General features: G+C 39.2%; 1 protein-coding gene across 7 annotated transcripts; it reads right to left on the bottom strand.

The window, feature by feature from the left end:
- Positions 1–962: 962 nt before the first annotated feature.
- Positions 963–35,250, bottom strand: LOC108255132 (SRY-box transcription factor 13). Of its 7 annotated transcripts, none has more exons than XM_017450844.3 (15): positions 34,954–35,250; positions 16,644–16,848; positions 15,548–15,653; positions 15,021–15,080; positions 14,722–14,808; positions 14,338–14,510; positions 13,417–13,485; positions 13,190–13,304; positions 10,464–10,540; positions 10,235–10,370; positions 7,528–7,637; positions 6,768–6,876; positions 6,335–6,499; positions 3,487–3,703; positions 963–3,098 (listed from the first exon to the last, which is right to left on the bottom strand). In XM_017450844.3, exons 2-15 carry the CDS (start codon positions 16,845–16,847, stop codon positions 2,852–2,854), a joined length of 1,875 nt encoding a protein of 624 aa, XP_017306333.1. In that variant the 5' UTR covers position 16,848; positions 34,954–35,250; the 3' UTR covers positions 963–2,851. The 7 variants fall into 7 exon arrangements, with proteins under 7 accessions (XP_017306333.1, XP_053529918.1, XP_017306330.1 ...); XM_053673943.1 differs by lacking the exon at positions 34,954–35,250 and adding an exon at positions 28,926–29,089; XM_017450841.3 differs by lacking the exon at positions 34,954–35,250 and adding an exon at positions 20,267–20,501 and having other exon boundaries at positions 13,190–13,301.
- Between the last annotated feature and the right edge of the window lie 16,067 nt (positions 35,251–51,317).

The raw sequence follows: 51,317 nt of genomic DNA, 5'->3' as shown, positions 1-51,317 counted from the left end.
TATATATATATATATATATATATATATATATATATATATATATATATATATATATATATATATATATATATATATATATATATATATATATATAGGTGCTCCAAAAAAAAAAGTTTAAAAAGTGCATTTTACATGCCTGTGTGCCTCCTATACTGTAGGACTTAATAAGTATTTGAGGTCAATACCAGTCCTAAACAGCAGAGGGCGCAATCAACTGCTGTAAACTCTCAGAAATCATCAAGTACCAAACTGTACTACTCCTTGCAAGAGTGGTAATATCTTTTGTACCTTTAGTATGCATCTAAGGTGTATTTAAGGTGCATAACTTGACCACTAAAATGCTATAAAAGCTAATAAAAAGAAAACTAAATGCACCTTCCTCACACACTAAAAAGGCACAAATGATGCCAATTGGTACCATGCCAGCAACAAGGACAAGGAAAAAAGTACTGTTTGGTACCTTTTTATTTCTGAGAGGGTACGCATAAGATTTTGGGTAGAACTCCTGAAGTTAAACTCCTCAGTTCCTGAAGTGTACAAATCTTACTTAAAAATTTTTTTTAACTGCATTTGTTTATTTTATTATTATTATTTTAAATTTCCTTTTCCTTCACAGATAAGCATCTGTAAGAGTTTATCTTTCAGCACTCCAGGCGTGGAAAGTACCGCATTCGGCTACGAACAGGAACTCTAACTTAAGGCAGAGGAAGTGTTTGCCGGAAAAGCCTCGGTGACATAACAATAGTAAAAAGAGCAAACAACGTTTTTAAACACCACATATAATTTAAAAATAATCATTTACTTTGTTTTCAGTTGAGTTATCATTATATATATATATATATATATATATATATATATATATATATATATATATATATATATATATATATATATATATATATATATATATATATATATATGAGACTGCTGGGAACATTTAAAATGTAGATTAATAATAAAAAAAATAAAATAAAATAATTTAAAAAAAAAAAAAAAAAAAAAAAAAAAAAAGAGTACATCAATGGATTTCAGTGTTCACTCGTAGAAAAAAAAAATCCAGCTTGGTGTGGGGAGCTAAAAAAAACGGCAACAAAAAAAAAACAACCTAGTACACCATCTCTTTGCCAGCACTATAGTTTTTTCATCTTCCTTATTAAGTGATTAATGAAACTGATCAATAAGTGATCGAGGGAAGGCAATTTTCTACTGTTGCGTTATTTGTGTTATTAAAAGAACTTTTCTGATATGGGTATTAGTAGGCGTATATTCAGAAACCGGTTCTGTTCTACCAGTTCGATGTGTGTTTTGGCAGCTTATAGGACGTACTTGTCAGTAGCCTTAATTGTATCAGTATTTTAGTGGCATCACATGCACATTTGAAATGCTTAATATCAGTACTGCTGATCGCACAAACTGATTACGATTAAAAGACGTTCTATATCAGCTGGGTCGAACAGATTTTTGATTACGTACAGGCCAACGTCATGTGGGAATCAGCTTAGTAAAACAATAACACAAAAATCTGCATTTATGTTAAAAAGGTACAATAATAATGAAATAAATGTGGTAAATGTATAAGTTCCCCCCCCCCCCCCCCCCCCCCCCGAGATTGGTGCTCCATTTTGCCCCTAGTGGATTTTTTAAATATTCAATTTGCTCAATTTGATTATGGCCGATTAATTGATTTTTAATATCGAAAACAGATTCTAAATACATTTGGTGGTCTGGATTAGAGCCCTTATCGGGCTGGACCCAGGTCACGGGCCGTGAGTTTGACACCCCAACACACTGCTCCTCATTCAATACAGAAATTGATGGGCCAAAAAGGAAAGTTAATCAGTCCATACAGGATTTCGCCGAGTTTTTATTTTTCTGATTGTTGTTGGCAACAATGCGTGCTTTTGCTGCTCCTCCCCTCTACCCCCCACCCAAATTTTGCAACACAACTTGCAGTATTTTTTGTGCTTTTTTTTTTTTATATGGAAAATTACTTGAATTGGCAAAATCACAACTGCATGAAATTCACTATTGCAGTGATGTTTGTTGGTAAATGAGACCTTTTAGCTGTACTCATGTTCGACGCACATGATTGTCCTCACAACACGCATCACATGATGCATCTTGCCGAAAATTTGCGGTGAATTCGAAAAATCGCGAGCTCCTCTGAATATTGCAGAGTTTGCTTGATTTTGCGTTCGTTTCTGCGAGAGCGAAACGCCAAAATCCTGGAGGGACTGCTTATAAAACGTCATGTTTGGTCTCCAAGATTTTATCCTTGTAGCTCCAGTGCAAACCTTTAACAAATTTACGTTTGAGGCCAATTATGCAGGTTTAAATTGATTAGTTCACAAATAATGTAAACCTACTGATTGATTTCAGCATGAATTAAAGGAATCATTTGGCCCAAAAATTATTTTCATTTCGCGTATGTTTCCATTAATGTTAGCTCTCTTAGTCTGGTAGCGTTATTTAATTTAACCTAAACTACAACTGTTAAGCCTGATTTCCCAGAGTTTATCTGCTGCTCATACGCGCAGTTCTTCCTGTGACATCATCTGCATTTTAAAGTCCTTTTCTCTGAAGGAAAAAAAAAAGTGCAGTACTTTGACCGACAGCAGCACTGAAGGACCATCAAATACTAATAATAATCTATTATTGTTTATTGTAAATAACTAGCATTTTTTAATAAGCCGTCCCTTAACATTGTCATCAAGACTGGCGTAAAGTCGTCTAGGAAAAGCAAAGATTCACTTCAGGGTGAACTGTGAGCCCTCGACACGTGAAAGCACGTCAACCCAGAAACCTGAACATTTCACCTCACAGCACCCTGCACTCTCGTCCCACCCGTCTGTCAGTCGGTGAGGACCACTAGCTCGCCCTCGCTGCGCTCTCCCGCGTCACTCTCTTCTCCCTCGCTGTACGGTGGTTTGGAACGTGGCCCGTCCGGCTCCTCTGGGCCACGTGGCGCTTGGGGTGGCTCGAGGGAACGAGGGAGGTAGTGCTCCAGAAGGGAAGGGTGCAGAGGCAGGGTCATGGACATGGGTTTGGTGGAGTACGGAGAATCGGCTGTGGAGTAGTGCAGCTGCTGATCTGATTGACTACGAGGTAAATAAGAGGATATCAGCTTTTGGAAACATGACAAGGAAGCCAAGAAATCAGTGATAATTATTTTCATATCAGTCAGATCTTAATTTTATAACATGATACATTCAATTAACCGTAAATACAATATAAGCAGATAAAAATGTACAAACGTCACTATTTAGTAGGTAAATGCAATTGTTGGCAAATTGCCTTGGTATAAAAGGAATAACGTACTTCTGGACGTAATGACATGAAAATGGCATCAATATCACACCAGTCGCTGATTGTTTATTTTGCTATTACTTATTTATAAAGGAAAGTGTGGTAACAAGCTAATGCACTTCTTAAGCAGGTGAGTGAGTAGTATTCTGTGCCAGTCAATTTTCAGCTTGATTTGTTCACCTGGGTGGGTACGAGGTGCGCTGCTCCTGCCTGCGGCTCTTCATCATGGCTTTGTACTCGCCCACACGCAGCCGCCTGCCTTCCACAATGCATGTGCGCTTCGGCCGGGGTTTGTACTTGTAGTCGGGGTAGCGCTCCAGGTGCTGCCTGCTCAGCCTGGCCTGCTCCTCATAGTACGGCTGCTTCTCCTGGTTCGACATGGACTTCCAGCGTGAGCCTACAGGGGGAAAGACAGAGACACAAATGAGAGTCACTCCATGGAAACTGCAGCTGTTCAAATGTATAAAATTTCACTTTGCAGTGAATATTGTTTAATATCATAATTAATGGAAGGTGTTACACCTGCGAAAGTAAGCATTTACATTCAAACTCTTCTAATAAAAACAAGGTTTCTATTAATAACAACAATATTTCTCAGTCAGTCAGTCGAGCACAAATTATGGTATTTAACGGAATGAAGTTGTTCTTAGAGATTAGGAAGTACTGCAGCCTATTAAATGGGAATATTCCTAGTTTATTTCTGCATAAATATTTGTCGACGTGTATTAAACAATCAAATATCTACATTTACTATATATACGATAAATTTCCCCACATTCATACAGCACAAACCAGTTGCCAGGGTTTTATTTAAAGAACGGAATCAAAGAGTCGACTCGTACATAAACAAATAAACAAACACAAACTCGTACTCTTTTTTTTTTTTTTTGGCTATTACTATTATTTCCCAGTAATTTATAAAGGAATGTTTACTTTTTTGCATGATGAAAATATCAGGCTACATTTTATATATGCTGTAAGCTTTTTCCTTGTTTTTATTACCCAAGTTTTTAATACCTAATCCACACAGCTTTCCACATACAGATTGCACAACCATCGTCGACCTGATGTTCAGTTTATAACGTGACTAAACATTAATATTTAATTTAGTATTATAAATCATTAGGACAATAAATCATTACTTACTGTTTTTCACTCCCAAAATGTAACCTACACCTCTCTATTCCCAAATCATCAATCATGGGTTTTTCTAAACTATAAGTATCGTAAGCGGTTGTTTAGGTCCTACGAGCCACTACGGGGTGCTGAAAAAACCCCGGCAGATGCATTCCTAGGGTTCCCGGGATAAGGCTCTGGATCCACCGCAACCCTGAACAAGATGAAGCTCTTAGTGAGGATGAACGAACGAGTGCGATGAGTGGCAGTGAACCCATGCTTGATCAGGCTTTGCAGAACTTAAGATTATAGATAAAATCAACATTTTTTAGTTTGTCATTTTATCGTGTCCTTTTTTTTTTGGGTACACTGTGTTACGCTCGAAGCAGCCGCAGCCTTATTCCCAACATTCGAATTTCCCACCGTTCCCCGCGTTCAGGCACAATGAACAAGAGTAATTACGCATCTCCTATGATAATCGTTCAACATGGCAGATCGCAAGCGTTCTGAAGCACGTGTTCGTGTCCAGGTAATTTAAGCCATGTTACACTTGTGGCGTGACGTTTCGTGCATTGTCTAGCAAAATCACTCAATTATATATATATATATATATATATATATATATATATATATATATATATATATATATATATATAAAAACTAAAATAACTAATATGCTCTCACCTTAACTTCTAAGAGAGTTATCTTGAAATATTCAAGTTAGCAAACCTTGAGTTCGGTCCTTGAGTTTTTTTTAGAGATAAATTCTTTGTTACTTCCGTGTAACTCATGTTTAAGTGGAGACGTTATCTTTTGACCCGTATGCCATTATATCTGATGGTAATGTCAGGGTAAGGGTGAGACCGTTCTTCAAAAATTCTTTTGTCTAGAATTTTACCCACCCTCATGTCACAGTTTGGCTTTCACCGACAGACCCATTGTGGTCTGTAGGTAGACTGTTATCTCGTTTAAAGATTTTTAAAATTTATATTGAGAACACAATGTAGCATCCCAATAATGCTAAACGTTTTAAGCTCTGAAAGTCAACAAGCGTTCAAAAATTTCTCGTCTGTGACCCCGAAACTGTGTGAATATACTGCACATGTGGTGCTTAGATTGTTCTGGCTGCTTTTGAGTAATAACCAATAATGCAAAGTTTAAGTAAGTTAAACTGGTAGACATAGCAGAGGTTCGCCTGTTTGACGGTTTGGTATTATCGCGTAAGCTCTAGAAGAATGTAAAGGCGAGCACGTAGACACAAAGGCATGGAGAGGAAAAAAAAAAAAAACACACTCAAGGTGAAGACTGAAGATGACTGGAGTAACAATAGGTGAGTAAACGGTTCAAACGAATCCAATCAGGGTCACAGGCACTGAGTGAGTCGGGCAGGCAGGAGGAGATGCAGTGGTGGGGGTGTGGGGGAGGATGTCGTGAGTTTTTCAGACTCTGCACAATGGAAAGGAATGTTAGTGTTTTGTCAGAGGAAGAGGGGTAGGAAGGCAGCTGGAGGAGGAGGGGGTGGATCTGGGTGGTGTTTTCCTGTCGGCCAGGGAAGCCAGGTGGCAGTTCATGCCCCAAGCAGTGCCGCCTTCCAACTTTCTCCGTCACCCCCTTATGCCCCCCCATCCTCCAGCTCGTTAGTGCCAGGGGCGGTGGTACATGAGATGACCTAAGAATCGGTAAGCAACACCTGGACTGATTGAGGAAACCACCAGGCAACATTGAAGGGCAAGTATTGTGAGGACAAAGATGGTGAGACAAGGATGGGTGGAGTACAAGAAATAATTAAGAATATAATTAACAGGAAAAAAGCAGGTGAAGATTGAGCAAGTTAGAAGTTAACACTGTGCACACACAAAAAAAGCAAAAGAAGACTGAGCAATCGAGCAAGGTTTTTTTTTTCCCCCCTCACCTAGGATCTTGCTGATGCTTGAGTTATGCATATCAGGAAAGGCTTGTAGGATGCGCCGGCGTTCGTCCTTAGCCCACACCATGAAGGCGTTCATGGGTCTCTTGATGTGACCGGAAGAGGTGCTCCGGCTGTCACTGTAGCCCCCGACTCCAGAGATCATCTGTCCTATAGTACACCATGTGACAAAAGTATAAAGGCATGTGTTTTTTGTCTTTTTTTAAATTAAGGAAACAAATAATCAAGGGCGAGCCTTTAATCATCATTCTTTCGTCTGTTATAAATTCCAAAGTAAATAATGATAGCCTGCTGTGATGCAATTAGAGCAAAATATGATAATTGTCACATGTGCTCCAGGCATAAGGAAGTTCTTGCCTTAAAATGGTCGAGCGTGCTTTCGAATCCAAAACACCAATTACAAAAAGGACAGTAGTACCTTCGGAGTCGCTGCTGAGATGCTCGTCGTTCGTCCGTACGGACTGTCCGTCCTCCGCACGGTCGGCACGGAGTATGCGGTCAGCTCGGGACGCTTCCTTATAATCGCTCTGTGCACAATGCAAACAAAACAAACGCGTTTGTACAGCGAACGCTGTCTAAAAATGCCAACCCAACCCGGTGACGCCCGTCCCAAAAACAAGGCGTGAAGAAATTGACAAAAATAATAAACCTCTAAATAATCTAAGTGCTTCTCTATAGGTATACATATACTTATCAGGGTGTCATTATAATAAGAACAACACAAAAAACAAGTTTGAAGAAGGTCTGAAAGGTGACGGGTATTTAAAAACAGGTTCGCGAGGAATGCATAACAACCTGCATTCACGACAGATAAAGGGCAAATTATCGTACCATCCTGCAGGTTAAAGCTGAAAATACTGGAAAAACTAAAGTGACTTGTTGACAAGTGCTCTTCAGAAGTCACGGTCACACCAAGAAAATTAAACTTACAATAAGAAAGGGATGAAACCATTTGAAGAACAGCTGTTCCCCTAAACGCTGCCCCAGTTCAAGTGACTTGGTGTAAATCTATACTTGACCCTGAATGCGTTCTCAGATGTCACAGAGTTTCGCGGTGACAAACGGCATGCTCCAGGTGCCACCGACCAGCCTCGTCGGAGAGAGCTGAAGTGGAGTGTGTAGATGTGTGTGTGTGTGAGACAATGTTCGGTGCTTGCTGCTTTAAGACGTTGACTCACCAGCCTTGTGCTGCCGTCCCTCTCTCGGCTCGCTGGACCTTGGCCTCCTCGCAACAGCTGCTGGGCTTCGTGGATGGTTTGGCTCACAATATCCCCCTCTCCCAAAAAGCCTAGGGAAGGAGACAAGACAAAGACAGAGAGAGATTTACACGCGATCATTTATCCTCTCCACTCCTTCCGTCTAACACCTAAGGAACTTGGCTCTCTTCCAAGCTCATGGTCTTTAAAAAAGAAAAAAAGAAAAGAAGCTAGGCTGCATTTCAAAGGCCTGCTCCGCAGGGCACGCCCAAGGGGACTAATGCATTTTCTTGTTTAGATCAGGGAGCTTTGGAGGTGATGACAATTGTCAACAATGTCTCCATTTCAGTACGAGAACAGCGAGGAGAAGAAGAAGAGAAGGAGTTACTCTTCTATAGACTCAGGGAAACACCCATGAGTATGTCATTATAAATCAATTAAAAATAATCAACATAAAATGAACACATCGTTTATTATGGCATTTTGTTTCGAGGCGTCATCCTTTGTTGTTGCTTTGTGAATGAACAAAATGAGTCTGGATTTGAATTGCAAAAACGTTCAGCAATTTATTTCACAGCAGCCAAACTTATAAGCCAAAATATATGCTTACTATATATCTTACTATAATGGCCATATGTTCATCATGAACACCAGTCACATCAGCTAGCTAAAACTAAGTCGTGTCTTCGTCTATTAATAATTAGCATCCGGCAGCGAGCTTATTTAGCGACACAACGAGCTGAGATCATATGCAACGCTACCTTAAATCGGGTTGAAAGTCTTGACGGCGTGCAAACGATCCTGACCGGAACACCGATCTTCATATTAATAAAAACCAGCCGTTACGAGTTGAAGTTAACAGGTTCTACATTTTGCTCGGTCACGGATGAAATGGGATAACTTACAAAAGAAGTCAAAATAAATAAATAAATAAATAAATAAGCAAACAAATAAATAAATAACAGAAGCGGAAAGTCGATACAAAAAATGAGCGACTCAAACTGTTTTTTAGATCAACACAGCTCGTAATGCAGTCAAAGGCTGAATCGATTCCAGCGACAGTGAGGAGCAATAGGGCGAATATATTGATCGTGTAAAGTCTGTTGACTACAGAACGGTGAAAAGTTGTACAGCGCTTTATCACTGATTGTGCGTCTGAGACACTTTGCTTTGCTGTTTTTGCGGAGGCAGGATGATAAGAAAATGTAAAATAGGCATTCGGCAGGAAACCATGAGGGAAAAACCTTGCGGCTAAACGTAGGCATAATACGTATACTAATATTTCCATATTTTATATACACCAAGTTCATGGATTATTACGTTCACCTACGATACAGGCATACTTTGTAGTATTAAAGTTATTGTACTTACTGACTGTAGTCCAACTGTTACCATGTATGTTTTTCTTTCAACCGTTTTATTCATCCTTCGACTACTCAACATTTTCTCACTATCTAGTGTAGAATTCACGCCAGACCCAAAGCGTAGCGACCTACAAATATGCTTCTTTGACATAACAGATGTATTCATTTGTACTAGCTGACCCCTAATTCAAAACGGTAGTAGACTAATCATCGTTTCCATAGCCGATGAGTGCGGTAGAGTTCATGCAAAGTAATATCAAAGTGAAAGTGTTCCATCAAAGCAAAAAGGAAGTAATACATTTTGTCCCAGCGTAGTCTTATACAGTGACTGTAGAATTTCCTTACCATCACTGGTTTTTCCACCACCCAGACTAGCTATCACCACCACAGTGGCAATCTGTGACTATATTAATCACCTAATAGTGCAGGGATCACCAACCCAGTTCCTGGAGATCTAACTTCCTCAAGACATTCGCTCCAACCATAATCGTGCTCACCCGACAATCTAATCACTGCCTTAAGACAGTGGTTCCCAAACATTTCCAGGGCAAGGCCCACCAAATGGCATTAACATTTGACCGAGGCCCCCCTTTGCAAGATGTCTTTAAAACACATTAAAAAATACAGACTGAATATATCCCTGGATGCATGTAAATACCACTGAATATATCTGAATATATCCCTTTTTTTTAAAAATATTAATAATTACATCTTACATCTTTACATTACATTAGATTAGGAATTGATTGTGTGTGGTTGTCTGAGATTGAGAAAGAGAAAATCATGTATTTATTTACTTTTCACACCAAATTGTTGAGGCCCCCCGGCACCCCCTGGCAGCCCCCACTTTGAAAACCACTGCCTTAAGACATTCTTGGTCAGCTAAAACGAGCGTGTTAGATCTTGGTTGGAGATGAAACCAGCAGGAAGGTAGGTCTCTAGGAAGAGAATCGGTGACCACTGTAATAGTGCAAAACAGTTTCTGAAAGCTCTTCTTCTTCCTCCTTGAATTACTTCCTAGAATCTACTTTAAGAGCTGGTTATTAGTGTTAGTTAGAGAATTTGAGTTTGAGACCCCTGGATTCATGGAAAGGGATCAAAAATAGGCGATCAAAAATATCCACCCAACCTTGGTGCCGTGGTTGTAACCTCACACAGATGAGTGTACCTGATACACTCATATCACTGTCGCACATTACCAAACAGTGCACTGTAGCACTCGGTAATGTACACCGAGTGAACAAGAGGTTCACCAATTGGTGGGTCTGCTAAACCCTGTGGTACATCAGTATACGCACTCAGTGAATGTGCATATCATCACATACCCAGGCTAAGAGCAGGTCGAGGGGAGCTGTGCTGTAGATCTCTAGCCCTGTAGGTGGACTGAAGGTGGGAAGAGGGAAGATCCAGACTCTGGGGGCTCTTGGGTTTGGATGTGAGGTTCAATGGCTGACTGCTTTCCTGTAACAACAAGAAAATATAAGATTCACAAAATGAAAAATAGGAAAATGATGATATGGTAAAGCTGAGATGAAAAGGAAAAGGAATATGTACCTGTCGAAAGACTGTACCACTGGATCTTTCGATAGGGGTGGAGTGATGGTTTGGGAGAAGCTGCATGGGATATTCCACTGAAAACATAAAAAAAAGATGCATCCATCATGAAAACTAATTAACTGGGATGATTACTGACTAAATCTAGTTCAAAGACTTTTTAAAGTATTTCCTTGATGAAATGAGGGGGAAAAAAGCAGGAGAACGGTTCTTTGAGGTTTCTTTGAGGGTTCCTTGAGGGTCGCCCACCAAAACCATTAACTCATTGACTAACCTAGCAGTCATGTTTCTAACCCCAAGCGCTGAACTTGGACAAAACAACAACAAAACACAACACGTCAAAAAACACAGCCACTTCTTTTCTCCTATTGTGCTCCTTTCTTTTGAGTCACTTTTGCCTTAAGGGAACATACAGTACTTTTGTGCTACAGCATGTCCATGGCTTTCCACAACCAGCAGCAGCACACACTTCAAATAAAAGGACAAGTCTGACCCTCTGCCGAGGCCTGCGCACAGTCTGCGCACCGAGAAGCAATTCAACTCCTCTGACCTCTAGTCGAGCTTCTCGTGTTTACACAAGAGGAACAAAAGCGGGAACACCAGCGTCGAGGCATTCATTCGTACAATTACTGCTTTTATTTAAAAATTAAACCTTGAGATTAAGGGAAGAGGAAAGAAAAAGGGAAAATCGAAAACCGAGATGCACTGAGGTCAGAAACTTGGAGGTTTCTGAGAATTTTATTCAGCAGAAAATTGACTATGACCCAGGTGTCATCGTTTTAAAAGAAAAATTTTTTTTAACTCATTGTGCATTGCGACACACTAACAAAAGACAAAATCACACTCAGTAACCTTGGCCCACAAAAGACCAGATCAAACAAAAACAAACTTTAAAAAAAAAAGAAAAAAAAAACTTTCAAAAGGTGTGGAGGTTGTTAATATTTGAAATCATTCAGTTAGATCTCTTAGACAGAAAGCATTTGATCGATGTGAGAAGATCACGCCGCTGAACCCGGTTCCTCCACTCACGGTGTAAAAGCTAACAGTTACACAATACAGAGCTGACGTCCAATGCGACAGAATGCCAGGATTCGAGAAACAAAACACTCCATTTATTGAGTGATAAAGGAAGGAAGGAAGAAAGAAAGAAAGAAAGAGAAAGAATTTAGCACAGGCAGAAAGAAAGGAACAAAGAAAAACGCAATTACGAAAACAAGAACACAAGAGAGGGAAAAAAATGACGCAAGTACAAGAAAGAACGCAAGTACGAACGTAAAGAAGGATGTAAAGAAAAGATGCGTGAAAGAACATAACATGAAGGAAAGAGAGATGAAAAGAACTGAAAGAAAGAACGAGCAAAACCTCGAATTAAAGGACAAAGGCAAAAGAAACAAAAAAAAAACAGCAACAAACAACATAAGAATAAAGACGGATGGAAAGAAAAAAACAAAGAATTATGTTTAGTTACTGTATATGAATGTAGTTGAACTACAGTGACATGCAACTCAACCTACAGACCTCGATTAAATGCGAATCTTCAGAATTCTTCACTTTCTCTCAATTTAGCACACACGAGGTATCTACTGCAGAGCTTTCCTCACACCTTCAGACCACACGCCTGCTTCTACCAAGCAATCTCCCTCTGCTCGCTGCTGGTAGAAGTTTTGATGAAGTTATGTTTGGTAAACACGGAGATGCTAACAGCAAATTAAAACTCAAGTCCTCGGCTGATTGGCTAAAACATGTTGCTTCGCTGAACTTCTGTAACCACGTCGCGAGCCAGAAGAACTTTGACAAGAAAAAGTCTGAACTTCAGAAGGCATGCATGTCTGGCAAGTACGTTTCGAAAATGTTCTCAAATGAAATAATAATTGTTGCGTAACAATGGTGTGGTGTTTTACAATGCTACAGCAGATTAGGTCACTCATGCAAAACAACAACAACAACAACAACAACAACCCCATGTTTATCATCCTTATCTTTAACATACAAACTCAACTATTAGTATTAATGCACAGCTAGCTAGCTGAAGTTGAGATGTTTTGGCCAGCTGAGGAAATGAACAGAAAGCAACAGCAAATAGCATTCTGCTACTAAGCTTAACTTTTCAGAATACAAAAGATTAGTACGCAAAATATTTCACACGTTTCGCACATGGCATTAGGACAGAGACAGCGTAGGGCAGAGATACTATATATTAATGCATCTTTGCATTTAAAAATATAATAATAATAAAAATCTTGCTTGTGATATTACAGTACAGAGTGGAGGAGGGAGGAGGTGAAGTGAGAGACAGCAGGATGGAGAAACCACATATGCAGAAATAGAGAAACTGCACCACAACAAAAACCCAAACAACAACAACAACAACAACAACAACACTGACCAAAACACCAGGTAGGAGGTTTAGAGGTCAAGACAAAATATCCCAAACTCAAAGAAGTAAGAAGTCTGGTAAGTATCCATTGGACTTCCTTTTCATTTTCATTACGTACTGTATGTTTCAGAGAAACCTCACTTGTGTTGTTCTTGTTTTGGGTTTCTCACATTTTGTATCCTACCGCATCAGCTAACAATGCATAGTTGTAAAGACATGTATACTGTACAAACACACACACACACAAGTATTTTTATTTCCTCATTGTTAGCGATCTCTAATCGCCCTTTATCGGTATGAAGAGCGTATGATTACAAGGATACGTTTAAACGTGCTCCGAGACACTCACCTGGCTTGCAGGGAATGGGCTGAAGCGGGAGCCCCATCTGCGTATCGGAGGACACGGACAGTGGCTGTGTATTCGGGTGGAAAGCAGGGATCATCACATAGGGAAGATTCACCTGCTGAGGCAAAATGTTCAAAGAGTACACGGTCACTCTAGTAGAACAGATCTACACTACTTCTTAACACTTACTAAAACAGATTGTGATTTATGGTGCATTGGTGAGGCTTCACCTGGATCTGCTGCTGCAGGAGGTTGATCTTGTGCTGCTGTTGGATCAGCTGCTGCTGCTGTTTAGCAATCTGATACACATACACACACACACACACACACACACGAGAACATCTGTCACTCAAAGCAAAATATTCCTGGACTAGGCAAAAAGATGATTTACAAATACATTATTTGGTATGAACAGATACATATACAGATGTTCACAGAACATCTGGTTGAGACTAGAAGTGATTGTGAACCTGTGGGATGCAACAAAAAGCCCAGGGTTTTTACTTCCATGCTGGTGTGAGTGAGCATTCGGATAGGAACACCAGCTCTGCCCGATACATTCACAGCATTCGTTCGTTCATTCATCCTTAGTAACTGCCTGGTCAGGGTCGCTGTGGTTTAAAATGAGGCCACTAAATGTGTTTACATTTTCAGCTGAAGCTAATTATGAACTGGAATGATGTAGCCAGAACACACACACACACACACACACACACACACACACACATCATACTGACACCTCTGTCATTTCTACAGCTGGGGTTTTCCCCAGTTGCTTTTTTTTTCTTTTCCAGTGTTTCAGAGGAAGTGGTAGTAGGGTTCAAATTTAATTATTTAAAAAAACTTCTCACACCCACTTTGGGTTTCAATGCAAATACAGATTACAGATACGGAAGTGAATACTTGGTATGGTAAACAGATACTGATATTCTGAACACTAAACAGATATGGTGTTGCACCACGATTGGGCACTGATCTAGAATTAAGCAGCTTGAAGCAGTTTGTTTTCTTCTTTTATATACTTTGATGTCTTTGATCATGCCATGATCATTGTAGATGAGAGGGGGTACAGAGGAGGCAACACACCCACACACACACACCTCTTCTCTATCCTCCACTGCCATTTATTTGTTCTCTGTTCATCTCCTCACCTGTTCCTGCTGCTGCCGGGCCAGCTCCATCTGCTGCTGCTGTTTCTCCAGGAGCAGGGCGGCCATGTTCCTCTGCTCCGAGTGTGCTCCCAGCAACTGCTCCCTCAGCCCAGACAACTGGTTAATCATCAGCAACAGCTGAAGCTCCTTCTCAGCCAGGCTTTCTGGAGTGCCTACACACAAACATACACATTTCAAATGTTCGGCTCAAGAGTAGGATAAACAACAACAAAACAAAACTTGAGAATGAAAATCACAGGATATTTTCTACAAATTTTAATTCCTTCCTGTATGATTGTAATTCCAGCATAATATACCGGCACGACATGCGTCACTATGACACGCGTCGGACAGCGTGTAAAAACCTGAAAAGGTTTTGTTTACCTTTTACGTTGGCAGTGCCTTGGAATCCCTTTCCCAAGATCTTCTCTCTCCAGTCTGCATTCAGGATTTTCTCAATTGTGGGCAGCACTGAGGATCAAAAACATATTTTAAGATTAACCGAATGGCTTCTTTAGTTTTGCACTGGAGCTATGATATGAATTTCGAGAACGTGTAACGAAGGTTCAGAGCTCTGCATACTTAAATCATCGTGCACTCAATTCAAAGACATTTTTTTACATAAAGAATTTCCGAAAAATAGCATGATGAATAGGTAGAGTTATTAGATTGGAATGACACACCGCTCACAAACTGGAAGGAAGCCAGAAGATGGTGATGGGCGTATTGCTGTTGATGCCAAACTAGATAGAAAATTATAACCTTCCATTACTTTTGTAGTAGCATGGTAACTTCTTTATTGCAAGAATACACAAGCAACCTTCAGTCAACGAACATGTCTTGGATGATCGTGTGGGTTAATCATGTGGTAAAAGCATATCTTAACTCTGTAAAGGAGCTTGTTACTTGCCTGAAATACAGTATGATGGACTATCTACCATGACTTACAAGCATTTCAGACAGAACTTTTCAAAAGGGAACCGTTTCTCACTAGTTCAAACTCTGTGTCTCTTGACCTGCCTTGAACACAAACAGACCACTTGATTCCATAAGTGGCTGAAAGCTGAGAGAGACAATTGGGCTTCATTTTAACTCCAAATGTCAAGATTTGTCAAAATGCTAATACTAGACCATGGTTCATTGCATTTGAAACAATGCAATTTTTCATTAGGAAGTTAAGAACTAGTAAAGACTTAAAGGTAGAACTCACCCTCGCTGACATTCGGCTGGGCTTCGGGCCTGCTGCTGGTCCTGTTCAGCACATCATGACTGCTGGGACTAAGTGTGTGTGCTTGCTCTTTGCTTGGTGAACTTGCCTGTGTATATAAAGGGTGTTCACGTTATGCTAATGTCTACATCGTTGAACTGGGAATGTACAAGTTCATGAAAATTATTTTTGCTGCAGGGTAAATACGCGGCATTACACTAGCATACATACAGTACATTCTGATTATATAAAACACATTATTTACACAAACTTAGGAGCATAATTTACTATGAAATTTCGCTGTGTGAATAATACAAGTTGAGCTATTAGGGTGGTGTGATTCGTTAATAATGGGGTTGAGCAGTGATATGCAGTAGAAATCACATCTTTAAGGTGCAGCTTGTAATGTCTACTTCATGCATCCTATTTGTTTGGTTCTGGCCTGGAAATACACAAATTACAATTAGTAATACATAGTTCTAGCACAAGTGGTGGGGTTGGTAGCCTTAGGCCACCTGAAAGGTTAATGCCTTCCCACTATAGATCATTTTTGCTCTGTAGGGTACCCTTATAGGACTCCAGGTCTACTCAGGGATCTTAGAATCAACCCCACCACTAGGGGGTTGATTTTGGTGGAAGGGAAAGGCATGAACGAGTGTTTTCTAGATTTCAAGGATCTATCCATCCCTCCATCCATTCCATACCCCTCATCCTACTCAGAGTCATGGGGAGCCTGGAGAGAATCCCTGGGAACTTGGGGCACAAGACGTCGGACCCCCTGGACGGGGTGCCAACCCATCACAGAGCACAATCATACACACATTCACACACTACGGACAATTTGGAAATGCCAATCAGCCTATAACATGTCTTTGGACTGGGGGAGGAAACCGGAGTACCCAGAGGAAGCACCGGGAGAACATGCAAACGCCAGGCACACAGGGTGGAGGTGGGATTTAAACCCCCCAACCCTGGAGGTGTGAGGCAAACCTGCTAACTACTTAGCCACTGTGCCCCTAGAGGGATTTACTCTTTGCAAACTGCTCTATTAAATACATTCAGGTTTACAGACACACTGTACCATAAGCATCATCCTTACCAAAGGGGACTGTGTGCTGCGAATGCTCAACTTCTCAGGGTCACCTCGTTCGGCTATCAGCCGTAATGACCGTTGGCATGAAGGCGAAGACTCCCTGACTCCGCCTCCGTCTCCAGGTGCTTCCTCCAACTTGATTCCGATGCCCACCATGGTCACGTTACCACTAGCATGGGGTTGTATCGCAGGAGGACTGGGCTCACACATTCTGTGAAAGCAATGACATCTGATCACTTACAATTATCCAGAACCCTGGATTAATTTCTAAAGTAAGCAATTCCTGTTTGCAATATCAGGATGAGGAATCTCTAATCTGGGCATTCCGCTACCATTCTTCGGTTATCTGACAGAGCAGGAAGGCCCAGACCAACAGCTGACTGCTTTGCATGAGTAACAGAAGGGCTTTGTGAGCACCCTACACAGGCCAGCCCATTCAATCGCTTTTCAACAAAGCCCAGAATACGGTAGCACTTCTTGTGGAACTCCAGGGCTTCAGAGCACTTGTGGTTGTAAGCAGGAACGGGGGTTTGTGTATGTATGTAAGTGTGTATGTGTGCATGTGTGGATATACACTTCTCAAGGACCCGAGTCTATCAACACAGCGGCAAAAGACAGATGGAAGACTCATGTTCTCCCTAGACCTCGTCTCAAGTGGCAAACCAAGCCCATGTGCGATGAAAGATGAAAGCAAGAGAAAGACAGGGACGGATAAAACAAGAAAGAACAAGACATTATTGTAAAAGTGGCTTAACTCTGGAACATCTCTCCAGCCACTGTAGTTTTTTTTAGTAAGGCAAAAAAATAAATAAATAAATGTGTGCACTTTGTACATATTGTACAAGGCCTATTGTTGCATAGACGGTACAAAGGAAGTATGAACAATGGGAAGGAGATTGACAAAAGCAATAAGCTGGGAATGCAGCAGGGTAACAATGCCGCTACGATGTGCCAAAAGGCTGCGGCTGCGGAAAGAAAAATAAACAAAAAAAATGCGGAAGACTAGCAAAGCTGCCAAAGGCAACAGTTCCTCCTTCAATTTTCTTTGACTTTGCCAACACAAAGCCACCTATGAATTCACACTACACAAGCTCTCAGCTACTCAGAAGAGCGTAGTAATATTTGAGACGTAAAAAGGGGGCTGTGTAGAGACAATTGATAATTGCCAGGTAGGGCTGAATTTGCCTAAAGGAAGGGCGCAATGAAGAGACCTTTAGCTCTTCTCTGTACGAATTCGTCTGGCATTGTATAGAGAAAAGAAATGGATACCAAGTGACAATGACAGAAGTACAAAAGAGTGTTGGGGGGGGGGGGGGGGGGGGCATTAAAACTGTGCAACTCTTATCAAGTTTTATAAAAGTCACAACAACCACGCACCAATCCAACTTGTTCACCCTGGATATCAGCTGGTGTGTGACACTGATACTTACATCCTCTCACTAACCAAGACAACTGTCTGCAAGTTATGCAAAAGAGCTTTGGTGTTGTATCTTGTTTGGGTGTCAAATAAAACCTGATACTGATCTACGATTTTAGACCAGTACTGGCTCTTTAAACCAGTACATCCCTAACCTAACCTAATGATTGACTTCTTCTTCCAAGGTCTGTAGGACACAGACTCCCCTTCTCCCTTTTTACCCATTGAACACATCTCTCTTAACTAAATCCCATCACTGGGTCTATTACAGAGAAGTATACACTACTATTAAGTTGATGGTCTGCAAGGGGAGCGCAGACTCGTCAGCTTATTCTGCGTGCACTTACAGTTAAAGAGGCTATACTGTGGTTTTATTTATAGGAGTTAAAACTGTTAATGATGCCGGAATTAACGAGGAGTATGGAGGATAAAGCTCTTTTCAAGTCCCAGCTCCAACGCAAGTGCAAAGTCGCGCTTGCAACAGGTGGAAGGTTGGCTTCCCTGGCAGATATGATTGACAGGTGGTTGACTGACAGTTATGCAGATAATGAAAAAAAAATTACTATCCACAGGCCTAACTACAAACACACAGGCATTACCCCTTCAAATTTTGATGTTGTAGTGCTTTAGAGTTCAGTATTTGTTTCTGGCATAACACGATTGGGTACTCAACAGTTTATAACATTCCTGATGTGCAAAACAGTAACAACAATATCTATATCATTAACCGAACAACCACCATTGACAGATTTTTGAAAGACTGAGACGCTAGATGGGCTTACACTTTTTAGGATTTATTCCTAAACTTAATGGACTGACTGACTTGAAGTCTTCATACATGATTTGTTTTTTGGTAGTTGTTCTTTTTATAAAACAACACCCCAAATATAACTAAATTGCTTGCTCCATCTTGACCAAGTAGCTGTCCCAAATGAGACATGACAATTTTCATCTTACCTGTTGTTTGGTTGAGGAGTCATTTCTCTACATCGCTATAGAAGTGCTTTCTGAAGTCTTGTTCTTTGTCCAAGAATGGATATTATTGTATTATTAGTATGTCAAAATAGTACACTGCCTACAGCAGTCTCGTACACTACAACGTAACTACAACACGGTTTGGAACTCAGCCTTGGCTGACTCGCCTCCGATATCGAGTGCTTTCCATACACACGACAAAAGAATAAATGCCTCAGGTCGTCTAACAAGTTGCAGCACGTTAGTTCAACCAGCTAACTAACATCATGCCCCAGACGCCACAGATGCAAATATCACATTACTCCCTCCGCCTCCTTCCCTCCGAAAGGTTCCACGGTGGTTAATTTCCTCATTATGACAAGTTATTTTTGAAAAAGCACAAACAATAACTGAGAGGAGTGCCAGGAAAACGCCTGAGCTCGAGGAGAAGTTAGTGTCCAACACATGAAAGACAACCACAGTGCTTGTAGTAACATGAACGACACGATGCCTGTTTGAACTTGCTGTCTGCAAGCAAGACAGTACTCTTCCTTTTCATTTTTTTTTTTTTTTTTTTTTTAAATCTCTCTAATATGGCATGCACAATATAATCCTGACATGTTGCTTGTGGCACATATTGTTGAGTAACAGTTTGGCACTGTCGGAATAAACACCCGCGTAGAAACGCAATCGTAATTAAAAGATGATTATTTTTATCTCGTCTTTCAGATCGCGTTCAGATTCATTCATTTTGCAGATTTTTAAATAAATAAACAAACAAATAAATAAATAACTCCAAAGCAAACTAGGCAGAATATAATTCAATGCTGATACATGTACATATACGTATACAAACTGAAAGATGCAACTAAACACAAGTATCAGAGCACGTCCTCCAGCTCTGGAACGTTCAGCGACTGAAAACCGAACCATAAACTGTACTACTTCTCTGCTCTAACACACCTGAAACTAACCCAGTGATTTGAACGAGGTGCCTTAGAGCACACAACAACACTAAACCATGTTGGTCAGACCCCAACAGTCACAGTTGTTCACTCCTCGTTCAGAAACTTCGAGCCCCTGAGCATGCAATACCAAGCGTAAGCCCAGTCAGCTGTTGCATACCAAGAGTCGGAGGTTCCCAAACTCCTCTTGTACACTCACAAATGCACTCCAACAACAACAACAACAACAACAACAACAACAACGTGAACTCTGAGCAGTGTCCCTGACCTGCAAAGAGTGTGCATACACCAACCTCAAGAATTCCCCGTCAGCCCTCGTCACCCACGACTCGTGTCTCGAGTGCAGTGCCGTTTGATGGCGTGGGAAAGCAGTGAAGCATGTCATGGCACAGCTGCCGAGGTTCTCTGTGACCCGAGTGCTCGGTGACCTCCTCGGAATGGAAAAAACGCTCTTCTTGCTTTTTGGGCTATCCCTGGCTCTGTCTGGGACTCTGCCTCTACCTCTACCTCTGCATGACACAGTGCAGCCACGAAAGCGTGCCTTTATCCAAAGCAAACAGTGGCATTTGCATGATAGGACAGCCTTCTCAATAATTACAGATAGTTATTGAGGGTAGTAATACAAACAATACAAAATTTCTAAATGGGTATAAATGGGGAAAAAATTATTATTTTTTTTTTAATGTGGTTTGGTGACTGATACTGATTTAAAAATATTTTGTCATTTAGTCAAATATTAAATCAGTTTCTGATTTAAATCAATTTCTGAAACTAATTTCTGAAAAAGTAGAGTGAAATCTAATCTAATACTGCGTATTACAAAGCAGAACAAAATGCAATATATGCGCAATAAACAAGGATGCAGTTTGTATAACTCACTTAGCTCTTTATTTATGCTGTTTATCGCTGCAGTCACTTTTAATGAGGGGGAAAAAAGTAAGTGTCTCCCTGGTTATTTAAACAAATTTAATTTTCTCCTCAACAAATAAAATGCAAACCGATTACAAACAAACGACGACAGTATTCAAGTGGCAAATATAGAAATTAAAAAAAGTCAAGACTGTCATGGATGCTATTTGTCTATTTATCCACCATCAGTCATGCGTAACGCTGCTCACAGTTCAAATGTGTCAACCACTTTTTCTTTTTTTTTTTTAATAACTGCATAAAAAACATTCAAGCCACCTCTACAAATGAAACATCCTACTATGTGAAGGAAATCAGGTTGCCATTATTCAACCGTGTTGCACAATGGGAGAGAGAGAGAGTAGAGACTCTTTATTCTTTATACTCCAGGTCATAATGGTCCTTTAATATGGATTTTCCACTTCCCTGCCAGGGACAGCACCCGCTCAGTCCCCTCCACACAGGTATGGGTCTTTGGATGTTTTGAATAAAGGAAGGGGGAAAAAACAAACAAATGCAAATCGACAAGGATCCAAGAGGAGACAAAACTCCAAGAGACAGTTTGCCTTGTATGTAAAAAAAAAAATATATATATATATATATATATATAAATTTTATTTTATATATATATATATATATATATATATATATATATATATATATATATATATATATATATATATATATATATATATATATATAAAAATTTATATATATATAAAGACGATATTTGCAACTCCTTTCACAGGCTGAATAAATAACACACAGTACCAGGTAACGTCCACAATAAACAGTCCACACAGGCGGATTAGATGTACACAAACGTTGAAGACATCATTAATAATCATATGTAGAGCTTAGCAAATCAGCATCTGCGCTGCCATCTTAAATAGTGGCCTTCAATATTTATCTTCGAACAAAAGCTGGATCACATCATCAGGCCTGTGTCTTTTAAGAGCCTGAAAAGGGGCGGGGGGTCTCCTAAATAAGATGTCTTAACAGGATGATGACACAAGCGTGGATTGGAAACACTCACACACATAAAATGGGCAAAGAAGAAAGGCATGCGCTGCTGCTGGGGCTTTTTCTCCCCCACTCTTCCTTCTGCTTTTCAGAAATGGAGGTTAAAAAGCGCACTCTTTCATCGTAGCTCTCCGGGCCTGAAACAGTCCGGTTATTGTGCCACCGAGCGAAAGGCTAGTGTGGCATTTATCTGAGACACAAGAGGAGGATGGGGAGAGGGGGGCAGTGAATGAGGGGGAAGGCACACACAAACACACTCCGAATAAAGAAACATAACAAGAGAAGAGGAATAAAGGATGTTTGTGAAGGGCCCCCTTTCACGCAAAAAAAAAAAAAAAAAAAAAAAAGCCTCACAAAACCAGCTCTCCAATTTGCCAATTTCCTTCAGGCGAAAAAAAAAAAGGGGGGGGGGGGGTGTATTAAAAATGTACTGTTTTCTAAACTAGGCGCACTTTTATGTCCCATCCTGCTCTACATGCACTTTTGCATCGTGAATGTGTGTGTGCACACGCATGTATGTGTGCGTGTGTTTTGTTTGAGAATTGGTTTCAAGAACACATCACCACACTTCTAGCTTCATAATATTCGGCCCGCCGCTTGCGCGCCCTTGAACCACAGGATAAACAGAGATCTTTAAGATGCCAGGGCCACGCATCTGTGGTGTTGCCATGGCGACCTGGCCATCCTCTTTTGTGTGGCGAGGAACACAACAGGTAATTCTGAGCAACTGCTGGTCCCATTATTGAACCCACTGTCGAATGCAGCTCACAGAAAAAGAAAAAAGAAGGAAAGAAAAAAAACACACACACACACACACACACACACACACACACACATACACAAAAACATGGGGCGTGACCTCATGGCAGCTTCCAGATTTAAAAATAGCAGAGTTAAGTTTTAGTGAACAAATAGATTCTGAAGAGATTTGATTGTAATGAAGCGCTGAACGAAGGTTTTTACGAGCTGCTTTAAAATATTAGTGACATTTAGGTTAGAAAGGACATGAGTCAGAACGCTGTTACATATGGTATCTCTAGCTAAATGATTCATTGTGCTGTTAAATATAAACAACAACCTACTAAACATGGCCAAGGAACAACTTGATCCACTTTAAAAATGCTAGAATCTATAAATATAAGTTTTATAAGTAAATAAGCAGGGGTGGAAAGAGTAAAAGTAGGCCTACTGTTACTCTGCAAAGAATGTACTGTAAGTTAAGTAAAAGTACCCATAATAAAAACTACTTAAGTATGAATAAAAGAATAGCTTGTTTAAAAGTACTCACACTAGCTAACCTAATTGTATAGTAAAAAATAAATAAATAAATAAAACTTCTTTCCTCAAATTAGAGGCCAAATTCCTCAACGGCGATATCGTAAAAGGCTTCAGAAGGCAAAGTCACAAGAGAACGCTTCCTGGTTGTGACTTCGAAAAGCTCTCAGAGGTTCAGCCATGGATGGTTTGTTGTTGTAACATTAATGCATCTCCACCCACAAGCTCTGTGATTATCATCAGTTGGCACCAGTTCTCAAGTTGTCTATATGATTTGATATGATTAGGTGGAGAGTATAAACAGTCCAGTCAGCGTTGTGGAGTCAAACGAAATCGAAAACCGAACAAACTAATAGCAGAAAGATAGAGGAGTTACACGAAACACAGATACTTTCGGTGTGTTAAGCTAGCTTGCTTAGCCGGAGTTTTAAAAAAAAAGTGTTGAACAACAATGTTATGGTTACATTTTGACATGCCCAGCTACGGTTAAATAAAATATTAAATAAATAAAAAAAAACTCTGACATATGCGATTTAGTTTACTAGCGGTTAAATAGCCTCTCAAAGTACTATAACTGGGTCGTTTTTCCTCAGGATTTGTACTCAGTAATGAGAGTATTTGTAATTGGTTACATTATATCACTGTATATAAGTAATGCCCCCATGTCCTGCTCTCACAAATAGGTAGCCAACTAGTTAACTGCTAGTTAACCAAGTTGCATTTATCATCATATCAGTAACTGGATCTCAAAACATCATTGACTTAACCCTTAAGATTTGTTTAACACTTTTTTTACTAACTATATCCAAGTAAGCTAGCTAGCTAAGCACACTGAAATGTTCTGTTCCAGCCCTTAAAGTCCCCATGAAATCAATATTGAAGTTTCGTGGCTTTTAGCATGAATATGTTTGTCTAAAGTTTATCTATAAGCTAGTGCGCTCCAAAAAATTTCAAAATTTACAGTCTCTCTCTACCACCGATACGGATCACCAATACAATTTCGATGACATCATTCCGCACTTCAGCTTCTCATCAGATTTTCTGTCCAATCAAGTGCTCTCTAGAATCTGAAGTTGCAATTTCCCAGGCTGTGAGGTAAGCGAAACATTATTGGCTGTTTAAAAAAAGGGGGAGGACCCACATTATGTGTCCCGCCCTGACTTCCTGTTTCAGTGGAAATTATGTCTAAACACCGAATAAGGTTACATGTTTCAAGGTGCTTCACAGGGACTTTAATCTCAGACCTGATTGGTCCAAACTAAATTGTATATTTTGTGACATCACAAACAGAGCTAATATGTAACCCCGCCCTCAAATTAATAGTAGTATACAGCTGTACTATGTAAATCCCTGGCTTAAATGGAAAAATCAGACTTTTGTGTCATGACAACAAATTAGATTGTCACATTTTGGATATTTTTAGGGACAGATACAATTTTTGTGAGATTGCCCAACTCCACTAGGAACACAGTTTATAATAAAAAGCATTCATTGAAGTAATAACTGTAAATGTAAACTGGATAATGATAAACGGACATCAAATTAATTTCTACAACTAGGAGACCTGAAGATTGTCCAATTTTTATGTGATTTATTTGTCTATTTATTTATTGTATTATGACCATTTTGGGGGGGGTGGGGGGGGTCAGTAGTGTTGTCCAGAGGAAGAAAAGGTGAGACCTTCACCGTTCAGGACATCCTGAGATGGCCCAGGCCTCACCAAAGCCCGTGTTCTCCTCCTGCTACAAACAGGATACATGCTTTCTCTACATGCCTAGACAGGGACACCACAAACAACAGAGGGAATATACAGAAAGAAAAAAATGACCTTTAAAGAACATTAGACAAGCCCTAAAAAGCAAAAGCAAAGGAGAGGTAGATTATGAAAGGAAGAATCAAAAGTATGTGTGTGTGTGTGAAGGGGGTCTGACTCAGATTGACTGGTTCCACGATATGAACCAGAAACTTCCATTACACAATTCGTACACAACAGTAAAGGAAATACGGTTTTGCTGTTGTGGCTAATATAAGATTCCTAGTGGTCAGAAGGCGTTGATTAAGTCTCTCTAACAGCGGTGCTCACAGAAGTACAGCTGCAAATCACAGGTTTGTATTAATGCTGTTCTGATGTTATCATTTCTGTAGTAACAGCTCATTCGTTCAACATAAGAGTAATAACAAACCGACTAATAAAACATATTCTCACTTGAAATCGTTCTGTAAAAAGTTATTCTTTTTAAATAAAAAAAAAAAAATTCTGTAATGAAATGTTTATGGAATGAGTCTCCAGTCTCAACACTTTATTTTTTATTTTTTTAAACAGTTTTCCGACATGGGAAAGTCTTCAGGACTTTACACTTTGTGGTTTCAAGCTGCATTTCTTGCCTTATTAACTTGTCGAGAGAGTAACAAAGAGAGGCTGATGAGGGAACAAGTGATAACAGGAACTAACTTGTATCATGGACATTCACAATGTTAAAAGCGAATTTAAAAAAAAAAATAGGCTGTGTAATTCATAAGAAATTCAAAAATTGTAATTGTTGGCAAATTGCTGTGGTGTAAGAGGAACTATTTGGGGTGTGTTGTTATATAAAAACACTTCAGGGTGGTAATTATGTTCCTGTTTTACCGCTTTCTAAATTAAGTGGCACTTGTTTAAAAAAAAATAAAATCTGCACTAATCTCCACTACAGTATTATGTTGAAAGGCGCATTAGATACAATTCGAAGAACTTATCGTACATCACTGGCTGCCGATTCGAGGAAGGCTGAATGAGAAAGATTGAATCTGTATGAATTTATTTGTTCAAATCGCTGATATGAAGTCGGATAAAATATATTAAATTCAACATCCGTCTTTTTAAAATATAAATCATATTTACACAGTATGAACACTTAAACAACAAAAAAATATATAATAATAATAATCGGAAAAAAATATTTTTCTGAGAGCGGGTGTGAAGGTTGCAATTCTCGACCACATCAATGATGGAACAGAGCTCCTTTTCACATAAACACACACACACACACACACACACACACACACATACACACACCCCATCCTTAGCTTTAACCTCCCCACCACTGATCTACGCAAAGTTCTAAGAAGACAAAGATAATATCAAATGTATAAGCTGTTATAATTGGTATCAAATGAGACACCGGATATAAGCATTGATACACAAAGCAAAAGAGCTCATAACCCAATGAGATGAGTAAGACAGTAATATACTCCTTACAGTATGTATATATATACGTATAAAAGTTTTGAGTTGTGCGTATACTACTCCACAATCCAATTTTTTAAGATAAACGATGAGGTTTGCCCTACACTATCTAAATCTCCTGTGTAAACAATTTAAATAATAATAATAATAATAATAATAATAATAATAAACACTCTGTACAGATTCCCATTAGCGATGAAAAGAATTTTCAACCCACATTTCCTACTTTATAACAAATTTGCACAGCATCATCCAACACACTTGAATGATTACAAACTTCAGTTACAGTGTCGCATGAGTCAGTCGAAGCGATGCAACCAAACCTGTTATTTCGTCCTCAGCTACAGTGTGAGATCAAGTGAAAACACTACAATAACATAACTGTCACGCTCATCAAGGATTAAATAATGGTTCAATAATTCTGATTAAACATCATGATCAGAAGTCAAAAGTCAATCCCCCACCCCCAACAATATCTAACTGTACACACACTATTTGTGACCAAATATTTAACAGTCTTTGGTTTATTTTAACCAAATCGTGAACAATAGCGGTCTAGTAAGTTATCGAACGATATGAATAGTCTCCATGTTCTCGTGGGCGATGGAAGGGGGACATGCAAATCGGGTGCAGCGATATTTCCATGGCACATTCTTCACCAGTGAAAGCCCTTGCTGTGCTAAAAGAGCTGTTGTGAATTATTCCAGTTTGTGAAAAGGGGAATGAATACACAAATAACCAAGCAAAATAAAAAGTCCAAACAAATCTGTCTGTGATAGCTGCATCTAAAACGAGCACGATTGCGAGGCCGGCCTTCCCTTATCTTCTCTTCTCTTATCTTATCTTATGTAACACTAGCACGCGTTGTGCAGAATTCTGCGAGGTGTAAAAGTAAATTTGTTTTTATGCTGCTGGACAAATTATTGCACCAATCGGTTACAGAGGTGTGTTTTTATTACAGGGCACACACACACAGACACACAGAGAGAGAGAGAGAGAGAGAGAGAGAAACGGACTAAAAAGACTATATAAACACTTCATTTGCATTTTTAAATATTTTAGAGAGTAAAACAGTACATACATAATGAGGACCGAGTTTGTTCGAGACACACAAATGCTCAGCGTTTCGATTTCATTTAGCATTAAGTAAAGAAACACTGCAAAGAGTGATCGCTGAAGAAATATTACGGCCTTACTAAGAAAAATCTTGAGAAAGTTAAAATCATCAAGCTAAAACTTTACAGGTTGCATATAAATGTTAAAGTTGGAAACATTAAATAGGTATCACGGGGTACTAATGAAAAACCTAAAAAAAAAAAAAAAAAAAGTTGTTATACTGTTAATGTTATTATTGGATTAAAATGTCTTTAAATACTTAAAAATGTAGTTATTTATTTATTACAAATCTTACAATGTACCTGTATAGATTAGTACATCAGCAAAATGATGATGATTCCAAATTTACTTTAAAATCGACTGAAATGCTATCTAAAACCTTATTTATTTATTTATTTATTTATTTATTTTAATTGTGAACACTTTATACGATAAATTGTTGCATATATAACAGATATGAGCGCTGATCTTTAAATACGAACCTCTACACCTCTAATCTTTTTCACATTTGGAACTTGTGTTTTGAGTTTTTTTTGCTTGTGTTTTTTTTTAACGTAGGAGAAAATTCATTAAGTCACCTAAGGCACCCAAACTCATGTTCAAGCTTGCAAGATCACCCCCCCCCCCCCCAAATACTCCCAACACCTTCTCAAAAAACAAAAAGAGACAAAGTAAAAACTAGAAAGCATGTGACATGACAAAAAAAAGAAAGAAAGAAAAGAAAAGAAAAGCGGAGTATATTGACCAGTCTTGCCTTCTGTATTTAGAGTAAAACCTGTTTGGCAGTTGTGAGTGGAAGCCGTAATTCAAAGGGATCAGTTTCCTTTTATTCTTGTTCAGGCAGATTTACAGCTTTTAGTAAATGCTACCACAACGTGAACGTACCCACTGCACACTACCTTTACTACCCTGTGTGCTGCGTGGAGAAAATTCTCAGCAGTTGGACTACTTAATTATGAAAATTCAGAAATAATAATAGTTATAATCATTATAACAACAACAACAACAACAACTGCAAGGAGAAAAGGTTTACTTAATTGAACTAATTTAATTAATTCAACTCAACAAATGTGGTTAGTTTTTCGGTTTGTTTTGTTTTGGTCATTGTTGCATTCTTTGCCTTGCCAGACTCTAGTTTGCATGATACATTTAACACTACTTCACCAAAATGATCTTAAAAAGATCTTGAGATTTTACAAACATTGACGAAATGGAACAAAATTCCTAGCTACATTTTTTTTTTTAGCAATAAATTTTTTAAAAAATAAATAAATAAACCCCTTCACATCTTCAAAGGCCTCTGGAAATTGTCAAATGTAAAACAACCAGACATGAGTTATTATGCAAATGCCTATCAGTAGGCTCAAAGGCACGTACGTTTACATAGGAAAAGTAATGATACTTACTTAAGAAAAGTAATGACCCCCCTTTCTGCTGAACAGTAGAACAATTGTGCTGATTTACTTTGGCCGCTGCGTATTAGTTCACCTTTTTCTGCAGCTACTCATTAAACTCTGTTCTTATGTCTGATTTACGCTGCCACTCTGCCTTCATGTCACCGCTGAGAGAGAGACAGAGAGAGAGAGAGAGAGAGAGAGAGAGAGAGAGAGAGAGAGAGAGAGGGGGTAGGTGGCAGTGAAGGACGAGTGTTTGAGAACATGTGGGCTACTGTGAAAGTATTGATAGCACTTTCCATGTAATGTGCAACAAATGAGGCAGGCGTTGTCTAATATACGCAATTTCTGACTATTTAGATTTAATTTCCCATATCTAAAGAAACACATTTGAAATAAAGTTGCTTTGTTTTGATGCCCCCCGGGGGTATTTTAAGAAACATTACACCCTTGCTATTGAAAAATGCATGACAGGTCATGATAGTCAGAACTTTACAGGTTATATTCCACCTTGATCTAAATAAATAAATAAATAAATAAATAAATAAATAAATTTTAAAAAATCTGATATAGTGATACTGTTAATGTTACAGATTAAAAAGTCAGCAAAAAGATTATTACTACAACATTAAATGACTGAAAATGGACTAAATTAAAAATGATATCAAATATCATTTGAATTATTGTATATTCATATTCAGGTTTGTATAAATGTAAATGTGAATAATGTATCGGTGTCGTATCTTCATAAAGAATCTGAAAATTAGACTGTTCATTATCTTTTGAAACATCAGACAACGTTACTACAAATACGACAGTTTTTATAAAGAACAAACATGTAAAGTGCAAATTTGAGAAGTTTTGTAGGGTTATTTGTTACAGATGACATTTTTTGGTTGAAAAATAATTCACATTTTGGACAGGTTTGTGTTTTATTTTTGGTGCAGAAGAGTAAAACTGACAAATTTTGACCAAAAAGTTGCATTTTTCCATTAGAAAATAAAATTAGCTAAGGAATATTACATTTCACAAATAATTCCAAAACTAATAAGAATTACAGTAGTGAATCGCTGGTGCAATTCTGCGAGAATAGACGGGTTCCTACATGACTAGGGTATTTATTTTTTTCATCCCCCTGAAACAAATGAAGAAAAAAAACCAAAAAGTTTTTTGTGTGTGTGTAACTTACATTTCCAGTTTGGGTCTCAGTAAGTGCACTAGAACGCACTGGAAATTGTGCATTCAATCTGGCAACCTTGAGTCTTTATCTAATCGATTTTAGTCCAATCTGCGGTGTCAGTTTCATGCATTTGACACTGACATGCCATTTTTTGACAATACTCCATCAAAAGACTAACTTTCAAATGGACATTTTTAACCTTGCTGAATTCGCATTTCTATCAAAATAGTTAGTTGGAATATAGTAATTCACATAAAACAGAAAATTAACTGATTTAATATATGGAAAAGAAGTTTTTCAGGATCTTTCTAGGGAATTTTTTAACTTGTCGTCCTCTGCCATGCGATGTGTCCGTATGATTAACGTCCCATGACGCAGTCATACCTTTCCACCACGTGTTAAAAACTCAAGACAGAACAATGTCTGAAATATTCCTGCTCTCATAAAACACAATGGCATCCTGTGTGTGCGACACAAACAGACTGCATTACTTTCTCTCTCCTAGTGACACATGAAACAAAGAAGAGTAAGTGATGGCATAACTCCGAGGATTTGATGGACAGCAACGACAAAAGCATGTTATGCATCTTTGGGAGTTTTTTTTTTTTTTTTTTTAAGAATGGCTCATTTGAAGTAACTGACAAGGTGACAAGCCCAGAGGAAAAACACACTTCACAGGCCATTGTTACAGCTGCTCTCATCAGACCTGCAGTTCAACAGGACACCAAAAAAAAAAAAAACAACAATGCATTGCTGAGCACATGAGGTCAAAGTTTGATGCAAGACGAAACGCACTTCTGTTCTCTCTGCTGATCTTCCTACACCAGGGAAAGCTTGATTAGGATGCTGCTCCAGCGGGCTGCTGTAGGTACGTATGTATGTATGTATGTATGTATGTATGGGATCGTACAGAACCACAGATCAGATCAACAGGGTCATACACCATCTTACACTTTCCTGTTCGGGACTGGTCCGTGTTATAGATCACTCGAAATGGTCAAGCAGGATTTATCAGAGATTTATGTTGTGGGGTTAAGTGTTGGGTAATCACTAAAGCCAGGTGTCAGTTGTGCAGAAATAAGAAGTTGATGGAAACACACTCCAGGACAAACAGATGATTTGAACATGAGTGTAGAAAACTGTGCTGGTGTCATGTCTTAGCGAAGCAGAATCAAGTACAGGAACGAAAGGGAACATTACACTGCACCCTGACAACGTCTGAAAACGCTCAGTCTGAGAAATTGACTCCGCGGTCTTCCCCCCTTCCGTCCCAATTATCAGGAAATCTAACAAGTGAAAGCGATTTCACACAAATAGGAAGACACATGAAGCATTAGAGGTTAGAGGACCTGACCCTGCAGCTTATATATAAGGAAGAAAGAAAGAAAAACAAACCATGTCAGAGAGAGAGCGAGAGAGAGAAAAGAAAAAGTACATGTACGACAGAGAAAGAAAGAAAAATAAAATATATGTCAGAGAAAGAAAAAAAAGCAAGAGTACATGTATGATGGAGATTGAAAGAAAAACAATCAATGAAAATGACAAAAAGAACACAAAAAATGGAGAGAGTGTGAGAGAGAGATAAAGAAAGAAAGAGAAAGAAAGAAAGAAAGAACGTAAGAGAAAAAGAAAAAAAACGAAACACAGCCAGAACTGAGGTCAAAGAAAGAAAAAGGTAAGAAACAAAAATAATGGAGAAGGAAGAAAGAAAGACAACATATACATATATATCAGAGAGAGAGAGAGAGAGAGAGAGAGAGAGAGAGAGACAGGGAAAGAAAGAGTAGATGTACAACAGTGAAAGAAAGAAAAATAAGTAGTGTCAGAGAAAGAAAAAAAAGAGAGTACATGTAGGACAGAGAAAGAAAGAAAAACAAACTATGTCGGAGAAAAAGACAAAAAGAACACAAAAAATGGAGAGTGTGAGGGAGAAAGAAAGAAAGAAAGAAAGAACAAACTGAATAAAAGCAGAACAGAATTCTGAGCGGGAGGCAGAGATGGATGGAGGAAAAAGAAGGAGAGAATGGTGGAACGGTGGAGGAAAAGGTCAGGGACTCCCCCCTATCAGGCTGCTTTGTGCACACTCAGCCACTGTAAAGCCAAACACTTGCAGCCACTTTGCCAACTTCCTCCTTTAAGGATCCGCTGGGAATCTTCACTCCGGACCATGTGACATCACGCAGAAACGACATCCCGGATTATCGGGGATCTTACACAGCGAGGGACTTTCTCAAACTAAAATCCCTCAAATCCACCAATCACGCTGAGACACACACACACACACACACACACACACACACACACACACACACACACACAGCTTCCTGTAGGTCTAAATGCTCTTTCCTGTACGAGACCAAAGCACTGAAATTCTTAATATACCTTTAATCTCGTTATCCACTAACAGGCAAAATTTATTACAGAGCATCAGCAGCTCGTTAGACTAAACTCCCCGCTAAATTGCCCTGAATTATGCCAAGTTTCTCCATGAATGCGACTGCCTGCAGGCCGACTCTGTACAGATGTGCCCTCCTGCCCTTCTTAACCCACCAAGACACTTACCAGAGCCTAAATGGAGCGAGGTCAGACGACTGATCAATTCCATGCTAGTCGAGGCTGGTTGGCACGACACTGCTACTGCTCTTGCTGGATGCTGGTTGCACTTTGCTGGTTTTGCTGGTTTTGCTGGTCTTGTACACAAAGACGTACCTCTGCAATCTGCACCTTCCATCATGAAAAAGCTTTTCACCCAGTCACATATCTCCACACACTTCGGCGTCGTCTCAAACCAAATATTACTTACAGTAGTGTGGAAGAGGAGGACAACCATAACATGGTGAACACCACATTGGGAGATTTCAACTCCATGTACGTTTCCACTCAAAACATACGTACAGGAAAAAGCCTCATTTTTCACTTTCTGTAGAAATAAAGAATAAAATAAGAGAGGTCCAAATAGAAAGAAAGAAGGAAAGTTACCCAGATGAAGATGGGTTCCCTTCTGAGTCGGGTTACTCTCAAGGTTTCTTCCTCTTAAAACATCTTAGGGAGTTTTTCCTTGCCACCGTCGCCACTCAGTAGCTTGCTCAGTTGGGATAAATTCGCACCTTTAATATCTGTATACCGTGTTGATATTTCTGTAAAGCTGCTTTGAGACAATGTCTATTGTAAAAAGCGCTATACAAATAAAATTGAATTGAATTGAAGTGAAAGAACAGGTGAAGTGTAGAAGACAGCTGAAGGGTATAAAATTAATTATCTTGTTACAGTGTCACCTGTCAAGGTGTGGGATATATTAGGTAGCAAGTGAACAGTCAGTTCTCGATGTAGACATGTTGGAAGTAGGAAAAATGGGCAAGCGTAAGGATCTGAGCGACTTTGACAAGGGCTAAATTGTGATGGCTAGACGACTGGGTCAATGCATCTCCAAAATGGCAGGTCTTCTAGGGTGTTCCTCGTATGCAGTAGTTAGTACCTACCTAAAGTGGTCCAAGGAAGGACAACCGGTGAGCGGGTCATGGGCTCCCAAGGCAGGCTCATTGACGCCTGGGGAGTGAAGGCTAGCCCGTCTGGTCCGATCCCACAGAAGAGCTACTGTAGAACAAATTGCTGAAAAAGTTCATGCTGGCTCTGATCGAAAAGAGTCAGAACACAGTTCTGACAGCTTGTTGTGTATGGAGCTGAGTAGCTGCAGACCGGTCAGAGTGCCCATGCTGACCCCCTGTACACTGCTGAAAGCACCTACCATGGAGCAGTGGAAGAGGTACCACCTACCTAAACATTGATGCAGACCAAGTACACCCCTTCCCGGTAACAGTATTCCCTAATGGCAGTGGCCTCTTTCAGCAGGATAATGCTCTCTGCCACACTGCAAAATTTATTCAGAAACGGTTTGAGGAACATGACAAAGAGTTTAAGGTGTTGACTGCCTCCAAATTCCCCAGATCTCAATCCAATCGAGCGTCTTTGGGATGTTCTGGACAAACAAATCCAATCCATCGAGGCCCCACCTCACAACTTACACGAGTTAAAGAATCTGCTGCTAATGTTTTGGTTCCAGATATCACAGCACACCTTCAGAGGTCCTCTGGAGTCCATGCATCAACGGGTCAGATCGGTTTTGTTGGCACGAGTAGGACGTACATGATATCAGGCAGGTGGTTATAATGTTACGATCGGTGCATGTCAGAGAAAGAAAGAAAACCGCAGTTACTGAATATTAAAATTAAATGTGTAGCGTTGTTCGTGTTGTCATCATTGTCATATGCACATGTCCGTCCATCCTCGTGTGTGAGGTGTACCTGTTGCTATTAATAGTTTAGGGAAAAAACACAATAGCTCTTTGATTTCACTTCAGAGATTCTACCACAGTCTTGTTTATGGCACAATAAATCAGTGTTACAGCTGTCACATGACAAAAACAAGAAGTGAAGACCTGACACACTCATTACTGCACAGTTCACACACCACGGGGTGGCAAAGGGTTTGCGTTTGCTGTGTTGATGTGGAGTTGAACGCAGCACGCGCGCAGCATGGCCAAATGAATACAACACGAGGGTGAGGGATAGTGTGAGGTTAAGAACCAACATTCTGCCCCAAACGCGTGTTGGGTTAATTAAAGAACTGACACACGACTGGAGATCCGAGAGCAGATTATAAAGCTGATCAACCACGCACAGCCTCCACACAGAGCCAAGACTAATCACTAACTTTCCCTCCTCTAAATGATCTAACATTATGCAAAACGCACCAGATCTATCTCTCTCTCTCACACACACACACACACACACACACACACACACACACACACACACATTCTCTACGTCACGTTTCGGACCACGCGTAAACTTTCAGACTCACCACACTCCGTGGGAAACAGTGCTGCCGCCCAGACAAAAACCCAGAACTTCTTATTCCTTTGCGAAGTCACGCTGACCGCATGCGTTAGTTGTCAGTGTTGATGTTTTGTTTTGGGTTTTGTTTTGTTTTGTTTTTTCTTTCTGAGCAGCGTTTTAATCAGAGGCACGCGCTCAAACGAGAAATCACACACAGCTCGAGATCATTATAGCTCGCGCTCCCGTCTAACGTCTAGGCGCTGTCCGGTCTCCCTGCACAAGTCACTTTCTGGTGTGTGTGAGCGCGCGCGCGTGTGTGTGTGTGTGTGCGTCCAAAATTTCTGTGTCTCCTGCCGTTCACCTCCCTCTTAAAGGGAAAGCTCTTCATGTCAGTACACAGAAACCTGCTGAACTGCAACACAAACAAGAAAAGATTTATTATTAGGCCTATTATTATTATTATTATTATTATTATTATTATTATTATTAGGCTACTCTTTGTTTTATTTTATTGCTTTTGGTCTGGAATATTGTTTGACCTCGTCTTTCTTTCTTTCTTTCTTTCTTTCTTTTTTCCTTCCTTGTTGCTTGGACCTTTATCCTACCTTCTTTCTTTCTTTCTTTCTTTCTTTCTTCCTTCTTGCTTTATACCTTTATCCTACCTTCTTTCTTTCTTTCTTTCTTCCTTCTTGCTTTATACCTTTATCCTACCTTCGTTCTTTCTTTCTTACGTTCTTCCTTCTTACTTTATACCTTTATCCTACCTTCTTTCTTTCTTTCTTTCTTTCTTACGTTCTTCCTTCTTACTTTATACCTTTATCCTACCTTCTTTCTTTCTTTCTTTCTTTCTTTCTTCCTTCTTGCTTTATACCTTTATCCTACCTTCTTTCTTTCTTTCTTTCTTCCTTCTTGCTTTATACCTTTATCCTACCTTCGTTCTTTCTTTCTTACGTTCTTCCTTCTTACTTTATACCTTTATCCTACCTTCTTTCTTTCTTTCTTTCTTTCTTTCTTTCTTTTTTCCTTCCTTGTTGCTTGGACCTTTACCCTACCTTCTTTCTTTCTTTCTTTCTTTCTTCCTTCTTACTTTATACCTTTATCCTACCTTCTTTCTTTCTTCCTTCCTTCTTGCTTTATACCTTTATCCTACCTTCGTTCTTTCTTTCTTACGTACTTCCTTCTTACTTTATACCTTTATCCTACCTTCTTTCTTTCTTTCTTTCTTTCTTACATTCTTCCTTCTTGCTTTATACCTTTATCCTACCTTCTTTCTTACGTTCTTCCTTCTTACTTTATACCTTTATCCTACCTTCTTTCTTTCTTTCTTTCTTTCTTCTTTCTTGCTTTATACCTTTATCCTACCTTCTTTCTTTCTTTCTTTCTTTCTTCCTTCTTGCTTTATACCTTTATCCTACCTTCTTTCTTTCTTTCTTTCTTTCTTTCTTTCTTTCTTACGTTCTTCCTTCTTATTTTATACCTTTATCCTACCTTCTTTCTTTCTTTCTTTCTTTCTTTCTTCCTTCTTGCTTTATACCTTTATCCTACCTTCTTTCTTTCTTTCTTTCTTACGTTCTTCCTTCTTATTTTATACCTTTATCCTACCTTCTTTCTTTTTCCTTTCTTTCTTTCTTCCTTCTTGCTTGGACCTTTATCCTACCTTTTTACTTTCTATCTATCTTTTCTTTCTTCCTCACTTTCTTCCTTCCTTCCTTCTTGCTTGGACCTGTATCCTACCTGTTTCCTTCCTTTCTTTCTTTCCTTCCATTTAGTCTATATTCATCTTTAGCGTGTTGTCTCATCATCATTATTATTATTAGTGCTTTTTATTTATTTATTTATTTATTAATGATTTGGTCTGGGGTAGATTGATTTAGGTTGCCAGAAGATTATGTAAGATAAAATGAGCTTAATTAAATAAGTGTATGTTTAAAAAAGCGCACTTTCCACTCATCCCAGTAAAGCCGGAAGTAATTAAAATGAAAACCGTGTCGTGTAGAAAGAGCATTAATATGATAGGTAGTGTGTGAATTACTGTAATGGACTTAATAAGGGGAAAGTAATGCACTGTGATAATGTGGATTAGCTCATTGGATCAGGGAATGACTGGCTAAATCCTCCCTTCTGAACAACTATCCCGAGTGTTACTTCAGGAGCTCAGCGTGTTTATGGGCCGCGCGCTGAGCTCGGGACGTGGGTGATGCCATCTGCGTGTACGGAGGGGGGGAGAAGGGGATACCACCTTGAGTGAATTACCCAGGTGAACTCACTGGTTACGCCTTCAAAGCTTTTTCTAACGTCTCTTTTTGTCTCTTTTTGCTGCATGTGCGCTCACGGCTCGCCGCAGCTTCGCCGGCCCGAGAGTCCAGCGCCATTGTGCCGTTTCTAATCCCCTCTGTTCCTGCCTTTGTGCGGCCGCCCAGCAGGAAGTGGGAGCCGAGCAGACAACAATTAACAAAAGAGCTGCGAGGAATACAATTAGCCATCAATAGGAAACCGCGCGCCTTTGTGCCTGTTGCCATGGCAACGCTCGACAACCACCATTGCAGGATTACGGGACCTTTTAGCGCTCTCTCACTCTCTCTCTCTCTCTCTCTCTCTCTCTCTCTCTCTCTCTCGTCTTGCCAGAGGAGCTAGATCTCTTGTATCTTTCTCTTCTCCGTCTTTCTTTAACCATTCACCATCTTTTTCCAGTTTCTTCTCACTGTTTAATTTTATTTCTCATCTTTCCGAGTCCATCTTTCCCCCTGTTCGTTCCTGCTTCTATCTCCTCCTCATTGATCTTTTTCTCCAAGTCCATCTGTTTTTCTGTCATTTTTACATTTCTTCATTATTTATTCATATTCTTTTCTAGTCTTTCTTTCGTTCTTTCTTTCTTTCCTTCCTTCGTAGAGTTCTATCCTAACTTTCTTTCTTTCTTTCTTTCTTTCTTTCTTTCTTTCTTTCCTTCTTTCTTGGACCTCTACCCTACATGTTCGTTCTTTCTTTCTTTCTTTCTTTCTTTCTTTCTTTCTTTCTTTCTTTCCTGGACCTCTACCCTACATGTTCTTTCTTTCTTTCTTTCTTTCTTTCCTGGACCTCTACCCTACATGTTCTTTCTTTCTTTCTTTCTTTCTTTCTTGGACCTCTACCCTACATGTTCTTTCTTTCTTTCTTTCTTTCTTTCTTTCTTTCTTTCTTTCTTTCCTGGACCTCTACCCTACATGTTCTTTCTTTCTTTCTTTCTTTCTTTCTTGGACCTCTACCCTACATGTTCTTTCTTTCTTTCTTTCTTTCTTTCTTTCTTTCTTTCTTTCTTTCTTTCTTTCTTTCTTTCTTTCTTTCTTTCTTGGGCCTCTACCCTAAATGTTAGTTCTTTCTTTCTTTCTTTCTTTCTTTCTTTCTTTCTTTCTTTCTTTCTTTGATCTCTACCCTACATGTTCGTTCGTTCGTTCATTCGTTCTTTCTTTCTTGGACCTCTATTCTACCTCTTCATTCTTTCATTCTTTCTTTCTTTCTTTCTTTGTCCTCTACCCTACATGTTCTTTCTGTCTTTCTTTCTTTCTTTCTTTGTCCTCTACCCTACATGTTCTTTCTGTCTTTCTTTCTTTCTTTCTTTGTCCTCTACCCTACATGTTCTTTCTGTCTTTCTTTCTTTCTTTCTTTCTTTCTTTCTTTCTTTCTTTCTTTCTTTGTCCTCTACCCTACATGTTCTTTCTGTCTTTCTTTCTTTCTTTCTTGGACCTCTACCCTACATTTTCTTTCTTTCTTTCTTTCTTTCTTTCTTTCTTTCTTTCTTTCTTTGTCCTCTACCCTACATGTTCTTTTTTTTCTTTCTTTCTTTCTTTCTTGGACCTCTACCCTACATTTTCTTTCTTTCTTTCTTTCTTTCTTTCTTTCTTTCTTTCTTTCTTTGACCTCTACCCTACATGTTAGTTCTTTCTTTCTTTCTTTCTTTCTTTCTTTCTTTCTTTCTTTGATCTCTACCCTACATGTTCGTTCGTTCGTTCTTTCTTTCTTGGACCTCTATTCTACCTCTTCATTCTTTCTTTCTTTCTTTCTTTCTTTCTTTCTTTCTTTCTTTCTTTCTTTCTTTGACCTCTACCCTACATGTTAGTTCTTTCTTTCTTTCTTTCTTTCTTTCTTTCTTTCTTTCTTTCTTTGATCTCTACCCTACATGTTCGTTCGTTCGTTCGTTCGTTCGTTCGTTCGTTCGTTCGTTCTTTCTTTCTTGGACCTCTATTCTACCTCTTCATTCTTTCTTTCTTTCTTTCTTTCTTTCTTTCTTGGATCACTATTTTACCTGTACTTTCTTTCTTTCTTTCTTTCTTTCTGACAACTCCTTATTTTATCTGTCCATCTCTCACAACTGTTTGTGCCACCATTCTTTCACCCTCTCCACCTCTTCTATTCTCACCATTTTCATCTTTCTGAATCCATTCTTCTTTCTTCACTCTTTCTTTTCATCTTTGTTCTCTGAATCTTTTTTTTGTGCCCTTTTCATTTCTTTTTCCTTTTATTCTGACCACTCTTTCTTCCTTTCTTTTAACAGAGCAGCTCTCTGGGTTTTTATCCAAATAAACTCTTGCGACCTTTATTCGCTCCTGTGCTTTTCAGGTCTTCCACCTTTATCTCCCCTTGCGGTGAAGTTAGTGACTTTTTTTCTCCCCTCCAGCCTCCTCATTCATTCTTGTCTTTGGCCTGGAGGATTATCTGGCCTGGTGAGGGAGACGGCTGATATACTGACCACACTGAGAGAACTTTCTCTGACAAGAGATGGGTTTTTGTCCAGTCGCAAAATGCACTGCGGCTTTCACCGTTACACAAAGGAACACTTATCTAACACACACACACACACACACACACAAAGCAAGGAATGGAGCACTGAATCAGCTGACTCATAGACTTTACAGATCTGATTTAACTTATTAAATAAACCCACGAGTCCATGGTGTAAATATAACACTGTTTTGTCCAATTGTTGAGCACCATGATGTCCTTGTAATAAGGAATTTATACAGTTGAGTGCAAATGTTTGCTTACTCTTATTTATTATAATATTTGAAGAGATTTCAACAATACAACACACACTAAAATTAAATAATTTTCATTCAATAAACAAAATGTACAGTCCCCTTGAAACTATTGGAACACCAAGGCCAATTCATTTGTTTTTGCTGTGGACTGAAGACATTTGAGTTTGAGATCAAAAGATGAATATAAGAAGAGATATTAGAATTTTGGAAACTTTTATTTCCTGGTATTTATATGTAGACGAGTTAAACAACATGCACATTTTGTATCAGACAACTTAATTTGTAGGTGAGCAAAAACATGTGACTGACAGGTGTTTCTTGTTACCCAGGTGTGTCCTGTTAGGCTGACTGTTTAAACAATTAATAGCTTTGAACATCTACTTGTGGTTTTAGGCTTAGGTTGCACCTGTGAAGACTGCATTTGTTGTTAAAAAAGGATAAACCAACATGAAGACCAGAGAGCTGTCTATGGGAGAAAAGCAAGCCATTTTGAAGCTGAGAAAAGAGGGAAAATCGGTCCGAGAAATTGCACAAACATTGGGCTTACCCAATATAACAATCTTGAATGTCCTGAAAAAGAAAGAAACCACTGGTGTACTGAGCAACCAGACGTCGAACAGGTTGGCCAAGGAAAATAACAACAGCTGATGGCAGAAATATTGTGAGAGCTGTGAAGAAAAAAACTAAAACAGCAGTCAATGACATCAGCGACAACCTCCACAGGGCAGGGGTGAAGGTATCACAATCCACCGTTCAAAGAAAACAACAGAGATGAGCCACAAAAGTTCTGGGTGGTCTGATCCAAAAGGTTCTATGTTTTATGTTGTTTAACACATCTAGATGTAAACACCAGGATATAAAAGGTGAAATCATAAACCCTCGTCTCGTATCCATCTTATGATCTCAAACGCAAATGTCTTTGGTATATAACACAAACAAATGAATTGACCTTGCTGTCAATAGTTTTGGAGAGGACTGTATATGCAAAATGTATATGAAATAAATGTAAAATGCATTGTTACATAATTTTTCACAATATCAATATTATAGCATCACATTGTCTAGCCCTTTGCCCACCCTACATTTTTAATCTCAATTTAGCAGCTTTTTGGTTCACTCAAATGTAGTATTTAGTGTTCTCCAAATTAGTTCTGGAGACACACATAAAGAGTCATGATGAGATTTGTTGAAAGAGCTTTCAGAGGATCTACGGTCAAGAATTGTTGAATTACATAAAGCTGGCAAGGGTTACAAAGTGATTTCAAAGACTTTAGAAATTCACCAGTCTACAAATGGAGACACTTTTGGACTGTTGCTACTCTACCAAGAAGTGGGCACTCAGTCAAAATGACACCAAGAGCACAACGAAGACTCATCAGTGAGGTAAAGAAACAACCCCAAATGACAGCCAAAGATTTGAAGGCATCATTGGAACTGCCTAACATCTCTGTTCATGAGTCTACAATAAATAAAACATTGAACAAGCAGGGTATGTATGGCAGGACACCACGAAGGAAGCCACTGCTTACTAAAAAGAACATTGCTGCACGCCTGAAGTTTGCAAAAGAGCACATTGACACTCCACAGTGGTATTGGCAAAATGTTTTGTGGACTGATGAAACTAAGATTGAACTATTTGGAAAAACCACACAGCACTACATCTGGCGTAGAAAGGGCATGGCATATCATTATCCCAACCGTAAAGTATGGTGGAGGAAACATCATGATTTGGGCCTGCTTTTCTGCATCAGGGCCTGGCCAGCTTGCAATCATTGAGGGGAAGATGAAATCCCAAGTATATCAGACAATTCTTCAGGATAATGTGAGAATGTCTGTATGTCAGTTGAAACTGTGTAGAAGCTGGGTGATGCGACAGGAGAACGACCCAAAACACCGGAGCAAGTCCACAACAGAATGGCTTCAGAAAAACAAAATCCGCCTTTTGGAGTGCCATTCAGAGCCCAGACCTCAACCCAATAGTGATGCTATGGAATGACTTGAAGAGAGCCATACACATGAGACGTCCAAAGAATATGACAGAGCTAAAGCAGTTCTGCAGGAAGAATGGGCTAAAATTCCTCCTGAACGATGTGCAGGTCTGATCCACAGCTACAGGAAGCACCTGGTTGAGGATATTGCTGCCAAGGGGGGGTCAACCAGTTATTAATTGTAAGGGTTCACTTACTTTTTACACTGCCATTTTGAATGTTGAATGCGTGTGTTCAATAAAGACATGAGGGTTCAGAATTTATTTTGTGTTATTATTTTAGGCACATTATATTTGTCAATACCCTTGACTTAGATGAAGATCAGATCACATTTTATGACAAATTTATTCAGAAAACCATGAAATTCCAAAAGGTTCACATACTTTTTCTTGCCACTGTATGCACAATATGTCCAGAATATGCTTTAGTGTTTGTTCAGTAATTACATACCCATGTGTACTAAGCAATGTCAATATATCCCCATACTTGTAAGTGCTATGGACACTGCTGGGTGCTGAATGCAAAACCATTGCGACTGAACAGAAAAATGAATACAAAACTATCGGGAATGAGCACAAAAAATGATCATGAGAGAACACAAAATTATTGAGAAAGAAAATTATTGCCAGAGAGCACAAAATTTGCTATGCAGGAAAGCAAAAATGATTTTAAGCTAATGCAAAACTCTTGCAAGGGAACACAAAATGTTTGTGAGGGGGCGTAAAAATTATTGTGAGAGAATGCAAATCTAAAGTGTTGTGAGGGAAAACAAAAGTTGTTGCAAGGCAATACAAAACTTGTGAGAGAATGCAAAAATTATTACGTGGGAATGCAAAAATGATTCAGAGGGAACACAAAATTTTATTGTGAGGTAACGCAAAACTATTGCGAAAGAATGCAAAAATGATTGCGAGGTAACGCGTAACTAATGTAGGGGAATTCAAAACGATTGCGAGGGAATGAAAAACTATTGAGCCAGAATGCAAAAAATGTTTCAGAGGTAACACATAACTATTGCGTAATAGAGGGAATGCAGAACTATTGTGAGGGAACATTATTCATTATTAAGGAACGTTATTAAGTAATGCAAACTTTTCTGCAAGGGAATGCAAAATTATAGTGAGAGAATGCAAAAATGATTGCTAGGTAGCGTAACTATTGTGAGTTAATGCAAAAAATGACTGCAAGGTAATGCAAAATCAGGGAGCACAAAAATGAGTATGAGACCGCAAATCTATTGCGAGAGAATGCAAAACTGTTGTGAGGAAATGTTTTATTAATTATTGTGAGGAATACAAAAATGATTGGGTGATAAAGAAATTTACTGAGAGGTAATGCGAAATTATTGCAAGGGAATGCAGTTATGGTTAAGGAACACAAAACTATTGCAAGAGAACGTAAAAGTATTGAAAAAAATGAATCTCATGGTGAACAATTCGGGGTTCAGTATCAAGGCAATTCTTGTTTTTGGTTCTTTTTTGAAAGGTTCATTTTCATCATGTTAAAGCTTCATATTTAACTGGATGGTTATTCTTGTTTTCTTTTTTTGGAGGATACATGGTATAAAAAAAAAAAAAACAGGTGCATTTTCTTTTTTGTTTCTTCAATAACCATCAGGAGAGCAATCTTTTGCACTCACTATAATTGACGAATGTTCATTATTAAACACAGTATGCCAATACCACACTAATTTGAATTAATTAATGTGGTATTAATTTCTCTAAATTGTCTTATAAGTGAGTTTGACTGCAACAGCTGAGTAATTAAGGGCTGTTCAAGCGCTTTGCTCAAGAGCCCAACCATGGAATGGTGCAGAAACTTAACCGTTGATGTTTAACATTTCCCAGTGGAGGTGTTATGAAATCTTCAACTCCCACGTCTTACAACTCGTATATTTTATACCATTCAATAGTCTAGAATAAGCAATAAAGACCATGAAAGCGAGAATACAGGAAGCCAACATTAAACGCTTTCTTGAGCATTACTGTGATGCTTGCCTGTTTACAGCCTTATCACACTTCACAACTACAGACTGCCTTAGCCTCTCCTTCCTGTCATAACCCACCTTATGTTTTGTTGTTGTTGTTGTTTTTACTATGTGTGGGCAAAGAAAATGACCCCCATCCCCACATTATCCCCAGTATCTCCAACGTTCATGAAGATATTAAAGGTTAAAAGACAAAAACAACCAACATGATGGTTGTTTTTAAATATATGAGCATAACCGTTAACGCGCCAGCATGAAGTAACTATCAAATGATTTATAATACTATTGAAATCTGGATTCTGATTGGTCAGAATGTGTTGATCTGTTAATCTTTTTTATAAAACAGAACGTCTGATAGTAGTGCAGCTGCAAATCATGGGTTTGAATTAATACATCTTCTGTCGTTTCTATAGCAAGAGTTCATTCACAGGGGCTTGTGTGGTGGAAACTGCACATGATCTATGTCTAATAATAAACAGATTTTAAAATTCGTTAGTATTTACCAAAAAAAATGTGGAATCATTGATATGTTGATGTTTCCTGTGAGGAGTTTATTTAACATGTACGGAAGGAGTCTCCAGTGTCAGCACTTTGTAGCAGTCAGAGGTAAAGCTGTCATTTTAGGTTTTCCACCACAGCATAGTCTTCAGGACTGGAGTTTATATTTCACAGTTTCTCAGTCAAAAAATTTTTTTTGTCCTATTAACTTCATGAAAGAGGAAAAATTTGAGAAGGCTACTGAGGGAACGGTTGAGCATTCGATTCCCACCTCTGCTCTGTGTGCATGGAGTTTGCAAGTTCTCCTGTGCTTCAAGGGTTTCCGCCGGGTACTCCGGTTTTCTCCCCCAGTCCACAGACTGCATGTAGCCAGATTGTCATTTCCAAATTCTCCGTAGTGTGTGTGTGTGTGTGTGTGTGACAACCCTGTCCAGGGTGTTCCCCAACTTGTGCCCCAAGATCCCCGGCAACCCTGTGTAGGATAAGCAGGACATTAATTGGACGAATGGATGTAATCTTTGGCAAACTCCTATGATATAAGAGTAGTAAAGCACTTTCAAATGAGCTGTTACAGGAAAATAATGAACGTTAAGGAGGTAAGAGTAACTCTGCTTCATGTGTGGCAGAAATCACACCACCCGGTCGTCGATTATTTTCATTTAACATCGTTCCCTATCATGTTTTAATTAGTAACACTTTACATTTAGGTTTCCTTCACTAACATCATTTCCCACATTAGGTAACATTACCAAAACATAAACTTTAGCATTAATGTCATACAATTTAAGCACCACTAACACTCTAACATTAAAATGTACAGTTTGTTAATTCTATTATTTAAAGGAACCTCATTAGAAAGTATTACTATATAATTTATGAAGTTGAAAACGTCCATGACCTTCGATAATGACCTCATTTGGATACCGAGCTTGAGGTGCCATCAGAGGCAGAGGCTCTGTGGTGCAGAGAGAGGAAAAGCAGGAGAGGAACGAAAACCACATGAAATGCCTATTTCGCTTGGCTGGTGCAATTTTTGATTACACTCAAACCAATATAGAAGTTTTGTCTATGTGAGCATTCTATGGAGGAAAAAAAAAAACCCAAGGAAAAAAAACCCCCATGAGGCCCTCACCAAACTGCGAATGAAACCCATGGAACACATACAGATATAGAGTGTCACACATACCGCAGTGCATTTGGGCTGATAGAGAACACCTAAAGTGACACAAATGTTAAAAAAAAGTTATTTTTTTAAAATCAACACACGTCCGATAACATCGAGCACATTATTTCTGAGAAACCATCGGAAGACCGCAACCTATTCCAAATTTGCTTCCGCTCTAACAGTAACAAACAAGTTGAGGAAAGTGCATTAAACAACAACGCCCTTCACTTTTAACATATCAAGCTCACAAAATTAGACGTTTTCGGTTAAGATAGCCCAAATGAGGTTAAAACCAGAGTAACAGATGGGCCGAGTGACCTAGCCTCAAATGTTATCTCATCAGAAAGCTTTATACATGATGACGCCTCTGAAAAATATATTTACACCTGAAACAAGCAGCCTAGTTTGAGAATATTTGAGAACTGGATCATGCAAAAGATACAGATGCAAATGCATCTTCTGCAGTGATCAAAATTTTTGCGTTTGTCCAAAGATATAAAAGGGTGCCGGAGCCAGCTCTTATAGCGTTGCATGCAATGTGTCTGAGGTTTTTCAGGAAGCAGGCATGAGAATCATCATGTCAAACAATCTCACTTATTGCATCGAACTGTATATATAAATAAAGTAAAAACATAATCCATTTTGTAACGAAACTATTTTCTAAACCAGCTTCAACTTTCATGCTAATTAACGGCACCGTGCTCGTCAAACCGTGTCTCTGACGTAACTCTGTGTTGTGTGGCTGCATTGCATTCTGGGACTTTGAACTCAACGTCTCCACTACTCCTACAGTGGATTTCGCATTCAAATGACGTTTAAAAATAGTGAACGTGAAAAGAAACGATGGCTGTTGCTCATGTTTGAGACTTTTGCCATTTTCTTTCTCCACTGTAACTGCGCTAGCAATAACGATGTCATCCCTGTGATGTTATAAAGCAGCACACAGCTGCTAGCTTTTCACAGGAATAACGAAAATGCATCAGCTACCAACACCAGAACTGCTAAACAAGTCACGAATATTGAACTTGTTTCAGGGTGGAGTTTCCAGCTTCAGGCCACAGACAGCATCTGTTAAGCTTCATCAGAAACCTATACTGTATAATAATAATCCAGACCAGATGGTTTGTTGTAAAAGAGATCACATGATTTATTATGTGCTATGTTAACACGTTTAAATGCAAAGCAGGCCTAATATCTGCCCTAACCCACCGGTTGCATTAATATGTTGAATGTCAAGGCACAAGGCACAGCTATACGTGTGAGGAGACACCATATGAGGTCGAAGAAGAGCCTATTATATTTAGACCACCTGAAAGCACTGAAAAGAAACCCTTGCAGACGATACACGTCAAATTCGTGCAACAGTCTGAGCGCATCCACTCTGCATGCTTAGATCCATGTTTAATCTAATTGTCTAATGAGCGACAAAGGCAAAGGTAGTACCCTGTCCTCTTTTTCTTCCCTTTCGCAGACAGTTTGTTCTCAGCCACCCACAGTTTAGTGCTGAGCAAAAAAACAAACAGTGGAGAGAATAAAAGGGCCGGCTCTCTCTGTGGGGGCTGAAGGGAATATTGGCGGTGGCCCACACAAAGCCGGCCCTGAAAATAGCCCCCCGGCACAATGAGACCTGCCACTCGGTGTATGAGATAATGTCTAATTGAAAACAGTGCGGCTATTGTCCTGCTGTCACCGGCCCTATTGTCCAGGTCCTCCCCCCTCCTTTTTTTTTCCATTGATGCGGCACAATTGTTCCCTGCCATTGTGGTTCGCGTACCTCTCTCTCTCTGTCTGTATTGTTATAATTTCATTACTCGTTTGTTTTTTGTTCCCCATCTCTTTTCGCTCCGCTGCAGGTCTTTTGTTCGGAACATTTAAGCACTCCATACCGAGTCGCCACCACAGTATGTGTGTCTCTCTGAGTGTATTTTATTGACAAATAAACAGAAAGCTAGTTGTAAAAGGAGGGAAATGGCCCATTTTAGTGCCCCAAAGGGTGAGAAGTTCTTTTGTCATTTGCATAAAGCAATAAATACGACTAACGCATTCAGTAAGCCCATTTGACTATTCATGCAAATGGTCGAATGCGTATCGGGTTTAGTTTAATAACGAGCTAAAGCAATTGCATTTAAGTAAACACCTGTGTGACCGTCTTTGTATGGGTGTTGAGTTTATGTAATTTTCACCTTTTATAGACTGTAAGAAATCATGAGCTGCACTTTCACGACCCCGTGTCCTATCATCGACTTTTTAACAGCATGGTGATATTGAAATGGTGCTGACAAGCAAGCATTTTTTGGAACCGGCTCATTATTTGCTCAGACAAAGGACGGACACTTTCTCACCTTTGGTTTTACCCTGGACCGATTCCCACCTTTCCCGCCACGCGTTATAGCCAAAAGGGTTCGAACAATGAAAAATGCTACTCTGTTTCCTCGGCTGAACATTCAAACAAAAGGCCTTATCAGAAGCTGCAGATTATTGTGTGCGCTAATTGTAGAAATATGAAGGTACTATGTGTTACTGCTGCGCTGTTAAAACAAGATAAGAAACGTACTAATGTCATGAACCGCTCATTCAGAGCCATTTCACTGGAAAACACGATCGCTTTTCTAAAGTAAGCCTGGAATGACTGTGGAGGTTATGACTGTGTGTTTTAGGTGAAACCTCTTGACATACAGGATTCTCAAGCCAAGTAATGATTGATTCATCACTGAGTGTGAAACAGCACTGAAACACAGGGAAGATCTTTTGAACATGATTTAGACTTAAAACGACTTAAAATGACCTTAGCGTCCCGAAAACCACGCACGTGATAATACTACAGAGGACTTGGAAGGCTGTGTAAATATAACACAACGAACGGATAATTGAAACGCGAGGAATGCTAAGTTATGCTAAGACTAATAAAATTATTATAATTAATTATTTTGATTTTGTTTATTCTTTAGGCAAATCATCAAGGTGTGTTTTAGCAAAATTCAAATGAGCCTTAATGTTCTTCTGGGTTGCAGTGGTTTTCGCCTCACCACTCTTCCATGGAGCCATTTTTACCCAGTATCTTTCTGATAGTGGAGTCATGAACAGTGACCTTTATTGATGCAAGAGAGGCCTGTAGGTCCTTTGATGTTGTCCTTGGCTCTTCTGTGACTTGCTGGAGGCATAGTTGCTGTGCTCTTGCAGGAATTTTAGAAGGTCGTCCACTTCTGGGAAGCTTCACTAATGTGCCGATATTTAAAAACTGTATCTTGTGTTTACTCAGGCTGCCTTTGTTTTAATTTCTGAAACTATTTGGTATGAGATATACACAAAAACAGAAGAAATCAAATAGTTTTTCACACCACTGTACTTTGGGGTACAAAACTAGTATTACTCTAAAACTAATTAATGATATAATTAAAGCTCATTTTTAAAGATAGACTACATTCACATTACCATGTAAAAAACAATGCACAAAAAGTATAAAAGTGACAAGAAAAAGGTAAAGTTTTCTGAGAGTATAAGATATTTTTTGTGGCAAAGATACAGTTACATTGCCAATTCAAGCAGATAAGTGAGGCATTTTCTTACATTATAAAGGAATTCATAATAAAACACCAATTTAATGAAAAGAGTTGATAAAGGAGATGTGAAGATGCCTTTTTTCTGCAATTTTCCCCCTCCTTTAATCAGAAGAATCAGAAAAGCAGTAACTTTTTAAATAAACTATTCATTTTTATCATTAAAGGATCCTTTAAGACCTATACCCTAAATAGATGCCATCTGAATGAAAAACTGTAGTCATTGTGTAGTGCTGTGTTTGCACTGTAGGTACATCACTGAGCTCCTAGGTGGTGAAAAGTATGTATCCTGCTCCATGGTGCTACCCTGCGTACAACAATGGTCTCTGATGTTGACCCTGCCTACATAGCCCGCTTCGAGGCTGCATTCACAAAGGACCTCACCGGGCGAAAGGAGAACTCAAACCTGTGGTGGGTAAAGGTGGCAACCGCTCTAGATTCTAGGTTCAAGAACCTTAGGTGCTTGTCAGGAGCAGAGAGGGTCGAGGTGTGGCAAAAGCTGAGTGAGATGCTGAAGGATAGAGAACCTGCACCACAGACCTCTGGAGAAAAAGTGGAGGCAGAGCCACCAAAGAAGACGGCCCTCCTACTCATAGGATCAGAGTCGGAGTCTGATGATGAGGTACTGTCCACAGATAAATCTCTAGAGAGGTACAAGGCAGAGCCCTGTGTCAGCATGTCCACTACAGTGGTGGTCATCACAAGCAAGTACATATGGTAAACTGGCCCATATTGCAAGGTACTCGGCTACACCTGCCTCAACAGTGCCACGTTGTTGCCAAGACTGTTCCCTTATCAAGCCACATTCTGCAGAAGAAGAGGTCAGCTCTATCATCTGAAAATGTGAACAAGCTAGTCTGCCTGAGCAACCGTTGAAAGAAGAGTAGTTTGTATGATTGGTTGACAGGAGGTACGTTGCACAGATACACACGGTTGGAAGTAATTATCTTTAACCAAGAATGTAGAGATTGTTCACTCTGTCTCTTCACAGACATTATGGCATTCCTTTTATAAAATAGGCCTACTTATTGTTGCATTCATTTGAGTTGATATTACTATGCAAAACATTTACAGGTAAACTATTTCTGACTTTACTACAGTTGTTGGTTTCTGCTAAATATGCCTGCAATTCATATGGAAACAAATTTACAGATTGTTATTGAACATTTGTTAAACATGTTAATGTTAATGGTTGCTGAAGAATCTGTTTCCTTAAAGCAGTTTCTCATGCATTTATTTATTACAACACTGCACGTTTACAAGTAAATCCTAGTATTTTAAACTTGTGATTAATCGTGATTAATCACATCCCAAGACTGTGATTTTTAATCGATTGACAACACTAATACATATGTACATAGAAGTACTGTGCAAAAGTTTTAGGCAGCCTATGTTTTTTAGTACAATCTTTGTTATAGATTTTTTACATTACATTTACATTTCTACATTATCAAGTCAGTACATTCCTAGATTCCTAAACATTCGTTTTCCAGCACTAAATGAAATGTTACAGAAAACTGTTTGAAGTTGAAGAACACAGCGTATTAAGTGGCAAGAGACACTTTTCAGACAAAAAAAACACAATGAAGGCTGCTGGGTCTTGCTGCAAAAGTAAGAAGTGAGTGTGACAGTCAAAGTATCCAGAGGAACCGTAGCTGGTTCTGTAAGACGCTCAATAAAACTTACAGCTCATTTACTTACAAAACTGTAGAAAGTTTATCTGAGACTACTCATTTTTTTTTTTAAGTAAAGGGATGTCAAACTAAATAGTGGCTTTGTTTCATTTATTACTGTTTATTACTGCATTTATAGTTTTGTTTTTAAGCAGAAACATTTAATTTCTTTATTTTTGAAGGAATCTTTTCTGTACAAAATTTCTTTGCATGTGCCTAAGACCTTTGTATGTATACACAGTATATCCTGATCCTTGTGGGTGGTGAGGTAGTGAGATGTGAGCCGGGCAGCCACCTGGCTAGTCAGAACTAAGGTACGAGATAGGTCATGGGGAGAAACCGAACAAAGGGGCTGCTTCTAACAATCACTCCCGCTGAAACAGGAAGGCCTCACGGGATCAGGCAGGATAGCGATCTGACCTGGGCAGCATTTCCGTTGGCTAAATCCCGAGAGCCACTGAGAGCTAAGCGGACTATGACAGGCTCGGTCATGGAGTTTCCCACAGCCT

Source organism: Ictalurus punctatus, chromosome 21, assembly GCF_001660625.3.
Source record: "Ictalurus punctatus breed USDA103 chromosome 21, Coco_2.0, whole genome shotgun sequence".
Taxonomy (NCBI): Eukaryota; Metazoa; Chordata; class Actinopteri; order Siluriformes; family Ictaluridae; genus Ictalurus; species Ictalurus punctatus.
The sequence above is the reverse complement of the archived record's forward strand: the minus strand, read 5'-3'. Positions and strand labels throughout refer to the sequence as shown.

Excerpts from the sequence above, each read along its gene's own strand:
- LOC108255132 (XM_017450839.3), bottom strand. The coding sequence starts at position 20,358 with ATGACATGCTTCACTGCTTTCCCACGCCATCAAACGGCACTGCACTCG. Across the intron at positions 13,486-14,337 it reads CCCGGCAGCAGCAGGAACAG|ATTGCTAAACAGCAGCAGCA; the intron begins GTGAGGAGATGA and ends TATGTGTATCAG. Across the intron at positions 6,500-6,767 it reads TCTCAGCAGCGACTCCGAAG|GACAGATGATCTCTGGAGTC; the intron begins GTACTACTGTCC and ends GGTGTACTATAG.